Source organism: Cryptomeria japonica, chromosome 10 (assembly GCF_030272615.1).
Source record: "Cryptomeria japonica chromosome 10, Sugi_1.0, whole genome shotgun sequence".
Lineage (NCBI taxonomy): Eukaryota > Viridiplantae > Streptophyta > Pinopsida > Cupressales > Cupressaceae > Cryptomeria > Cryptomeria japonica.
Window position 1 is genome coordinate 399,512 of NC_081414.1, and position 72,089 is coordinate 471,600.

The 72,089-nt window shown below is 36.1% G+C and overlaps 1 protein-coding gene across 3 annotated transcripts; it reads right to left on the minus strand.

Annotated features, from left to right (window-relative positions):
• Positions 1-3,016: 3,016 nt before the first annotated feature.
• LOC131069426 (pentatricopeptide repeat-containing protein At4g01570) lies at positions 3,017-48,051 on the minus strand. Of its 3 annotated transcripts, none has more exons than XM_058004848.2 (4): positions 45,409-48,051; positions 45,088-45,233; positions 44,411-44,534; positions 3,017-3,507 (listed from the first exon to the last, which is right to left on the minus strand). In XM_058004848.2, exons 1-2 carry the CDS (start codon positions 47,877-47,879, stop codon positions 45,203-45,205), a joined length of 2,502 nt encoding a protein of 833 aa, XP_057860831.2. In that variant the 5' UTR covers positions 47,880-48,051; the 3' UTR covers positions 3,017-3,507; positions 44,411-44,534; positions 45,088-45,202. The 3 variants fall into 3 exon arrangements, with proteins under 3 accessions (XP_057860831.2, XP_057860830.2, XP_057860829.2); XM_058004847.2 differs by having other exon boundaries at positions 45,088-45,224; positions 45,328-48,051; XM_058004846.2 differs by lacking the exons at positions 3,017-3,507; positions 44,411-44,534 and having other exon boundaries at positions 45,099-45,233; positions 45,328-48,051.
• Positions 48,052-72,089: the final 24,038 nt, after the last annotated feature.

The following is a 72,089-nucleotide window of genomic DNA, read 5'->3' on the forward strand; positions in this document are numbered from 1 at the left end:
AGAGCTTCCTTCAAAGAAAAATGTCTAAATAAAATTCATTCGAGTTTACTTTGCTTCCAATATAGTCAAGATGAACAAGATTGAGAGGAAGAGGTTTGATAGAAACCATGTTGACATTCAACCATGGCTTTGCTTAGAAGACACGACACAATACAAGTTTCAACCTCCAAAGGGACTCTAAAACCTTGCTCATCAAGTCCATAACCCCTAACTCCATAGCTATACTTAGAGAGAAGATCATACCCCGACCCATAACGTGAGTGTAACTCACGGGAAGTCGAAGGATTAGTATAGAAGAGATGATCAAAATGACAAGTGTCACCTGACTTTATAGATGCATAATCATCTTTCTTAGTCGAGGTAAATGAGACCTTACAAATAACTAGGTGGATCGGATCTACTTTGTATTCATTGATGTAGGATCCAATGAAGTCCAAAGTTCCACAATCTTGACCTAAACATGCAAATCCTTGGTATGAAAATAATTATAGATTAAAAAAAAAAGAAATAAAATTGTCACAAGAGATATATATTGAAAAGGTGCTAAATCAATTTAATATGAAGAATGCTAAGATAGTGTGTAGACCCCTAGCTGATCACTTCAAATTATCTTCTGAAATCTGTCTTAAAACACGTGAAGAAAAAGAATCTATGGAAAAAGTGTCTTACTCCTCTACTGTTAGAACCTTTATGGACGTGATGATGTGCACAACACCCAACATTGCTCATGTAATGAGAGTGGTCAGCTAGTATATGAATAATCTAGGAAAAAATCATTCGTAGGTTGTAAAATGGATTCTAAGATACTTGAAGGGTGCTTCTCAATGTGTTTTGAGCTTTAGAGCAGAAGATGCATACCTACAAGGATTTATTGACTCTAACATGGCTAGTGACTTGGGAAAAAGACAACATACCAATGGGCATGTATTTACTTTTGCATAGGCAGTAATTAGTTGGGTTTCTAAGTTGCAAAATGTGGTTGATTTTTCCACCACGGAAGCAAAATGTACCACTCTCTAAAGGAGTTAAGGAGATGTGGTTGAAACAACTATTAGCTGAATTGGAAAGTAAACAAGAAGATTTCACTTTGTATAGTGACGGCAAAAGTGCAATTCATTTGGCAAAAAATATAGTTCATTCACTAACAAAGCACATGGAGCTTGGATATCATTCTATCATTAATCTACTTGAAGAATATAAGCTGAAGTTGAAGAAGATGTATACCAACCTTGATCTTGTAGATGCACTAATGAAGGTTGTTGCAAAAGAGAAGCTAGAATTTTGTAGAGCTTCTCTTGGTTTGGTAAACATGTGACATTAAGCCTAGAAAAGCAAGTGACATCTCCAATCTTAGCTATTTGAAACATGAGTTAGACTCACAAGTGGGAGATTGTTCGGTTATGAACAATGTTCCACATGGTTTTGGGACGGGGAACAAAGGGCCTATGTTTGGGGACGGTGTGGGGTGGCAAGGGGTGGCACAAATGCATATAGTACTTGAAAAATTAGTTATAAAAAGATGTGTAAGGAATAAGTATAATTGTAAATGAAACATGCAAATATTTACAACCAAGGGATATGTATTATGTAGATTTTTATGATCATGATTCATCATTGGCCTATTACTTGATTAGATTTTTAGTTTCATGGGGTTTGGGGGCAATACGAAAATGAGGTTGAGTGTAGCACCCCTTATGCGAGATTGGGGCTAAGAGAGATGTAGAGAGATAGGTCTAGATTTGGGGGAAGAGAGAAGAGAGTGAGATGGAGAGAGGTAGAGAGAGGGGATAGAGGAAGAGTGGTAGGGAAAGAGATAGGTCTAAAGTTCATAGGAGATCAAAGAAGTAAGATAGAGAGCAAGAGAATGCTGATAGGAGCTTGTTGATCACTGAAATTTGACTAAGTCTGAAAAAATTATATATCTTCTAAAACCTAAAATCTACATTATAACTCCTCGAAATCTGAAACCACTCTCAAACATCCTGTCAATATAAACATGAAATATAGCTTAAAGTATAAGAAAATTATACTTAAATGTTATATTTCATGTATATATTCTAATGAAGAGAATGAGAATGACTTGAAGACAAGGATTCCATTTTCACCATTTTTTTTTTAAATTTGTTTTTTCTCACATCTCATGACAGAAGACTTCTAGATGTCCCTAAGACACTCAAGGGACGCATGGGCATCCTCCAGATGTGTGGGCGTCCCCAAGACGCATGGGCATCCCCGACATCTTCAGACATCCTGACAATGGTGAAGGGAAGGCGGGGGACGCCTCGTCCTCATCCTTGCATCCTGAAGACGTCCCTGTCTCGGAAACGCGAAGGTTGGGGCAGGGGGGAACACGTCCCTATTGTTCACTGGTTGTGAAGTTCAATCAGCACAACTCTTCACATTCTCGTGTTCTTTTGACTCTTCATTTCAATGATGAGTTTTATAATAAAACAAATTGAGGAAGAAAACATTTGCTGTTGATGAAAACTTAGGTAATTGCTTCAATTGTTCAAGGTGAATAAAAAAATCCACTTTTCCCGTGGATGTAGCCAAGTTTGGTGAATCACATAATTTATCGTCTTTGTACAATTTGTGTTTACTGCATAGTCAACTGCAGTTTTTATTTCTGCCCTGTTTTCTTAACAGGTTCATGTTATAGAAGAGAATAAATTAGTGAATGCAAAAAAGCCTGAGCAGGTTGTTGAAAACTTAATGGATAGCAACAACCAAATGGAACGGATTTATAAATATGTGGATTGTACATGATGTTAGAGCAAGGGCACTTGGCAAAAGATTCATAAGGGTCAATGAAATGACATTGGGTTACGAATCAGGACAAGATGCAGCATAGAGAATAAAAACCCAAATGATCTAGATCCCAGAAAAAGGATCAGGTAACAGTACACTAACTTGAAGATTCTTATGTGTCAAACTTATAACCAAAAATGAATATACACAGACATTTATAAACAACAATCAGAGTGCAAAAAGAGAATAAAAACATTTAGACACAGAGAAATGGCAGTAGCGTCAATAAGAACTGGATCAAAAAATTAATCATTACACATGTTCCATACGATGCGAGTATCTGACATGGGAGACATAAAACTCTGTAAATCTGTCTTCTCTGAGCTTAAAATAATTTTTTTATACATATGAATATGAATTGAACAGACATCAGGGAAAGATGATTCATCTTCTGGCATTTACCGAAAGGATGGCACCACATTCGAGCCATGGGTGATAAGTTAGCACTATGACATTTTCTGCCACCCTAAATTGGCACTAGCATTGAAATTTAGCAGTACAAACTAAACTGGCTATAAAGTCTTGCAAAAATGTCACCAGAACCACTGAATTCAGAGCATATGTGTCTCTGTTTATTAAACCTTTTTGGGCACCAACCATCAACCCTTCAGGGTGGCAAGAGAAACAATGGATGCTCTGTCAGAGCCATCATTTACTGATTCACTAGAGTACAAAGAGCCTCTTGTGTCAAGCTGTAACCTGGATCACAGAACAACAGAGACAAGGAATTAAATAACAGAATAAAATAGATAACTGCAAACAAGTGGATTAGGTAGTTTACATAAAGCATGAAAAAGAGTTATTTTTGTTTGAAGCTTTTTTGGTCCAATTTTTGGTTATGTGGCGAGTTGGCAACTGAAGGCTTTAGGATAAGCACACCATAATATCAATTGTAAGTTAACCAGATTATTAGAACTAAACAATCTAATCCTAAGTCACATTGGTTAATTGAGTAGTTGGTTCATTTCTCCCAGACTGTTTTAGGAGTCAATTTGTGCTTTATATGTGTCTTGTGCATTGATTGTATGAATTAATGGAAAATAAATGCCATTGTTTTTAATGTCTATTGTTCATGGCTTCTTCATTATCCTGGTTTGATGTTTAATACCTGGGTAATGGCTCAAACAAGTGCTATCAGAACCATTACATTGCTTTCTCTAAGTTCTCCTAGCTGTAGAAGTTTGACAATTGACACATTTCTGTCAGCAGCTATTGCCACTGTAGTAGTATTTTTGTTAGCAAATTCGATTGAAGTGTTGATGTTTCACTGGAAGTCATGGATTGACTCATTGCAGGTGGTTTCCTGTGTAAAGGGCCTTTCTTTCCAGCCTAGGGCTATTGATGAATAAGCACAGAAGCATTGTTCCCTTCTTACCTAGTTCTATGAAACAGGAAGAGACTACATTATAAAAGGAAACCAGAGCAGGTTTGAATGTGAAGTGGTCATCCAGCAAGTGAATTGCCTTAGCAAAAGCTGTTGCTTCAAATTTATGAAGTGCACCTATTGAAGAAAGAAATTTCTTTCATCACATACTCTTTAACGGTTTTGGATTTGCACCAGTTCATCTAACATTTTCAGAATAATTAATATCCTGGTCTGCATAGTTATCTACTCCCATGCACAGACAACGCCTCTACCTGCAAAATTCTGTTTTTTCAAGCCTTCTGATTACATCCTATGTCTCTCTCATAATTCATATAGATGAAAGTAAAGCATAATTTGATATCCATTTTTTCAACTCTTCTAAACCTGCCAAATAAATGTGCATTATTTGAAAAGTGAGTGCCATAATCTAGGTTTCCACAATGTAAAGGAATCTTCTCTAACAGAAGTTTGGAAAGGAAAATATATCTTATGGATGTTGCTTGTGATGTACTGATCCATCAGCACAGCTAAAATATAGATCTTAGTGAAGAAGATTAGTGAAAGCAAATATGATTGAACTCCTGTGCAGGGTGATCTGCAGGCCACAGGATTCACCCATAATAGATCTAGTCTTCAAAGAAAAGGAACAAAATGGGAGCTTCAAATTCAAAAATAAACAAGTTGATTGGGCATTTTATTTAATGTATAGATTCAGTGTTCAAAGGTCTTATGTCCAATTCTACTTTTCTGCCAGAACCAGAAAAACTATCACCCATGTCTGCATTTGTTAATGTAATTTCATCATTCAGTGATTATTGACTGTGAATTTCACATTTCTGGAAGTAGGACTTTGTTGGCTTTTCAACAAGTAGAAAAATCAAGGGATAAAAGTTGTAAGGATTGTGTATTTTAATCCCCAAAAATAAGGATAAAGTATTTTTTAATATTATTTTATTTTATTTTTGAGCACAAGTGCAAAGTGTACATTTTGTAACTTTGTTTTCTGTGTTTGAGGTACAAGAGCAAAGTGTTGAGTCACGGACCAGCTAGGACTCGAACCTAGGACCTTCCATACGCTGTTGGAGTGCTCTACCACTGAGCTAGCATCATTTGTAACTTCATTCTTACACCAAGAAGTTCGAAATTCTTTAGCTAAGGAGAGCATAAAGAAGTGTTTGCAGATTGGAGTTCATTTGGAGAAAATTTCGATATTGCTTGCAACTGGATGAGCTTCTTGTCAAAGAATCCGCAGATTTTGGAGTATAACCAGCTAATAGGAGGCAGATCATTCGGATTTTCTGAGTTTTTTCTAAAGATCTTTCTGTCTTCTTATCTTTTTCTTCTCTCCCCATCGAAGGTGAAGTTGGTCAAGTACAGATTTATTACATTCTCCGAGTTTTCAAAATCCGTTGGAGATGATTTTTGTGGACTTGTTCAAGTTTTTAGTGAGAATAATCATTTTGTTGACTAAATGGAATGAAAGTTTTGAAGTTATAAAAGGTTGGAGAATTTGCATGTGAAAATCCCATTCTCATGGCTAAGTATGAAATTGAAATAAAATCTCCAAACACTTAGCCGTTCGCAGCCTCAATTTTCTTTAATCCAAGATAGATTTCTAACTTATTTTCCTTTGGTTTTCCATGTCGCAGGAGGAAATGGAAGCAGGATCATCATAGAGATTGCAGCTGGAGTTTCAAGCCAAACGGAAGATTGAGGACAAGTTCACAAGCAAAGTTCATCCGAGTGTGGAGATAGCCAAAATTTGGCTAAGTATGAGAAATGTTTCTTCCAATTTCCTCAATTATGATGAAGGCATGGAGAAATTCTTCTCCAAATGTCAGGGTATCAAGAAGGAAGGCATGATCAAAACGAATGTCTGAACAACTTGATCTTATCATTTCATATTTGCGAGAAATTTCCCACAGCTTTTTAACCCTCCTCTTGCGCAACATAAATTGGAGCCACAAAGAAGCAAGCATAGAGTCGTCAACAAGAAATTCAACAATTTTCTTCATGGGCCTGCCAATCATTCCTCCTGAACCAGGCAAAGAACCTCATCCAGTACTTCAGCCAGACTTGGATTTCAGCAACGAACAAGAACACGTTATCACAGGATTGTACAGCTTGGCGTGGGAAGTGAAAAGAAACACTCTTGATTGGTATCGCATGTGTTTTGTCCTTGACGAAGAACTAGAAATTGTAGCACGTATTGACGCTGGGATAAGAAGAGAGCAAGAGCCAACTCCCGTACCTGCTCCTGCACCGCCTCAGCAAGATTAGGAGTGACTCACGCTGTGGTGGCACCTCATCATCTTTCGACCAATCAGATTGCTCCAAGTTAGCATGTCTAGGTTCAATGAACCTGACTTATCCAGAAGCTTCTAGAAGAGCACACTTCACAATGCAACAACCTTCTATTTTCATTGATGGTTCATATTTAGCAAGAAGGACAAGTGTCCCAAATGTAATTTTCTCATTGGTCAAGGGTAGTTAGTTTTGGGAAACCCTAATTAGGGTTTATAGCTTTCAATCTTGGCCCTTGATCACTGTTTGATCTCGATCGTTCATTTATTTTTGAGAAACTATATAAGGCTACCTCCTCTCATTTGGAGAGTGTGAGGTTTTTGATGTATTGTTGCGTAAGATCATTTCCAGATAATATATTGCATGTGCGCTTTCTCTTAAGGCTTTGTAATCCCTTCTGTTTGAATGATTTGCATGGTTTCAATTTCCTCAACACTTAGTTAAAGTTAATTTAGATTTGCTTTCATTGTTGTTAATTTGAATGAAGGATTTGATAAGTGTCAATCGATGGTGTATCTCCACTCATTTGGAGAGTGTGAGGTTTTTGATGTATTGTTGCGTAAGATCATTTCTAGATAATATATTGCATGTGCGCTTTCTCTTAAGGCTTTGTAATCCCTATTGTTTGAATGATTTGCATGGTTTCAATTTCCTCAACACTTAGTTAAAGTTAATTTAGATTTGCTTTCATTGTTGTTAATTTGAATGAAGGATTTGATAAGTGTCAATCGATGGTGTATCTCCACTCATACTTTTGGTGAATGGAAGATTTCCATTTTACCGTGTAAAGTTAGTCTGAACCCATCCTCTGTGCATCCCAACATCTTAATCATAAGCACAATCCATTGAAGATTGCACCGGCTTTGTGTAGTTGTCCCTAGTGTGGCGAAGCAAAGTTTGGTTTCCCAAGAGCACCCAATTGATACCGTCTCCAGAGTTTGTAGGATTAGATTAGCTTTCTCAAACCCTATCTCTTTTCTCCTTTTTGAAAGCCTAAATCTCGAAAATCCCCCCCTCCAAAAAAAAAGAGAGGCTAAAATTGCTAAATCCATCTGTTGGCATTTTGATGATGTTGTGATTGTCATTGATGGACACACACTTGTTTTATGATCACTTCCCTATGTATGAATTATGCTCAACCGGTAATTGTTCCAACCGGTATTATGAATTATAGTCTTTAGACTATTGGTGTTTTGCAGAAGGTGTTTACTGGTCACAAAGCGGTATGAAGACCCAAAGCGGTATGAAGACCTCAAGCGGTTCGAGGATCCCAAAGCGGTACGAAGGAACAAAGCGGTTGTTAACGTTTTTCCCAGTCTTCATTTTGACAAATCGGTAATTGGTAAAATGTATGAACCAGTAATCGGTAATGAACCAGTATTACTCTGTGATGAGTTACCAACCGGTATTTTTGTGATGAGTTATCATCCACAGACACTTTGGCGGTAATTTTGTGTCGTGTTACCAAATGTGTCTAGATGCATTGAACCTAGGAACTTGCAATGTAATCCTATTGGACCGACATGAAATCAGATTCCTTTATAAGGACATCATGTCTAGGGTTTTAGCGATGAGAAGGTTTCAGCAATGCATGAGGTTTTTGTATGTGCGATCATAGAAGAGAAGATTAGGTCTGTGTAAAGAAACAGAGTGTGGAGATACTGAAGACTGAAGTAATGCTAATGTGCATTAACAATGAGCTATCAAGGATCTAACCAAGCATACTGTGCTAGTATCTAGATCACTCACTTGTTGATTACTTACATCTTCGACAAGTCTGAAACCCTTAACCGGGTAGGCCTGGCAAAGCCTTTGTAAATCCTCTAACAAGGTGGTTCACAACTGTGAATCTGAAATCCTCTCACAAGGTAGTCTTTAACAGGACTTATCTCCTAACAGAGATCTAGATTCCTAACAAGATCTGTTCTGGTGAAGAACATTGTATGACCTTAACCGGTCCGGTTACTATTCTGCAGATAGTTACTTGTGAGTTTCAGCTCACCGTGGTTTTTTTCCCATTTGGGTTTCCACGTCAAAACCTCGTGTTATGGTGATTGTGCTCTTGTGGGTGAATGCTTTATTTGCTGTTTGGTTTGCATTTGTCTTAACCGGTTTGTTAGTAAATCTGTTATACCTGTTAACTGCTAAACTGTTTAAGAGTTTAAGTTCACTAATTCTTGGTATACTAATTCACCCCCCCCCCCCCTCTTAGCATTCATCACCATCTAAGTCTAGCAGTTCAAAAGACACTTGTTAACGTAAGTCCCCCTTCAGATTTTCAGCATATACTACCCAAGAAGCTATTTCACTAAAGTCGCTTGTTCGCACATATAGACCTTGGAATCAGTAGTGATTTTTCAAGAGAGGATAGAATGCCTTCGGGTATCCTATTCTAATGTTTGGTAGACGATAAAACAAACACCAACAGTACGGAGGTTAGAATTCGCTAAGTGTCAAGAGGGGAGAAGGATTCCCACAAGTCACACTCAGAAAACAAGTTAACACAGCATATATGGAGAGAAAAGCCACAAGACATACACCTATAATGAAGGTAAAAAAACATACACAACATACATATAGGTTGAAAGAAGGCAAGAGTGGTGATTTTCAATTAATTATAAGGCCAATGGCCAAACTTACAGTTGCAAAAATGCAAGATAAGTGGGAGAGCATGGAATAGCTCAATCCAGCAGAGAGAGAACCCTTTAGAATGAGGCTTAACAGCCTTTATATAGAAAAATGGTTACAAGAGTGATCATGACCTCTGCATGTGAGTCTGGGAGTGCAGGGAAGTGCATGCACCTGACATTGTGTACATGCAAGCAACCTAGCCATACCCACAAAAGACAACCCTGAGAAGGTGGATTGACTGACCTTCCAAAGTCAGAGTATGCAAACATGACATAACTCACCACAACAAGCATGGCCCCATACCTCCCTTGAAGGAAATCCTGCCAAAAACATTAAATGCACCCCTGTGGCTCCACAAAAGAAAGTGCATAAGTTACAAAAGTTGTCGGAGCATTTAAAGCCTTGAGTGTCGATCACGCCATCCGGAAGTGTTGCAAGCCAGAAGTAGTTTGGAAGACTTCGGAGACTTGGGTCGCCGAAGTTGGGGGAACTTCGGAGACCTGGGTCACCGAAGTTGGGAAGACGTGGGAACCTGGGAACTTCGGGGTTGAGGGGTTGAGGAAAAGAAGACCTAAGATCTTTGGAGACTTAAGTCACCAAAGTTGGGGAAACTTCGAAGACCTGGGTCACCGAAGTTGGGGAAACTTTGAAGACCTAGGTCACCGTAGTTGGGGGAACTTCGGAGACCTAGGTCACCGAAGTTGGGAACACTTAGGAACTTGGGAACCTGGGGGTTCCGGAGTTCTGGGGTTGAAGAACTAAGGAACTTGGGAACCTGGGGGTTCCGGGGTTGAAGAACTAAGAAACTTGGGAACCTGGGGGGTTCCGGGGTAGAAGAACTAAGGAACTTGGGAACCTGGGGGTTCCAGAGTTCCGAGGTTGAAGAACTCAGGAACTTGGGAACCTAGGGGTTCCGGAATTCTGAGGTTGAAGAACTAGGAACTTGGGAACTTCGGCGTTCCGGAGTTCCGAGGTTGAAGAACTTAGGAACCTGGGGGTTCCGGAGTTCCAGGGTTGAAGAACTAAGGAAGTTGGGAACCTGAGGGTTCCGAAGTTCCAGGGTTGAGGAAGAGAAGACCTAGGAACTTCGAAGACCTGCGTCACCGAAGTTGGGGGAATTTCGTAGACCTAGGTCACCGTAGTTGGGGGAACTTCGAAGACCTGGGCCACCGAAGTTAGCAAAACTTAGCAAATTGGGAACTTTGGGGTTCTGGAGTTCTGGGGTAAGAGAACAAGAGACCAAGGAAGGGAACTTCGGAACCTCGGGGTTCCGGAGTTCCAGGAAAGAGAGAGGAAGAGAAGGCTTGGGAATGGAACTTCCGACAAGACAACACTTCATACTTATTGATTCCATCCTCTTCTCTTGGATCAAACTGGGGCAGCACTGGTCCATGGAACATATCTCTGATCGGTTCTCACTAATGGACCAAGGGTGTCATAAAATGACAACAGTTATATCAAGAGAGATGAAGATATTGGAAAGTTAAACGCTAGAAGTGATGAAGGTATCTTTTTGAGATATTCCACAAAGAGCAAAACCTACCGATGCTATAATAAGAGACTGAGAAAGATTGTTGAAAGTGCAAATGTGAAGGTTGATGAGAACCTTGGGAAAGAGATCAGAGCTTATGATGATGGTCAACATGTTGTTTTATCTCCTATTCAACTTGAAGAGCCTAAACAGAATAATCCAGCAGAGACTGTTACTTCGAATGTTACTGTTGGTGATGATGTGCAGGAACCTGAAGATCTGAACAATCAGAAGACTCCAAGGTATGTAAGATTGAATCATTCTGAGAATCAAATTATTGGTGATAAGAATAAAGGTGTGATGACTAGAAGAAGGTTAGCTGCTAGAAGTATGTTTAATTTCTAAAGTTGAACCTAAAGATGTTGTTGAAGCCTGTAAAGATGAAAATTGGATGAGAGCTATGGAAGAAGAGTTAGATCAAATTGAAAAGAACAACACTTGGGAACTTGTGCCTAGACCTAAGGATAAAAATGTTATTGGTACTAAATGGGTATTCAGAAACAAATTGAATGAAGTCGGTGAAGTAGTCTGAAATAAAGCTAGATTGGTCTGCAAAGGATATTCACAACAAGAAGGAATTGATTATGAGGAAACTTTTGCTCCGGTTGCCAGAATTGAAGTTGTTAGACTGTTGCTTGCTTACGCTGCTTATAAAGATTTCAAGGTATATCAGATGGATGTCAAATCTACATTTTTGAATAGTGATCTAGAGGAAGAAGTTTACATTGAACAGCCTGATGGATTTTCATTGTCGGATGATGGAGACATGGTATACTAGATTAGACAAATATTTGTTAAAAATGAGATTTTCTAAAGGTGCTGCTGACAGTAATCTGTACTTTAAAATTAAAGATGATAACATTTTGATTGTTGAAGTCTTTGTTGATAACATTATTTTTGTGGTGATGATGATATGAGTATGAAGTTTGTTGGTGATGCAAAAATAATTTGAGATGTCTATGATTGGTGAGATGAAATTTTTCTTAGGTTTGCAGATTGCACAAATAGAGAAAGGTATATTCATATCTCAAACTAAGTATGTAAAGGAATTGTTAAAGAAGTTTGGATTAGATGATTCCAAACGGGTTGGAACTCCCATGGTAACTGGTTGTAAATTGTCTAAAAATGATGAATCTCCTAAAGCTAATCAGAGTTTGTATAGATCTATGGTTGGTGGACTGCTATATCTTACTCAAACTAGGCCTAACATTATGCATGTTGTATGTATGGCTGCTAGATATCAAGTTGATCCAAAGGAAAGTCATGTTACAACTGTTAAGAGGATATTCAGATAGCTAAAGGGAACTAAGGATTATGGCCTATGGTATCCAAAGAATGATGATTTCATGTTGTGTGCCTACACTGATGCAGATTGGGATGGTGATGTTGATGACTAGAAGAGTACTACCGGTGGAGCATTCTTTTTAGGTAAGAAGTTGGTTTCATGGGCAAGTAAGAAACAAGATTCAATGTCTTTATCTACTGCTGAAGCTAAGTATATTGCTATTGCTAGTAATTGCACTCAGATAGTTTGGATGAAGCAAATGTTAAAAGATATCAGAGTTATTCATGATGAACCTACTGTCATTTATTGTGACAATTCAAATACTATAAACATGTCAAAGAATTCGGTGCAACATTCAAAGACTAAGCATATATCAATCAAATATAATTACCTGAGAGAGCAAGTCAGTGAACAGAAGGTGAAACTGGAATATGTATCTACAAAGAAACAAATTGCTGATATTTTCACTAAGCATTTGCCTGCAGATACATTTGTCTATTTGAGAGACAAGTTAGGGGTACCCACCCATCCTACTGAAAACTAGATGCAATGAGTTGCATCGATCCGATGGACTTATCAGCCTTATTCTTTTATCCGGATTGATGAGTTGGCACTGCTCCTCTGTTGGAGTAGTCTGTTGATTTGGTTGTGTATTGTAATGTCCCTACTAGTTGGAGATTACTGTCTTGCAAAACAAACTGTTAGAATGCAACAAATATATATATATATATATATATATATATATATATATATATAACTATCCTAATTTGCAATTAAACTTCAATTACTTAATTAAAATTAATCTCAATTCTTATTTAATAAAAAGGATATGAGTGCAGTACTGGGACATGTCCTTAGGCGGTTGTAATTCTCGCCTTCTTGGAACCCATCTTGGTTCCAAGCCTACCAAGGATGACCATCATATAGGATCAATTCCTTGCCTTGGGTGATACATCTTATCATCCAAGTCTACCAGAGAGGACCGGCCAGATCCGTCTCTTCTTGGATGAGTTTTTGACACCCAAGACTTGACATATATGCATATGAATACTCAATATATACTGCCTACCAGGGATTATCATAATCCCTGTATTAGGCTGAGGGACTTTTCTCCCAATAGCCTCCATCACATAGCCAAATCATTGTTATTCATAGAACATTTTATATTTCATTATCATCTATATTTAATGTCTGCATCTACATATTCCTTAATTACTATTATTGTTCCTAACTATTTACAAATATGTTGCATACATACATATATTTATTTGTTACATACCCATGAGACAATATTATTATACTACTATAAATCTGCCCCAAAGATTGGCATACTATCTCACATACGACAGAATTCTCATTAACGTATATGTGTGTGTGTGGCACACACGTCCACACACATATACATCCTTGTGGCATGTAAGTTAATCGCTTACCTGTTTGCAGTCCGCAGTCTTCCCGTGCTCTTCCTTCCGTGTCACTCCCTTGTTGCGGTTGCCTCCCCTATACCCCGTGGAGGGGAAGGGTTGCGTCCCTCCACGGGAAGGCGTGTGACGGTGGTCGCAACCCAGGCTGCGACTACCGTCCCACAACTTCCCGCGGAAGGGACCCGTGGTGTATTCGCAGCCTACTGGACCCATAATATATGCTATTTATTATTATTGGTGTGTTTAATAAAATGTACATCAGGTGATACAGTAGGGGTTATCACATGTATCCCAAGGGGAGAGAGATTCATGTTTTTGGAGAGAGTATGATTTTCTGTTTTAGAGATCTTTGGCATTGTTGTCAAAGGGGGAGAGAGATCATGTGAAAAACTGCTTTATCTATCTCGATCTTAGGGGGAGTTTGTTGAGGATATCTTCTTTCTTGGCATTGACTGTTTTTCACATTCATATGTTGCCATCAATGCCAAAGGGGGAGATTGTTGGATTTGGTTGTTCATTGTTGCTGCTAGGATATGTTGTTGTCATTGATGTCAACATATTCCTGTGATCTATTCCAGTGAGTTTGGGAAGCTTTTTTGATCCGGTTTGCAGTTCTTTGTTTTACTGGACTCCATCGGTATTTCCTCCGATATATTTCAGTGTGATCAGATCTTGTGCTGAGACTTTAAGATATTGTCTTGGATAGTCTTGTGTATCTTCATTTCAGATAGTTCGTGATTTGGTGCTCGCAAGTTATCCTTCTTCGTGACAGTTGCTGATTGGTTGTGTTCTTGAGCTTCTAGACGTTGACTGATGAAGATTTGAAAAGTGGTGTTGGCGCAACTGTTCCGGATGTTTCTAACGTGCTTGTTGGTGTTTCCTAGTCGTGTCTTATTTGTTTTGGCGATCCGCATTAATCGATGTGCGAGTTTTGGCGATTTCTATGAACCGGTGATGATTTTCATGTTATGCAATAATTTTGGTGTAGCGTGTTGCGATTGGTCTTGGCGTGATTTCCGGTGGATGTGATCGTTTGAAAATTTGAATTAGGTCCATGCTATGTAATGTAAATCATTATATTGGTCCGGTGGTCGATCTTTGTATCGTGTGATGTAATTTTTTGTAATTGTAAGTTGAGGGTTGAGGGTTTGGCTGACCTTGTTATCAAGGTTGATGATTTGTATGTATATATAGGTGAGATACTTATGTAATTTAGGTGTCGATATTGTGTTTGCATTATCAGAGAGAGGTAAATGTGCAAACAAGGATATATCATTTAGTGAAGTATTGAGGTGAGATTCGTGTTGCAGAGCAGACAACTGTGCTTAACCGGAACTGTCATCAAGCATTTAAAGATGCTATCTTTGCAGTTCATTTCTTCTAGATTGTAGTCCAAATCATATTGTAAGTCAGTGAGACTTCCTTGAGGGTTGTAGCTTTTCGGGCAAACATATTTTGAGCAATGAGCTCTAGGCAGTGTGCCTAAATGCATGTGCATTCCCCATTGTAATATTTTCACATACTACTGCAGAGTATCATCTTACTGTGGGTAGGTTCCCACCGTGGTTTTTCCTTTAACCAGGTTTTCCACGTCAAAAATCTTGGTGTTGTGTGTTGCGTGTTGTGCTGTTAATTTGGTTATCTGTGTATTGCTGCAGTTTATCAGTTCTTGTTTTAAAGATTGATTTTTTGTATTCGGTGAAGACTAATTCACTCCCCCCCCCCCCGCCCCCCTCTCAGTCTTCCTTCTTGATTACTACTAACAACCCAAGGGTTAATGAAGGCTTGAGAGAAGTCAACATCATGTTGAATATTGAAGATTTTTGTATAGGAAAATTACTTGTGTTTTTATTCATCCATACCAATCAGATTAAAGCTGCAGATCAACAGTAAGAGTCACACATGGTTTAGAGGGAGTTATATGAAGATTATGGCATGGTGTATAAGGGAAACACTTCAAGTACATGCATTAATTTAAGAAGAGAGAGAAAAATATATAGAAAGGATAAGCAAGGGAAATAGGAGAAAAAGTCTACAGCATAAAAGCACATATCTCAAGTATATAAACTAAAGAAAGCCATCAAGATAAGTTCCATCTTTCAAAATTATTCTTAGCATTATGATTTAAATATTATATTATAGAAAAAATGTCTTTGGAATCAATGAAATTATATTTATAAATGTATTACAATTCTCACTTTAAGTTAGAATTGTTGTTTCGGGACAAGATCAAGGTTAATCCCGGATGGGGAAATTACATAATAGTTTCAAGAAGAAATAGCAACTTTCTGCATACTGCTGATATACCAAAGCAAATTAACTCTATCGGTATTTTTCTTCAAGTTAATAATCCTTGAAATGGTTGATTGTGGAATGTCAAACAAAAGTAAATTCCTATCCATCGGCAATTGCACACAAGTTAGCAAATGCTTATCGGTCATTTCGCTAAGTTAGGCAAATGGGTAAAGAGGCTGACACTCTTATGGCTATCATCAAGCATGCCGATAACAAAAGGGAATTAAGCATTAATCGGCTCTTTCAACCAAATTCTTAACTTCACCAGTTGTCGATAATCAACAAAATATCGATAAAGATGACTTTCCAAAAGAAAAGATGCATAGCCGAGTTAGTTATGATAACTACCCACAATTCTATTAAGTCTAAAAGGCATGTTTATCCAGGTTAACGACCTCTATCAAAGCACCAACTAGGGTTGTGAATTACTTCTAAAAGTAATTATAAATTTATAACTAATTGCAATAACATGATCTCCAGATATACAAATTATATTTTATTGCAAAGGAGATAAGAGCTTTCAAGAAAATGTATTTGGCAATGTGGAAGTGTAAACAAAGCACATAAACAACTTGACAAAATGAGGTGGAATGCCATGATTGCAGGTTATGCGCCAACAAAATTGTTAAAAGGCCTTAGAAACTTTAAAGCAAATACAAGTGGCAAATGCGAGGTTGAGTTTCATGTTTTTTGCCAGTATTTTACATGTCTACACACTAAATTGAGAGTTTGCAAAAGAGTATGAACATCTATTCAAAATTAGAGAAATAAGCTTCGCAGTCGAAAGCAGCAAGATTGCTAGCAATTCTAAATGAAGCAATCTGAAAAATAGACTTGCACTATCATAATGTGCACTATATCAAGATCTCAGAATCAATCAAAGCACGACAAAGGGAGATTTTTGTCAAATATTATAATTGGAAATACTCTAGTAGAATGAGAGCGTGACAAAATGTGTGAAACAATTGACATTAAGTCTCAATGAAATACGACCTCATGAAATGCAGATCCAACAGCATGCACGTAATAGATTTATTGAAAAGAATGCATATTAAAGGATACATTCAAAATAAATTTGTTAGAAAGTCTTCAGAAACTTTTGAGCAAAGAAATTTACTAGGCATGTGAAATGTTTGATAGAATGTGTCAAAGTCTGCTAGATTGAACACATAGTGATAAGGAGATTCGCTTTAATTTATACTGCTCTAGTAGACATGAATGCAAAATGTGGAACCAAGAACGACATGTGAACCATCTGACAAAATGCCTCCAGTAAACTTGATCTCACACAATGCCAAGACTGCAGATCTACACAAGACACATGAACTAATATAGTCTTATAGATGCCACAATTGCAGCATATACACAAAGTGATTGTTGAAAAGGCTTTAGAAACTTTCACGCCTCCACCAAAATGGGTAGCATTGGAACACGCTGTAGATGTTTGCACTTGGCCAATAAGATATATTTTATGGCATCTTTCATCCGAAATTTTGTTTCTTATCAACTAAAGAAAACAAGTTTGAAGTGGCGACAATAGGAAGATTACTTTTAGGCTGTGATACCGGTTCTCCCCTTTTTTGGCTGGGTCCTGGTCCTGGTCCGTGCCCGGTCCTGGTCCTGGTCCGGTTCGCTCTGGGTCCCACCCGGGTCCTGCCCAGCCGCCTGGGCAGGACCCGGGTGGGACCCAGGGCGAACCCAGGAGGACCCGGGTGAACCCAAGCCCGTGGGTTCCCAAAAACGGGGCCCATGGGTTAGCAAGCATTTAAAAACAATAAAAAAACAATATTTTTAATCTTCTAAATACATCTAAACCCTAATCCGCCCCTCTATGATGCATTTCATGCATCAAAACATGCATTCAACCTATTCTACTTGCATTTTTGAAGATTTTTTCTCTACAATCAGGGTTCTTAGTTTTTGTATTTTTCTTCGAATGTGACGACTACGAAGGTGTGAGACACGCATCAAAGGCATAGGAATCACTGGAGAAGAAGGATTTAGCCTTTAAAGGTAAGTGAATCTGAATTTTTTTCAAGTTTTCAAGAATTTTTCCAAGTTTTTTTCAAATTTTTAAATTTTTTTTTAAAGTTTTTTAAAGTTTTTTTAATTTTTTTTAAAGAAGTCTTGTATATTTTTTTACACTTTGTATGCATAGTATGGGGTTATAATACCAAAATTTTAATAATTTTTTTCAATAATGTTGTGCATTCTCTTTTCATTTTAGGTGCACTATTCATATAATCATACATAATGGCTGGAATTGGAAGTGCAAGTGCAAGCTCTAGTTCAGTTGCAAATGTCCGAAATGAAAATACCCCCTTTAAAATTGATCAAGATTCACCACTTTGGCATTATACAACAATGATCAAGCCAGTGTCTGGTGGTGGGGGTTTTGTTTGGCAATGCAACCATTGTGGCACTGAGTATACCAGCTCATACTATCGAGTGAAAGGCCACCTTTGTTTCATCCCTGGGCGTGGAATAAAATTTTGTAAGGGATCAGATGGCAAGGGGCTGCCAAAAGCTCTAGTTTTGGGATATATTAGAGAACAAGAGGAAGCTGATAGGAGAAGTAGCAAAGCAAAGACTAATCATCCTCTTGTCCATCAAAGCTCAATGTCTAAGAGGCCTTCTAGTAGCATTGGCTCCACAAGACCAGCTGGTTCACATCCTTTCATGCAAAACCCACCAGTTGATGTAGTAGAGAATCAGAATGTTGTGGCTTCACGGAAAAGAGGCCCATTGGATTTTGCCTTCAAAAATGAACTGAGAGAGATTGCAGATTCCAAAATTGCACGTTGCCTTTATGGCAATGGGCTTCCTTTCAACCTTGTTAGATCACCTTACTTTCGGGACATGGTGCATACTCTTTGCAATACACCTTCTGATTATGTTTGTCCAGGGTATGAAAAGGTGAGAACCACCTTATTGGCAAAGGAGAAAGCATCCATAGAGTTACAGTTGAAGGTCATCAAAGATACATGGCAGGAAACAGGTGTGACCATTGTTTCTGATGGATGGAAAGATTGTAAAAATAGGCCATTGATCAATGTTATAGCAGTGTGTCCTAAAGGGGCAATGTTTTTGAAAGCAGTGGATTGTGAGGGGCAAGTGAAAGATGCAAGTTTCATTGCCAATATCTTGATAGAATGCATTGACATGGTGGGGCCTCAAAATGTTGTCCAAGTTGTAACTGACAATGCTAAAAATTGTAGGGCAGCAGGGACTATAGTGGAGGCTACATATGGTCACATCTTTTGGACACCATGCGCAGTACACTCACTCAATTTAATCATGCAAAAGCTTGGCACACAAATTGATTGGGTGAAAAAACTATATGCGGAGGGCGAGGAGATTCAAATGTTTGTGACTAATCATCATGTCACAAGCCATTTTCAGGACCTTCTCCAAGTTGGAGTTGTTGAAGGTAATTTATAATTACTAATTTTAAATTTTATTTTTTAATTTTTTAGTTTTAAATTTGTATTTTTTATAGACTTGCATTTGATATATGTTGTGTATTTTGTTATGTCATGTTAGGTTGCTGAAACACGATTTGCATCTCACACGCTTGTCTTAAGACGACTTCTGAAGGTGCGAGACGCCTTGAGTCGGTCATCAACAGCTTGTGGAGTGTACGGAAGCAGTCCCACACAAAAAGAGCTCTAAAAGTAAGAGCATTGATCCTTAGTGAGAAATGGTGGGATGATGTGGAATATGTTTTGAATTTCACTGAGCCCATCATGAGCATGATCAGGTATGCTGATACTGATCGCCCATGTTTGGGCGAGATTTATGATGGCATGGATTGCATGGTGGAAAAAATAAAAGAAGTAATAAATAGAAAAGAAAATGACCCAACGGAAACATTTTTCAAAGTTGTGCAGAAAATTGTTGTTGACCGTTGGAACAAGATGACCACCCCCTTACATCTCTTAGCATTTGCTTTGACGCCAAAATTTTATAGTGCAGAGATGCTTGCAACACCAAGGAGGGTGCCACCATATAGAGATGCAGAGGTTGCTTCTGGCTATAGGGCTGCCTTTAAAAAGATATATCAAGATGAGGAGACAAGAAATATTGTCATGAGGGAGTTTGGCCAATTTGTATCTGCAAAAAATCATGATGTTGTAGCTCTTAATGCTAGATATGGGATGGATGCTGATGAGTGGTGGTATGTACATGGTCAAGGCTCCATTTACTTGCAGCCTCTTGCAATTAAACTTAACTCCCAAGTATGTATCTTTTTATTTTTTATTTTTATAGTTTTCCAGTTCCATTTGATGCTATCATTTTTTTATTTTATAATTTTAATTTGTAAATTTCTAATTATGTTTTAACTTTTAACAGGTTGCAAGTTCTTCTTCAACTGAGCGGAATTGGAGTACATACTCCTTCATCCACTCAGTCAAACGTAATCGTTTGGGTGCAAAGAAAGCTGAGGATTTGGTCTACGTACACTCCAACCTTCGTTTGTTGTCACATAAGGACCCTGAATATAGTGAGGGTGTAACAAGGAATTGGGATCTAGCCCCTGAGTGTGCTGATTTAGATGCTACAGTTGCACAACTTTGCCAAGTCTCTATAGACGAGGCGGTTATGGAATTTGAGAGAAACATAGCTAGTGGGAGTGGCATTCCATTTGATATTGGTTCAATTGATGCTGAATTTGAACCACTTGATGACCGTGGGCTTGGGTTGGATGCTTCAGATGAAGATGAATATGGAATTTAAATCCCATAGATGGCTTGTAATTTGAATGTTTAACTTTATACTTTATTGTGTCATGACATTTTCACATTTTGAAACTTGAAACTTGAATATTATCTTTTTTGCAAATTATGAATATGATATTACATTTATGATTTATGATATATCAATATCAAAATATTTATTGGCATTGGCAATTATGGATTTATGATTTATTGATTTATGATTTATCTGTTATCATCTATGTATCATTGTATGGGAAAGTTACATTGTATGTTTGATGTTTCATATTTGTATGTTTGAATTGTGAACATATATAATTTTGATGTTTGAAGTTTGAACATATATATATATATATATATATTAAAAAAAATTAAAATATATATATATATGTACGGACGAACCCGTACCCGTACCCAAAAAAAAAAATTTTTTGCCGAATCCGCAAACCCGTACCCGAATCCGAACCCGAATCCGAACCGGAACCGGTAACTTAGCTTTTAGGTCATGCCATTTGTGTTCGTATACACGAGGAACATGGAACCATGGACAAAAACAATGGAATTCGTGTGACAAAGTGCCTTGCAGAGATAACAACTCAAAGAAATACCTTAGTTGACATGCATGCAAAATGTGGAAGCATACAAAAGGCATGCAAATAGCTTGACATACTGCCCCAAAGAAATGTGGTTCCTTAGAATGCATGATTGTGGGATATACATAAAATAAACTGTTAAAAAGGGTTTACAAACTTTCAAGCAAATGCGAGTGGCAAGTGTGAAGCCGATTCAACAACCTTTTCCCAACATCCTCCCTACCTGCACACCAAAGTGGGAGGTTTGAGATAGAATTTGGACGTCTATCAAGGTAGATTTTATCTGATGTTTTACTTGAATGCAAAATGTGGGAGCACAGACATGCTACGTGCACCATTGAACAGAATACCATGAGGAAGTGTAGTTTTGCGATCGCTATGGCTACAGAATATGCACATAATGGAATCACAAGACAAAACTCCAAAGAGTTTTCCAAAATTTGCAGAATCGAAAAAGATGATATACAAATTTTGGGTTGCCACACACTGTATGATTTCATTTATAGTAAGAGAGTATCATGTCCCCACCTTAATAGCATCATCCAAGGAGGAATTCAGAAAAATCATCTTACTAAGACTTCACAACTTTTCTGAAGGTTGGAGATCCACCAGTAAGGACTTTGACATTCAACAAGAGAATAAAATATTTCCTAAAACTTCGCAAGGATTTGTGTATCGAAATCAACCCTCGAAATCAACCCCCGTATTCAAGCAAATTTGTAAACTTAACAAACCCCTAAATAAGCGATTGTCAAGGCCCACGTAAAAAGAAGAGAGACACGAGATCAATATGAAGAAAATTGTCATGCCCTCACCTTGCTAACAGTCAATAATCAAAGGAAATTGTCTTTCAAAGACTTTACAATTTCCTAATCGAACTTAGGTAACAAGGAAATTAGTCATTGTCTAAGGAAGAATAAACATAGGCATCGCTTTAACCCTTAAGTGATTCATTACACTATGAAAGGGCACGTATGAGATAAAAGGCCACAGTCACAAAATAAAGAGGCGCCACTTTTCAGGAGGACATGGCTATGAAAAGAGGCAACCCTCCTAGACTGATTGGGGGGTATATATTGCCAACAGAATCAAAGGAGAGGGGCATGGATGGGCAAGCGATAGAAGCAATTCTACAATCGGTGGAGAAAGATAGCAATCAGATCAGAAGCAAATACAGTAATAAAACAATAAGATAAATCCAGATCGAGCATAAGGAAGCAGCAGACTCCTGGTTATTTCAGAACTATTATTAGAAGCATTTAATAATCTAACAATTGCTCTTGGGGTATAACTATAGCATTTAAACCCTTTGTTAATCATGATCAAATCATTCAAACAGAGCAGGTATTGAACATCATCATCAATCATCCAAAACAAATTTTCAGAAACATCAGTGTCAGCGAATCATTAAATTATATCAAAACAGTCCAGCAGATCGAACCATCCTAAGCAGGTCAGATACATTAATCAAATCACACAGCAAAAGTATTTCCCATAAGATAGGGAGTACCAATCAAAAGAGAAACCAGTCCAATTCATCACAACAATTTCTAATTGTATATGGTGAAAATGGATAACAATAATAACGATATTGAAAGGCTAAATGAATTCAACCACAAAACCCTAGCCTAACAATCAACAAAGATCCACCATAACATATGAAGATTACCTAAGACAATGCTAATCAGATGAAATCACAAAGATTATACCATCACATGTCCAATAGGGTTTTGATCTTCATTCTTCCTATCTCCATTGATCTTGCTTGATATAAATGCTCTCAGATTTTATGTGCACAAGAGCTCAACAAAGAACGGAATGTGGTTGCTAGTAGGATCGTAGTGTAGTCAATTGCATAAGTTGATTAGAATGCATAGAACAATTAGGGTAGATAATGAAGGAAGCATCTCCTTATATAGAAGACACTATATGAAATGGAGGGATAAGATTGAGAGGTGTAAAAGGAGGTCGGCTATGATTAGAGGGTAGGTAAAAGAAATAATAAAATAATGAAAGGGGTAGGTAGTGTATGAATTAAGAGATGAATGACATGTGTCATGGGTAGAAAAGGTTAATGAATTAATTAAATAAATAAAGATTTATTTAACTAATAGAAGAAGTGGGATCAATTAAATAAATAAAATATTTATTTAATTTAGGAAAAGGATAATTTAAATAAATAAATGTATTTATTTAAATGAGAAATAAGGCTAGAAGAGGATAAATGAATTAATTAAATAAATAAAGATTTATTTAATTAATAGAAGAATTAGGCTAAAGTAATTAAATAAATAAAATATTTATTTAATTAGACATGACAATTTTGGGTGTCTACACTAATCATTACAGATTAATATTATCAAGCATATATTCAGTGGTATACTTGATATTTCTGCCAATCTTTGTCTTATATATGTATACATGTTGTTTATGCATAATAAAAGTTTAAATATATGTTCTTATGATGGAATATAAAATGTGTCTGATTGACTGAAACCCACCTTGTGGGAAAGGCCTAGGGTGTAAGCAAAAGCGGTATACAAGGCTCCATAAGTAGGCCGTTCTAGAGTTGACTGTAATGGCTCCTAGGACCAGAGGGCACTTACGAAGAGAACCAAGTAACCCACTTACAACCCTCTCCCAACTCCACAAGATGGCAAGTGTCTTTAGGGGGATGAGACATTGATAGAGAAAGCAAGTACAAGCTGCCAAGCAAGAGGGCTGTGGCAGACATCCACTCTTGGGCTTGGTGCAGAAATGACTTCGGGTGGACCCATCATGTCTCTCCTCCAAACCCTAATGAGCTTGCGTAGTATTATTGATAATCTATGAATATGATGTGGTATGCCTAACCCCAATGGTTGAAAAGATATATATATATATGCTGTCTATGTCATGATGCAGGATTTAAATCTAGGATCGCGTTATTAAAGATAATATTTACTTGGTAAGATGAAACCCTAACTCTAATTTGTTGTAATTGTAATTTTAGGGAAAATTAGGTACGGGACATTTCAATTGGTATCGAGCCCTAATCCTGCCAGCCTATGAGATAAACCTACTTAATCACCATACAATTAGGGTTATCTATTCAACCCTTTCTTAAGTGAATCAAAATCAAATAGGCCATCATTGCACTTTTATATGCATGTATCTTTCAAATGTATGCTTTATGCCTGACTTGTATTTATATGGCTTCATGCCCTAGGTGTACTCATACTTCATGCCTTACATATACACTTCATGTCTTATGTGTATTTACGTGTATTACTTCAAGCCTTATGTGGATGCTTCATGCTTTACGCATATACTTCATGCCTTACATGTATGCTTCATTCATGTGTATACTTTATGCTTTATACGATACATGTATTCACATATATGCTTCATGCCTTCAGTGTATTCACATGTATGCTCCATGCCTTAAGTGTGTTCATGTGTATACTTTATGTTGTATGCATTGCATGTATTCACGTATATGCTTCATGCCTTAGTGTATCCATGTGTATGCTTCACACCTTAAGTGTATTCACATCTATACTTCATGCCTTAAGTGTATTCATATGTATAATTTATGCTTTATGCACTACGTGTATTCACATATATGCTCCATGCCTTGGGTGTATTCACGTATATGCTTCATGCCTTAAATGTATTCACGTGTATACTTCATGCCTTAAATGTATACACATTATGTGCTACGTGTATTTACTTATATGTGTCATGCATTAAGTGTATGCTTCATACCCTAAGTGCATTCATACTTCATGCTTTATGTGCTACAAGTATTCATGTATATGCTTTGTGAATTAAATGTATACTTCATTACGTGCATTAATATGTATGATTTGTGCCTTATGTATATTCATGCATACTCTTCATGCTTTAGACCTTACATGTATTCATGAGAATGATTTATGCCTTACATAAATTTGTGCGTAAACTTCATGCTTTCTGCCTCACCTACATTCATGCATATGATTCATGTGTATACTTCGTATTTTACACCTTATGATTCAGACACTATGTGTATGCACTTCATGCTTTATGTATTTGCTTCATACCCAATGTGTTTCAGCATGTTTACACCATGATTACTTTATGCTCAATGCCATTCAGACATATGTCATTGAATGATTGAACTCAATATGATAAAATTGACATACAACTAAACATGTTAACTCTCTTTTGAGGAACTGATGAAGAATCATACCATAGATCTGTCATATGTTTTGACTGCTAAGTCATACGCAGTCTGCGTATATTATGAACAACAGTAGGTGATGAACTTTGGGATTTTCAACCCAGTAAAAGCAGTGTACAAGCAAACAAATGACAACTCAACATAATCCCTACCACAAGTAAGGCAAGATTGTGAAAAAAAAGAAGACAGTACCAAAAACCAACTCTAAACCTTTCTAGGCAAGAACATCTAAGACCACAGATGTGTGCTGTGTTTCAAATCCTCATCTTACTATTTGACAATTTCCTCTTCTTACCTTGCCTCAAGGAAATAAATCAAAGCAGAATCCTGGTAAATGCAGAAATTGAATTTTTGATTGATCATCCCTCAATTAATTTCAAACTATGCTATTACAAGACAAGGAAAAAAACTTATCTCGAGTCATGGGGCTTGCAATTTCTCAACTATTGTTCATATTGTTGAGAATTATTGAGGCACCCCACCTTGAAGTAAAGACAGAAACATATCTTGGTTTAAATCTGCAAGTTGAGTTAATATCAGAGTTGTGCAGCAGAAGCTAAGTACATTCCATGGAGGATCAAATCTCCAGAAGTTAGGGACCCTCAAACTGAAAAGATTTGAATAAAATTGGCATTGCTCGAGGACAAGTAACTTTGGGAAGGACCAACTGTCATGCCCGCACCTTAATAGCATCGTCCAAGGAGGAATTCAGAAAAATTATCTTATTAAGACTTCACAACTTTTCCTAAGGCTGGAGATTGGCCAGAAAGGACTTCAACGTTCACCAAGAGAATAAATTATTTCCTAAAACTTCACAAGAATTTGTGTCTAAATCAACCCCCACATTCAAGCAAATTTGTAAACTTAACAAAACCCTAAACATGCGATTCTCAAGGCCCGCATAAGAAGAAGAGACGTGTGTTCAAGCTGAAGAAAATTGTCATGCCCTCACCTTACTAACAGTCAATAATCAAAGGGAATCGTCTTTCAAAGACTTTACAATTTCCTAATCTAACTCGGGTAACAAGGAAATAAGTCATTGTCTAAGGAAGAATAAACGTAGGCATCGCTTTAACCCTTCAGTGATTCATTACACTATGAAAGGGCATGTGTAACGGTGATAAGGCAACAACAAATGAGATAAAAGGGGTCCAAAAATAAAGAGGCACCACTTTTCAGAAGAAGGACATGGCTATGAAAAGGGGCGACCCTCCAAGACCGATTGGGGGTATATATAGCCAACCAGGACTCAAAGGCGAGGAGAATGGATGGGCAAGCAAATAGAAGCAATTCTCACAATTGGTGGAGAAAAATAGCAATCAGATCAGAAGCAAATACAATAATAAAACAATAAGATAATATCCAGATCGAGCATAAGGAAGCAGCAGACTCCTGGTTATTTCAGAACTATTATTAGAAGCATTAAATAATTTAACAATTGTTCTTGAGGTATAACTATTGCATTTATACCCTTTGTTAATCATGATCGAACATCATCATCAATCATCCAAAACACATCTTCAGAAACCTCAGTGTCAGCAAATCACTAAATATATCAAAACAGTCCAGCAGATCAAACCATTCAAAGCGGGTCAAATACATTAAGTAAATCACAAAGCAAAAGCACTTCCCATAAGATAGAAGCAGCAATCACAAGGGAAACCAGTCCAATTCATCACAGCAGATTTCTAATCATTTCAGTTTATTATTTTCAAACGTATATTCAGTGGCATACTTGATATTTCTGCCAATCTTTGTCTTATATATGTATACATGTTGTTTATGCATAATAAATGTTTAAGTATATGTTCTTATGATGGAATATAAAATGTGCTTGATTGACTGAAACCCGCCTTCTGGGAAGGGCCTGGGGTGTAAGCAAAAGGGGTATACAAGGCTAAGTAAGTAAGTCATTCTAGAGTTGACCGTAATGACTCCTAGGACCAGAGGGCACTTACGTAGAGAACCAAGTAACCCACTTACGACCCCCACCCAACTCCACAAGATGGCAAGTGTTTTTAGGGTGATAAGACATTGATGGGGAAAGCAGGTACAAGCCGCCAAGCAAGAGGGTTGTGGTAGACATCCACTCTTGGGCTTGGTGTAGAAATGGCTTCGGGCAAACCCATCATGTCTCTTGTAATGTCCCCACTTTGAAATAGAATTTAATAATAAATAATAACAATAAAACTTAAATATTAAAAATTAAATTAAAATATTGAAAAATATAATTAAAGATAATTAATTAAAATTTAATTAAGTCAATGAATGGTCAAAAGACATGGAAGGAAAAGTTGTGACTCCCTCAACAATGAGATATAAAAGGGAGAAGAGAACCTCATTGAGAGGGGGATAATTTGGGAATCAAAAGTGAAGATTTGATTTAAATAAGAAATGCAGATCTTATTGTGAAAGGTTGTGTCCCTTTCAAAGGGCAGAAATAATGAAGAGTTCCACTCTTTCAAAAGGTGCTAATGGTGAATGGGTGTGTCTCTTGCCAAAGGGCGTGCATGATAAAGAGGTGTGACCTCTCCCTCACATTGAGAGATATAAAGGAAAGGAATAAAAGCATCCAGTAACAGAACCATGGATTGGATCAGATCATACCTGTTATGAAGTTACAGGCAGTAGCATCTTTGTTCTTGGCGGTATGCATGGGGATGTGCTGAATATGTATGCTTAATTTATGAAGCCTATTAATGTTGTTATGCAGAATTTAGTAGTAATATTAAAATAGACTGCAATATGTATGACAGTAATACTTAATTTCATATATATTCATAACACATGAGAAGTTAGTATACTTATAGTCTGAATCATGTTATTATTGTGACTATTTAAGAAGATGGGGATGAGATGTTCCAAGGAGGGGCAGTCTAAATCCAAGCAATAGGTTAAGTCCCAAGATAGGGTGGGGATCAGCAACCCATAAGCCTTGAGGGTATAAACCCAAGATAGGTAAGGGCTTGTATTTGGTCTCTAAGCGCTTTGGTAACATACATAGACCCTCCTCCCTTAAAACTGAAGTAGTAGCAGGGTCTGATATCTATATTAAGAACTATGAATAATGAAATTAATCATCTAATGAGGAAAATAAATAAGCACTTGTTAATAACTAATAAGTTGAAGAATATCAATGACTGACTTCATGATTTGTCTCATAATCAATTTTAATATATTGAAATAGATTAATTATGTTAATCAAGTAGGGGACATTACATCTCTCCTCCAAACCCTAATGTGCTTGTGTAGTATTATTGATAATCTATCAATATGATGTGGTATGCCTAACCTCAATGGTTGATTCTAGGGACAATTAGGTAGGGGACATTATAGAGATATGGGGAAGACATGCGTAACTTGAAGGTGTTTATTTATAAGTTATATAGGCTCACTCATGAGAATTATGAATATAGAAGATGTCAACATCTAAGAAATATTGGTCTAAACCTCTTTTTATAATGTTCTTGTTGATTGGGAAGTTCTTGGTTCATTGCACTCAAAGGTGCAGTTGGAATCCATATCCTCAAAGACCAACTTGCTAGTGAACAGGTGATTGATAGATTGGAAGAAGGCAAAAGTGGCATACATATCAAAAAAGGACTCATCATGGAAGATGAATGAAATAGAATGAGAACTTTGCTAGAACACTTCTTAGCAAAGCAGAATGCATGGATATTGTTGTGACGTTTTCACACATCGCCCCATTGCAAATGGGGACCCCCTCTTTTTGTCGAATAAACCAAGTCTTTTGTAGTCAATGTTATCTCTCGACCCTAAGGATTGAGTCGTCAATCTAGATTTTGATCTTTGGAGGTGATCAAATGCCTATGTATGGAATGGATTTTAAAGAGTATAGAGCCTTGACAGTTGTCGTCGAGTCAATAATTAGGGTTTTGATGTATTGAGAAATGCAATCTGCTTATTGCTTTATCCTTCGAACTTTGAATTTTGCTAACTATGAACTTGATTGATACTTGCACTTCACAAAGTTTCCTTTTTTTAAGGTACATTGCGAGAAGCAAGAGTTTGGATGCTGAGAAGAGGACATTGTTCAGTGGATGATATCATCGTCCAAGGAAGAGATTGCAATAATAGAAAAAAGAATACACGGGCAGAGGAATGGAATGATGGATATTTGGCTAAGTGTCAAGATAACCCTGAGAACTGATATGAAGAAATGAAAGAGAAACAACCAAAATTTTGCTGTCTAGAAAAATTCCTCCTCGGAGGTGAAAATGTGCTCCAAATCAAGAAATTTAGTGTTTGATGATATAATGACAGGGAATGATGAAAAATTGATAAAAGAAGAGATTGGACAAAGTCTATCCAAAGGGAGTCGGTATGGAAGAATTCAATGTTGCAACGAAAAATATTTCCAAGTTCGAAATTGCTGGTAGCAAAGGATAAATCAAAATGAAAAGGCAAATTTTGGCTAAGGCAAGGAAAATTCCTCCTTACCCATGAATTTGTGCCCAAGAGTAGGAATCCCTCGCCATGAAGGATTTGCGCCATCACCATAAATTCCTCCTCTACCCCTATATTGCGCCCAAGGAAGCAGTTCAGTATATCAATAGTATTTTGTCCCCAAGGACAAAATCCTCCTCAAGGTCTTATTTGCACTCAAGGAGGCAGTTTGTGGTAGTGCTAGGATTCTCTCCCAATGACAACATTCTTCCTTAGCCTCTAATTTGCGCTCTAAAAGTCAGTACAAGGCAGGAAGCAGGAATTTCTTCCTAGGCGAGGAAAAATCTTTCAAGGGCCCTAGCAGTGATGATTTTTGAGTATATTGCACTTTTTAGGGGACAGCTTTGTGGTTGATAGTTATTAGTTAGTTGGCAGTTGGTAAGGATGTAAGTTCCCTATTTACTAGGTATGGGTAGCCATGCCTTTTAGGATAAATTTGGGCCACTTGTATGATTAAATCTAGGCCATTCATCCAATTTCAGAAACCTATTTAAAGGGACCAGATTTCCCTTATTTTTGTAAGTTCTTGAATTGTTGTAGAAACTCTGTCGAAATACATACAGAATTAATGGAGTTTAAAGTTGTTATTTCATGTGAGTGCATGGTCTCCTTCACCATTTAAATTTATGTCATGTATTTTGTTTTCATGTAATATATTCAAGTTTATATTTCATAGGAATCTTTAGTTCATACCATTAAAGACTGGTTGATTGCCATTCCCCCTGCATGGTTAGTCTGAACTTGTTTATAAACTTAGTTCGGTTGTTAAATACTAGATGGGTGAATTTAAGGATTCAGCATTTGTGTTTAATAATTTGAAAATCTAGTTTCCTTTGAAGATTGCATCAGATTTTATGTAGTTGTGTAAAAATTACTGGCGAAGTTAAATCTGGTTATCATAAAATTTCAGTCTATTTACCTAAATGTGTTATTTTAGATAGAATAGTTAGTTTCTCTCTTGCCCTATCTCCCTTTTTTCCTTTTTTTTTTTAATCTGGAAGTTGAAATTGTAAAAATAGCATTGTGCCCAAGAATTATCTGATGAAGTTAAGACCAATAGAGTCTTAGGGACCTTGTGCAAGCCAAAAGCTTATTCTATCCAAAACGTAAGTCCCCTTGTGTCTATCAGCAAGACACATCAATCGTCGAGCTATCCCGTAGTCAAGACCTGACAAAGTGAACCTTGAGGTTGTCTCATAGTGATCATTTAAAACAGCACTGGAACTTCCTTATGCAAGAGAGAATGGGATTGCTCACGAATTCTATTATGTGTTGACCGGAAGGAATTTGTGAAACAACTTTAGCCACGTCAATAGGGTCTAACAAGGCTAAAGAAAACAACAAGGGGAAAGGAAAGGGCAACACCCTTTTAGCATTCGCTCCACCACCATCCACTTGGGTTCTTGATTCGGGTGCCTCACACCACATGACTTCATCAAAGGATGAGCTCGCATCTTTAGAGCCATGTTCTATGCCTTCTATTTTGATGCGTGATAACACACCTATTGAGATGTGTGGAAGAGGGTATGTTGATGTGGGGGATGGCACATTCCACGATGTTCTTTGTGTGCCCTCACTATCAACTAATCTCCTATCAGTATATCAAAACACTCACACAAGATCAAGCAAGTGGGTTGAGTTCTCTCCTGATTCAGTGGTAATTTGTTAGTTTCACAATGATTCTACAGTTGCAATTGGGAAAGCAGATCATCAGTCTCGACTTTATTTGTTTTCTCATTTTGTTCTTGATCCTCAATCTATTTTGCTCACTCATTCTAATGAAGTGAGTAACTTGTGGCATCAACAGTTTGGCCACTTAAACAATCACTACTTGCAATAGCTCAGTTAGCATGACATGGTTACAGGATTGCTTCTAGTTCACTTTTCTGATGGTGTCTATCAAGGATGCATTCTTGGCAAGCATCCGGAGGAGAAATTTGACAAAGGCAAAGCTCGGAGAGCTTCACAGCTTTTGGAGTTGGTACATAGTGATTTGGTTCGACCATTTCCACATCCATTCTTCAATAGAGCCTAACATGTTTTGACATTTATTGATGATTTTTCTAGATGCACTTTTGTATATTTACTAAAACAAAAGTCTGAAGTCTTTGATTCATTCTGAAAGATCCCTGATGGATCCCCTTGCTGATCTGCTGTAGTTTTTAAATTAATAAACTATATCTTCTTGTGATGCCTTTGATTTGTTTTAGAGAATAGACAGAAGTTGCAGAAGGTTTGTTCTTTTTTGTGTATTTTGATAGTTTTCAAACAAGTAATGAATAATGAACAGTAAACATGAAAGGAGACTGAAAATAAATAAGAACATACAGCCAAATTCAGAATTGCTACAAGCTGTACCAGACAGATTTCTGATTTGTAAAACCAATTAATAATTCTAATGCAGATCCAAGGAACTTACATCCAACAAAGATGCCAAACTGAAAGGTGAATAGTGGTCATAAATCAAGAATACCTCTAAGGCTGAATACATGCATTCCTTACATTCCACGTGGGATGTACCTGCTGCAAATGGCGGCCCTAAGGCTGCAAGGATCACACCCAAGCTGAAGAATCAATCTGCCATGCTGAAACCCTTTCTCTGCAACCTGAATCCACAATGAAGAATGGCGTACTCAATCTTTGTCAACAATGCACTTTGCCTGAAGAATCCAATGCCAATAACTGCTGAGGGCTACGTCCCAGCCAGTCCAGATCTTGGGGTTTGCGTCCCAGATGAAGAATTGCCCACTCAGAGCTAATTCGCAAAAATAAGTTTGATTGTGTAAAAAGATAATGAACAATTTGGTCTTCATCTCCTTATATCTCCTTTCCTTTCCAAGCCAAACCCTAAAAGGGAGTAAAGTTGGCGCATTATGAAAAGAGTGTTATTTTCTAATTATGGCGTCAACTATAGGAAAATAACACTAAATTGCAAATAAATAGCTTCAGGCATCCAAAAAGACTCCGGAAGGTAAGAATCATGTAGCAAAGTTCAAGACCTTTCCAACGAGCTATAACACGTAGGCATATCAACCCAGATGAAGCCAGAAACCTCTTATTACTCCGAAATGACTAAATGCATAGCCTTATTTTAATTTATTTAACGCTAACTTAGGAAATATTTAAATATATTAAAATATCTCCAGATATCCAAAAATAGCCCAAAATGACCAAACAATCATGAATATAACTTTGTCACCTATCTGTGACCGATGCCGGAAAAGCTAAGCTAACTGGCAGTCCCATCCCTAAAATCTAGGGATGCTCCTAGAAACTAGGAAACACACCCAAACTCCCTGAAACTGAAACCATGGTATGGTCCCGTGGAACCTCAAATATGGAAACTGCCACAACCTCCTAAAAAGTAGGGAATCTCCCTAAAGTCAAGGAATTGCTCCCAACGGCCCACAAACTGCCTGAAACACCAACTCCGGATATTGAATACCCTGTGTGAGTCTCTATCCACCACTACCAGCCTACGAGATCCAAATAATAGACCATCCCACTACTCTTCTCCTGTCACCTAGAAAGGGGACATTACACATTCTTGGACTTCAAAGCATTTGTAGAGAAACAATCTGGGAAATCTATCAAAGTTCTACGTACAAATAATGGGGGTGACTATGTCAACAAGAAGTTTGAGCAATTTTGTGTCTCTAAGGGCATTGACTTGCAACATATAGTTTCGTATAGTCCTCAACTGAATGGAGTTGTAGAACGAAAAAATTGGTCCTTGAAAGAAATGGCCAACTGTATGATTCACTCCAAATCTTTGGCACCACCATATTGGGCAAAAGCCATTAACTGTGCGTGTTATATTTAGAATCGAATCCCTCACAAAGTTGTAAAGGGGGTAACACCATTTGAAGCTTGGACTAGTCGAAAACCTTCAATTAAGCACTTTTGAGTGTTTGGTTCTCATGCATGGGCCCATTTACCAACAGAGAAACACAAGACTATGGATCCACAGAGCAAGCCTTGCATATTTGTTAGATATAGAGATGATGTCAAAGGCTACAGGCTTCTTGATCCTACCATTCATGAGTTGTTCATTAAGAGGAATGTTCATTTTGAGGAGAGTCCTTCCAACTCTTCGTCTACCACTTCTCCATCCACTATCATATCAGAGCCACTACATCATGATGATAGTTCTTTAGAGCATCTTAATACTCTTGCTTTTGATGAGTAGTCTTCTTTCTCCACTTCAAATGGTGATAGCGATGTTGAGGATTCACATTCCTCCCACAATCATCATGCAGAGGATGTTGATTCTCCTTCAGATTCTCCAGTCTCAAGATCTCTTTGGGCTCATAAGACACTAGAGTCAGTGGGTGATCAGATTGGTGATCCTTCAGATGCTAGAAGAACAAGGTCACAATTTCAACAAGCTCCACATCTCTTCATTGCTTCAACTTCTGATCCACAATCCTTTCGGGAAGCTTCATGTGTCCCTACGTGGGATGCAGATATGTAGGAAGAGTTCAATTCCTTAGAGAGGAACCACACTTGGGATCTTGTCCCTCTTCCTAAGGGAAGAGAACTTGTTCGATGCAAGTGGATCTATTGAACAAAATTTGCTTGAAATGGGTTGTTGATAAACATAAGGCTACCTTGGTTGCTAAAGGATTCTCCCAAGTTCTTGGGATTGACTACTCTAAGACTTTTGCACCAGTTGCCAAAATGAATTCTATCCGACTTGTCCTCACTATTGCTGCAACTCACAGATGGGAAGTTCATCAGATGGATGTGACGAGTGCTTTTCTTCATGGTGACCTTCAGGATGAGATATACATGGAACAGCCACAAGGGTTCATTCAGAATCCTTCACTTGTTTATCATCTTTGAAATTCTCTCTATGGCTTCAAATAGGCCCCTTAGGCTTGGTATGCCAACATGGACTCCTTCCTTTTGACTGTTGCGTTCACTCGTTGCAATTCTAATCCAAATGTCTACATTCTACAGCAAGGTGATACTCTCACTTTTTTGGTTCTCTATGTTGATGACTTATTGATCATAGGGAGCCACTCATCCACCATCCAGGCAATGAAAACTACCCTTCATGATCGTTTCTTGATGACAGACTTAGGTCTTTTGTACTACTTCTTGGGGATGGAGATCAGTCGGTCTTCTTCAGGGATATTCTTTGCACAGCCTAAGTACGCTCTTGATATGCTCTCTAGATTTCGCATGGCTGATTGTAATCCTACACTGACTCCATTTTTGTCTGAGGTCAAACTTAAGGCTAAGTGTTCTTCACATTTGGTAGATGGCACTTTATATTGACAGCTTGTTAGTAGTCTTGTATACTTGACTCACACAAGACCTAACATTCCATATGCTATAGGCATGGTCTCTTCATTCATGTAGGAGCCCCATGAGCTGCACTAGAAAGTAGTTAAGAGGATTCTTCACTACATTTAGGGTACTCATAGTTATGAGATTTACTATGCAACGGGTGTGGATTTTTACTTGGGATACACAGATTCAAATTGTGCAGGAAATTCTCAAGATCGCAAGTCTACTTCAAGATATTGCTTCTCTCTTGGTTCCGATCCAGTTTGTTGGTCGAGCAAGAATCAATCAACGATTGCTCTTTCATCTACAAACTCTGAGTATTGAGGAGCAGTTAATGGTGCTACTGAGGCTATTTGGCCTTAAAATATTCTCATTGAGTTTGACATTTCTTTTCGAAAGCCTACAATCATCCTTTGTGACAACCAAAGTGCCATACAAATCTCTCGCAATCCGGTCCATCATCAGAGGACCAAACATATTGAGATCCACATGCACTACATTTGGGAGCTAATTCATAAGCCGATCATTGATCTCAGGTACTGTCCTAGATCAGATCAGATTGTAAGCATCTTCACCAAACCCTTCACTGAGAGTAAGTTCCTTCATTTGCGAGCTTTGTTGGGGGTGCGACAGGTGTCCACTTCGGGGGGGCTTCTTACTCCTCTCTCTCTCTCTCTCTCTCTCTCTCTCTCGGGGGCCTTTTTCTATATCTTGGGGGGGGGATTCTTTGTACATGGGTACCTAATACAGCCTCACTTGTCAAGACCCATCATCTTTTTACCCACCTAAGCTGCACTTAAGGGGGAGTGTTAATGTAGGTTTTTATTTTCTAGTTGGTTATTTGTTTTCCTATTCCTAGGTTTTTCCTACACTATTAATTAAGCTTGCTTAGGATTAATTGAGTATTAGTGTGAGTGGGTGCAAGGAGTCAACATCTTCCATTTGTGTTACACTTGCCTTTTTTAGGTTATTCTGGTGGTTTCTTCCCATTGGTTGTATTTGCCACCTCTCATTTCCTATATATATAGAACTCCTAGCTAGTCTTTGAATTCCATTGTAATTGCATTTTGCAGCTTTTTTCTCTTGCTTTCTCCTAATGCTATTTCACTTTTGTAGTATTTGCATTTCTCTCTTGGAGACTAACTTTGTGTTGTTATTTTGATCTTGTATCATTTACATTCACAGTTTTATTTCTATTCGTTTGCACTAGTTATTCTGGGTCACTCATCTTTTCAAATTCTAATAGTTTTGAATCATCTTGTCCGTTGGTTTCAAATTAATATTGGCCATTCATTTGTAATCAAACCTCTATATAAGGCTCTACCTTCTCATTTGTAATGGTTAATAGGGACTACTTGATAGTTAGAGAGTAGTAGTAGTAGCAGTAGGAAGAGACAAGAAATTGTTGCCATGACTATGGTGGAATTAATACATAACTTTCATTGAAGATATGGTGGATCTTTATGTGTTATTTCAACATTTTGCATGGTTTCTACTTCTTAAATTTTCGTTGAAGTTAATTGATTTTGATGGAGAAATGTGAAGATGTTTGATGGAATTCCAGGTTCAAACCATTTGTAGTTTGTTGATTGCAAATTGCAGTGCATGGTTAGTCTAAACCTATAGTACTAGTTCGATTATGGACGTTCATTTGGATTGTGCCAGTATTGGGTATTTGATGAATGTTTTACAATATGAAAATCTTTCGTTATCTGTGTAATGTCCCCAAAATTGGTCATCACATCGTCTGTATCCATCAATTTTGTGAAGTCTCTAAAAGAGACAAAATTGCAGAAAGGATAATCAACAGATAGTGACTGATTTCCATATGTTAGCAAGGAAGGATATTATCGTCATAAGCAGCGATATTGATATGAAAGACATTGAGGGTGATCCGAGCATCACTACGGAGTGAAGGATTAGCGTGGAATATCGTCGACTGGTCAAAAGACTATTAAATGATGTTTGCCTATGTAGAATTAGGGGAGTATTAATGGTCACCTCACACTGACAATTTTGATTATCATCAGATGATTACAATGCCACATCCGTTAACTATACCTTCTAATCGGGATTGGAAATACGTAATAATATCAATATCCTGGTTAGTGATCTGTTGATGGAAACCACGATTAGCAAGAAGGATAATCGATAACATGATGAAAAGAGGTGATTAACATTAAGCGTCTAATGCAGTGATTAGTGGTGCGATTAGCATTAAGGAAAGAAGATATTATTGAGACATGTCTTTTGGCTTCCGATCATTCCCATAATATGATATAAGAAGACAGTAACAATCGAGGGAGAAGGTATGCTAGCTCATCAGGTAGAACAAGGAGGAAAGACCGAATACTGTTTTCATATAGAAGCGTAACCACAACATTAAGTTGCAAATCGAAGAAGACCATCCAGAGGTTGCCGGTTCAGTCATAGTCATCAGGCGCCAAATACTTCTCAAAGAAGTATAACACCAAACTCAGAACGGGTGTATAGCAACAGTCAGATTCAGACGTCACAATGGATTTGCCTAAAACGTTATATAAAATCTGTACCGAAACGTTTATGTAATAAATTAACATAAATCTACAGTAGTAGTATTATCTGCTCAAGCAACATTCTGGAAATAACTCTTATTTGATATCTGTCGAACCCAGTCATTAGAAACTTCGGGAATCATTAATACTTTAAAATTATTAGGAAATCAGGGGAGTCATACCAGGGACATTACACTTTGAAGATTGCATCAATTTTGTGTAGTTGTTTCCTCATGGCAAACCAAAGCTTGATTATGGAATCCATCTATGTAAACACTATCTATTATCATCATTGTCCTTACGTTTAGATTAGATTTCTCCAACTTTATCCTTTTGTCTTTTATTTTCCAAGTGAGTTTAGAATCCAAGTTCCAAGTTCCAGCAAAGTGTAAGTCCCTTTGTGTTACCAACAATATCACATCAATTGACTGAGTCTATCCATCATAAAAGTTGATTGTTCACATTTGTAAACCTTGGAGTAGCCTTATTTGATCATGAAGTTTAGCATTTGAGGTTTCCTTGTGCAAGAGAGGATAGAATACTTAGTATTTTATTCTATGTTTGAGATGTCATAAAAAACACATCTAGAGATAGGAGGCACCAACCTCTTTTGCTCGGAAAATTGCTTCTTCAATGGATGGTGGACATTTCTATGTCCTTCATATATCTCTCACAGAAATCTCATATTCATAATCTGCTCATAACTTCTTCATTAACCTCCTCATAAATCCTTCAAAAGTCTACGCACATGAATCCTTCAAATATCTGCCCATAGAGCCTTCACAACTCTGTTCTATTCTCCTTAAATCTGCTCAAATGTTCTCTCCAATATGCTTCATAAGTCTTTTCCAAAGTATGTTCTTCTACATAAATCTGCTTTTGTGAATATATGATATATTCTTTTTACTCTCCACAAAATTCTGATCTAGACTGCACTAGATCTGCTCTACATACTCTAAAATCTCATTGCTTGTTTTACTCCCACTTATCTTTTATTAATACCACTCATATGCCTCTTCACCCAAGAGACATAATCCTTTACAAAAGAGACATCTATTCTGCTCTAAATCTGCTTATTACTCTTATGATTTTTCATTATTAAACTTGCATCTTTTATCTCCAATTCTGCTTGTCTTTATACCCAGCATACTTCTAAATGAATGAAGGTCATTTAAAAAGGGACAACTTCCCAAGGATGGTGACTTCTTTCCCAAGAGAGGTGACTTTGTGAAAGAAGTCTGCCTGTATTTAATTTATCTTTTATTTCCTTAAAGGTCAGCCATACAAATATTAGACATAAATTTTGTCTTAGTGCTGTCTTATGCCTAGTGAGTTGGCCAGCCTTTAAGCTTCAAAACAGATATATTTGTTCTCCAATGTGAGCAACACCATCAGCAGGTTGGTCAGTATTTAAATGATGATGCTTTATAATTATTTCTTCCCCTAGCGTGCAGATATCAAGACATATTATAGCAGCAGTATGATTCCATCTTGATATAACAATTTCCTTCAGTGACAAAAGTCTCTCCACACCTTTGACATCAATGACAATAATTCAAACAGGCATAAAACCAAAACTCAAACCTTCAACACTATCCTCCAACCTACACTAAAATGGGAGCATCGGAACAGGCAATGAACGTCTATCAAAGCTTAACACACGAAGGAATTTTGTCAGATATTACAGTTGGGAATGCTCTGGCCGACATACACACAAATGTAGCAGCATAGACATGGCAACCTAAACTGTTTGACAGAATGCCTCAAAGAGATGTCATCTCATGGAATGCAATAATTGCAAGATATCCACCAAATAGATTGGTTGTGAAGGCTTTATAAACTCAAGCAAATGAATCTACTTGACAGGTGCAAAGCCAAAACCACTACCTATGCCAGCATCACCCATGCCCATGCCAAGATGGGAGCTTTGTGACAAAGTTCAGACAACCGTCAGAGCATAATCAAGTGCAGATTTATTTGTTGAAAATGACATTAGAAACTTTCAAGAAAATTCATCTAGCAACGTGGAAGCACACAAAGGCTGTGACATGTTTAATAGAATGCCTCGAACACTGTCATTTCATAGAATAGAATGATTGCAGAATACGCACAAAACAGGTGTGTTGTAAAGGCTTTAGAAATGTTCAAGCAGATGCAATTAGCAGGTACAGAACTAAACTCCACAACATCATGTCCCTGCCTTGCATGCATGAAGAAGTGGGCAGGTGTGGTGAAGTTTAAATAGTAAGGAGATTGCTGGAAGATAGAGGAACTAAAAAAATATCTGGATGTAGTTGGATCAAAGGCCATAAAATGGCACAACAGATCTATGCAAAGTTGGAGAAATCATCTTGGCAAATGAAGGCAGCAGGGTATTTCCAAATTCAAGTCATCTACTTAATATTGTGGAAGAGAAGGAAAAAGAATTATTTATCTGCTGCCATAGTCAAAAGTTAGCAATTGCATTTGGTTTGTTAAACAGGACCCCTGGAACAACTATTAGAGTTGTTAAGAAAATAGTTTGAGGACTCTGTGACCACTCTCCAGAACTCTCCAAACTCCCAAGTCCTATCTTTGGCCAAGTCCACTCGCCATTGACTACTGCGGTGAGTCCAGATGAGTTCTAGGGAGTACTTGTCCGAGTCTCGCCCCAGAACTCCCCAAGACCCAGACACAGACTCCCGAATTCTAGGCGCAGATTCTCAGGTCTGCTTGGGTGTGCCTAGGGCAGTAAAAAAACATTAAAAAGTGACTTTTTCTTCACTTTTTTTAATCCAATCATGTCCAAAATAGGTCTGAACAGCAAAATAGGAAAGGAAGGAGAGGAAAACTGGAGCATTGAGATCCAAAAAGACATTTTTGAAGAAACAATTCGTCATCATTTTGATACTGTAGCACCTTTTAGTTTGAGGCCTAACAAATTGAGTTACATTAGGAGAGGAAAGAGGAAGATGTAGATTGTATGTGGTTGTTTTTCTCATTTTGACATATCATTATACGCAAACATTTATAAACTTATGTGTTATACATTTGAAAGTTTGAAACTATGAGTATGAATTAAGAAATTTCAATAATGAGTATTTGAAGATCATACGACATGTGTAATTTTTGAATATGACAAATTGATAGTCAAATCAGGTTTTTATGTTCTCTAAATCCATTAATTTGTTTTTGTTTTTTTTTGGTAAAACTACGGTTTTTTTTGCCGAGTCCTATCTGAGTTTTTTGCCAAGTCTGTGCTGAGGCCCGAGTCCAAATCCTATTTTCGGCTGCCAAGTCCATGGCAACGCCAAGTTTTCAAACATTGGTTACAAACCTTCGAGTGTGTTATGACTGCTAAACTGCATCTAAATTCATCTTCAACATGGCAGCAAGAGAGATTATTCCCAGAGATGTGAACCATTTCCATCATTTTAAACACAGACAATGTTCTTGTGGAAATTATTGGTGATGCTAAAGAAACAATCTGATAAATAGATTTGCACTATAATAATGTACACTGTATCAAATATCCAGTACTAATGAAAGGAAATCCATCAAAACATAATAGAAGGGAGCATTTTGTTAGATGTTGTAGTTACAACTTACAAGTGCCCTGCTAGACACACACACAAGATGTAGAATCATAAACAAAGCACCTGAATCATCTGATAGAATGTCATGAAAGTGTATCATAGGCTATGAGTGGCCTCCTCTGGAACAAAATAAGGTTGCAACATGTGGCTTAAATAGGATGTATAGGTATTAGGATGAATAAAATGTGTAAGAAATGCTTCAATCTTGTCATGACCATGTGTTTCCGAAGATGCATTATCAATAAGTAAATGCACTATCTTTCCAACATGATTACTTCTTATCGATGGAACACTGTTACGAATGATAACATGGCAAATGAGCAGTGTGAACATCCTTGACTTGGTGAATCTATCTACGTGGGGAAAATAACCATTGCTTTGTAGAAAATACTAACGAGATATTTTAGGATGACACATATTCTTTCAAACATGATTGATAAATTATACAAGATGGTGATGAAGATCAGTACACAAGAATTGACCATGGCTTGCACAAGCTTCCTTGTTATTCAAGAGAACGTTATATTCATGGAACAAAAGGGGTGTTTAACAAATGCAGTTGGAGTGCATTCCCTTGAAGTCCAAGTTGTTCATGATTGCAAGAAGACACGGTGCTCACCTCAATTAAACTAATGACTTATTCTTTCTTCCAAAGTTATAGATTTCCAGTTTCCTTTTTGCCAAGTCACTTATGTCACTCATTGTAGTCCAAATTAGGAAATGGACTTTGTTTCCAAGGAAATCAAACAAATTCTGACTAGATTGTTTATCCAGTGACCACATATTCTCAAACAAGGGCAAAATGAACTTTTTGTAAACAACCTACTGATGGATTTGGGATCAACACGAAATGTTAGCAAGGTAAATTTGACAACGCGGCAGATACCAAGATCTTGAACAGCCATTGATATTTCAAAGAGATCACTAATGCATTATTATGAGGTTGCAATAAATCATAGTAAGGTTGACCCTAGCAATAAATCAGTGGTGAGACCCTTTGCATAGCTGGTCTAGGAAGCATCCAATTTTAACAATCAATACTGTGCCAGCCTAAATATTCCCAAGATTTAGAAATAAAAATCAAATAAAAAAATTATGTGCCATACAAGTTTTTTTTAATCTATAATTTGTAGCCATGAGGACCACTCCCTTTTCTATATATATCAAAAAAACCAATATAATAGTTTCAAGATATAATAGCTTTCAGGAGGAGAAATGAAAACTCTATTGTACTGTCTTTCTATCTTTCTGCCTAACTTCTAACTCTTTATTTTTCTTTTCTAACAGAAAGATCATCTTAAGACAATAGTACAGAAAATTATTAATAGCTATTGAAAGTACCATATACCTAAGTTGTTTGGCTAGAAGGAACCATAAAAGGCCTTATTTATCCCAGCTGATATCCTTGGCCTACCTCATTTGGTAGCAAACCTATAATTTGTTTCAGGAAAACAACCCCGCCCTACGTCTATCTTCTTTCCATGGTATTGTAGTTGTAATAAATGGCCTCCATAGAGCCCAAACAGGTCCATAGTCCAAATATAGGATACCATTGGTCGGTGGTAGCCCTACACTGATGACTGCTTCATTTATTATAACATCCAAACTCCCCAGAAATTTCTCCTTAATCAACATCTCTGCTACCCTTTTAAGCAAGCCCTTATCTTTGCTGAGGTCCATAATTATAGGAATAAAAATAGTTCGCACATCTGTATTCATCCAATATCTATGATCTGCACTCATAAATTCGTCCCCGAGAACCCATTCCAATGCATTCAGAATAAATCCATTATTAGTATAAACAAAATCATCCTTTGTTCACTGATACCACCCAGGAAAGCCAATTGCCTCTGTTTGCAGATTAAACGACACAAGAGTATCCATGTAAGCAGGGGATAAAAACCAAATGCAGATAGAATAAAGGAGGATCCATATATAGGCCTTCCATTATTAGTTAATACTCGTTCATAACAAAATCCTTGAAGGCTCCTCCTTGCTTGGCACAAGCCAAACTGACTCGACCAATCAAATGAATGGCATTGGCTTTGGATGATTAAACTTTAAATGATTTGTTACCATTTCCTTGGATTGGCCTAAAATTCACTAGCCATTGTTACTCATTATTTCTTGCAACTTTAGCCAAGGGCTTAAGCTTGAATTGATAATGCTTTCTTTATTCATGATGATGACATTATTTGCAAGAAAATATATTTCAACATTTATCTCTCTTAAAATATGATTTATGTTAAAATTCTCAAAACTGTCCAATAGAGGCCAAACATGTTTTAATAAATTGTTGATCTTCCAATTAGGGGATTTTCTCTTTTTGACTGCATTTGTAATTTCAAAGAGTCCCCTTCAATTTTGACATTTTTGGAACTATAAGTTTTCCAAATATGATGGAGACCAAGTATGAGGGCTTGAATTTCAGCTTCATAGTTTGTGCCTCTGAGTTTTTTGATGCTGCACCGATGACCTTTCCATTTTCATTCCTAATGATGCATCCAACTACCAAAATGCCAAGATTCCCTTTTGAAGCCCCACCAAATTTCAATTCAACCCAATTAGGTTTAGGGGGGATCCACTCTAAGATTAGGCAACTTAACTTTGCCATCCCTAATAATGAGGGTATGTGCCATACAAGTTGATAAGTTGGTAGTGTTCAACTTCAAATATAATACTAAAATTAGATTACCGTTTTAAATTACGATACACTTAATTACAAGAAGAGGATTTGTACTGAAAAAATCACAAATTAATCCTACAGTAATAATATTGAGTGGAATGGATGCAAGATTTTCTGCAAATGTTATTAATTCACAAACAATTTGACGTGACTTGTTTATTTCTACTGAGGGCAATTTTGTTCTTATCAGCATTAACTACTATTAGGTACCTTAAGCGGTGAAAATAGTAAAGATTCTGCACAACATATTCAGGGTAGTATATGCTCTCATATACAAGTTCCAAAGGATGATGCAAATCAGTCATGGTAATGGTCCAAACACATTACCCACCTTATTTTTGCAATAATTACTTGTGTGATAGGTATTCAATTTTTCTCTACCGGTGCACCAAGGACTTGGGAAATTCTCCAAACCATAAAGAATCAATTGATTCTATTTGATAGAATTTAGTTTCTGAATACCCTTCATGTTTCAGATGGAAGGCTAACCCTGCATTTTTGGTATTCACTCGTTCTTTAAATTGTTTCTAATACATTTAAATTTATGGCTCTATATATGTGCAAAACATAATCATTCAAAGTAAATGTAACATTACAAAGGCTCATAAATCAAAAAAAAATGTCAATAAACTACAGCCTGTAACATGTGCAGTGCACATTTTAAAAAATTGTTGAAAACTTAAAAAGAGATTTAAACCTGGAAGCTGAATTTAATCTGGTCTCAGGAAGCCATTGTCCAGAGAGTAAAAAGACCTCTTCCCTTTGCAAGTAAGGTAAATATAATAATCTTTCTGCTCCATGTGTCAGACGACGTGACTAAACTGCATGTGCACACAAACAGTAGACAACTGAGACAAGAAAAGAAAAAAAACCCTTCAAGAGCTTGTGAAATGCCAATGAAACTGGAACAAATTGAAGTTAAAAAGGTAAAATCAACCAAAAAAACAATGGTAAAGTACATAAAAAGCTTTATGTTTCTATGATTCCCAACACAAGCAAAATTCAAAACTGAATGAAAAAAAACAAGATTAAAATTTCCATAATAATAGAAATAATATACAATGCTTTTTAATAATGTCTGGAAATAACAGTGTTCTACCCTCTTTTCCCCTGCTAGCCAGCTGCCAAATTGTTGTATCATGCAAAGAAAAAGTTTGCCAAGGAATCAGATCAAATATAAAGTGCCTAGAACAACAAAAATCTATCGAGCAAAACTCTAAAGAGAGCCAAAAGACAGTCCCTCTTTATATCAGCCCTGGTTAAATGATTCTAAAATGACATATTTTCAAGAACAACGTATTGTACATAGTTCTCTTTCACGAGTCAGTAGAAAATATGTAAGACACAAACAATACTAATAAAGGTAGTAATTACAATGATATGCAGAACAAAGCAGCTGCAGAGAGAGCTGCAATCTTGCTCAGACTCACTCCTGGTCAGACGCCAATGCACCCAGTAAGATATGCATTTTAGGTTTTTGATAATGCATTCAAGTACCCCAGTTGCTTGATCTGCTAACCCTACATTCAAGAACATATCTGTCAACTGTTTTTGAAAGCAACCAGCATCTAGCAGTATTCTCAGGAAATTTTCAGCTTGTTTTGCTCTACTTGCCTTGTTGCAGATTTTCACAATGGTATCCAAGAAATATTAACTTAAGAAATCTGATCAGTTCTGATCGATGCCTTTTGGTACCTTAATTTCTCAATCTGCTGTTCTAGAAAATCAAGTATTGTATCTGTGACGTGATTTGGAGAACAGCCTGCATCTATCATCATTCTCAAAATTTTGTAAGCTTTCTTTACCTTACCTGCTTTGCTGTAAACTTCTATTAGAGTGTTATAAGTGACAACATCTGGAGTGAGCCCATTAGCAGTCATTCCTCTAAAAAGTTTTTCTACCTCGTCTAATTCACCTGCTTTTCCGGCTGTATTTATTAAGGTATTGTACATAACAATGTCCAAGTATCCTCCCTTCCTTAACATTGCCTGAAGAACTGCATGCGACATATCTTTTTCACCGTTCTTTCCAAGGCTATCAATGATTATGTTGTATGTAGCTACATCAGCAAAACTTGATTTCCTACCCATTTCCAGGAAAAGTCCCCAGGCCTCCCCGAAATAGCCTTTCTTAACAAACACTGTTAGCAATGTATTATAAGTATAGGTTTCAGGCTCACTTCCGTTTTCAATCATATTTCTAAATAACCTAAAAGCTGTCTTTACCTTCCCTTGTTCTGAAAAAACAGACATGTAAGTGTTGAACATATCAATATTAAAAGAATCCATCCCTCTACCTTGTATTCTTCTTCCCTTTAATGCCAAAAATCCTGGGTAAGCTTCAAAATCAAAATCCCTGTCTGCAGTATCCTGTTCACCAGCACCATTTGTATGATCCACTGAGACTTTGGAAGTATCAGCACATCCATTCCTCTTCTGTGGATCTTCTTCTGTGCTTGTATCATTGGCAAACATGTCTGAAGAAGATAGACTTACAGTAAAGTTATTTACATCTTCTATCCCTTGAGAGACCTTGCCTATATCTGTTGGAGCACGTACGAGCTTCAAGGCATGGTTCTCAACAATACTATCTCCCATGCTTGTTTTCATATGTGATACATGACCAACGGGAGGCCAAATGTTACTCTGTTCCTTCTTCTTTTCTGGGTCACCACTAAAAGCATTGTTATTCTTTACAAACATAAATCTTTGGTCTAGACCTTCCTCTTGCCTGTCTTTAGTTACCGCCTCCATATCAGCACTCCATCTTATGATATTAGGGACAACACTGCTATCTCCAATCCGCTTCATAAGCTGACGTGCCCAGTCCTGTCTACCAGAGCGATGAAGCGCAATCAACAGCGATGTTATTGTTACCATGTCAGATGCCAGCCCTCTGGATTCCATTTCTTCCAACAATCTAAGGGAATCCTCAATTCTCCCCATCTTGCACAAATACGAAATAACTATGCTATATGTGATTCCATCTACACACTGTCTTTTCTTCTTCAAATCATCAAAGAGCATATAGGCAGCTTCTGCCCTACCTTTCTTGAATAAGCCATCAATCAAGATATTGTAAGAGAAGCAATTTGGCACCATGCCTTGCTGTACCATCGTCTCAAAGAGTTTGCATGCATCGTCTAACTTTCCAACCTTGAACAGGCCATCAAGAAGAGCATTATACACAATGAGATCAGGATTGCAACTTTCATGAACCATTTCACTGAAAAGTTTAAGTGCATCACTGATCTTATTCACTTTACACAATCCACGGATCAGCGTTCCATAACTAATGGCATCGGGGTCATGCCCTTGGCCCTTCATCTCTTCAATTATGTCCATCGCTTCGTTCAATTTTCCTGCCTTACATCGAACAGCAATCAAGCAATTGTATATACATACATCCGGAGGACATCCTCGATCTTTCATTTCTTCAAACATTTCTTCAGCTAGACCCAATTTGCCAACTACCCCAAAAGCATGAATGCAGATACTATAAGTCCATTTATCAAAAATGCAACCCATGTTTCTAGCATCCCAAAACACTTTCTCGAACTCCGTCATCATATACACCTTTCTCAAACCTAACAAGAGCTGATTGAGTGCAGTGGTATATGGATTTATATTGGCTTTCAACATGGTGTTAAATATAACAAAGGCTTTATTAACTTGGGATTTCTTAAGAAGGGCTACAATTATATAATTATACAACTGAGGATTAATTTGGCTAAACCCACCATGTTGTTCCATTCTATCCAGAATCTCTAAGGCCTCGTCAAACATACCTGATTTGATAAAACTGCGAAATAGAAGCTTGGAAGTCTCAGTGTCTACAGAGCATCCATCCTTCTTGAGGTCATTCAGGAGAGAGGGCACCATTTCTAGCTTGTCTTCCCTGCACAGTCTCCAAATCATGGGGGTGTATGTTTTGGCGTGATGTTTGAAGCCCTTCTGTAGGCCTGCCCACTTGAAGAAATTCAGTGTTTTTTCCACGTCTAAACCCCTGGCTTTTATGACTCCTAAAACTATGCGGTGGTCAAGTTGTTTAATGGAAAGAGCAGAGAGGGACTTGTTGATGTCTGTGCCTCCTTTTCGGAGCGCCTGGCATATGGATGCCACCTCCAATATTCTCAATGTATTGCCAACTCCGCCCCCATTCGGCATTGCAAATGGGAAGATACTAGTTTTACTTCCATTCTAACATGCTCTCACCGTCTCCTCATTTGCAGAGTGTTTTCTTTACACTAGTTAAAGCATCGATCAAATAACAAAAACCGATTGGAGAGAAATAGGAAAAAGTTTATCTTCTCCAGGGCTTATGAAGATTGTTGCGATTGTTATCATAGTTTTGAATTAAATTATGTTATTTCTTTGAACTTCTAGGTTATACACCTATGGCTATAAAAGACAAATGAGGAAAAAATTTAAAACTCTCGGGGGACTTTTTAGTCAAGAAGATTTAAACTCAAGCATTGTGAGTGAGTTCGTATATTATACCAATGTTTGTATACAACTATTTTGGATTGATGTGTCAATGAGCAATCATAATTTTAAAATATTGCCACAATATTATAGTCTAAAAAATATTTTTGTTTTTTAATGATTTTTTAATTATGATTTTTCTTTTCTATAGTTAATTTTGTAAATTGTTATTGTAGAATTTTATCATTGTCATATAACCCATCAACATGATGAGTAAAATTTAATTTCTCAATTTTCAACTCTTATATAAACTTGTGTGTCATTTATTCATGGTCACCAAAGAAGTGAAAGCCATGCCACTACCACAACATTCATGCGCAAGAAACTCCATAGTGGAGAGCCAACCCACTTGGCCCTAAACCTCTATGTAGTGTCTACAATGTGTGATTCAAATCCAAAAGTCTACTTTCAAAGTATACATTGGTCATAAGTCTCACTTTTCTTGGTGATGTGCATTCCAATAGCCTACTAAAATAGCTACTATTAATGAGGTGGAGGACATCTACACTTTGAGAGTAGAGAGACTTGCAGGCCTTCAATAACACCAAGGCCTACGCAACTCCACATTGTCCAACTCTTTGCCATCCTTATATTGAATCAATACTTCACTCACTAACACCCTCTCCTATTCTTCCTTCAAATGTTGACATGCAACAATGTGTACTTTTTGTTTGGCTTCACTTTTGTTCTTCTCCTTTTAATTAATAACACTTTCTTTACTTGAAGTCTCAATAAAAACACCTTCTTTGCTTGAGTCTCCTTAACACCTTCTTTGCTTCAATCTCCTTAACACCTTATTTGCTTCTAGTCTTCGAATCTGCAAAGGTCTTTTTATTTTCACAATGGCAAGTGGAAATGCTTGTACAGCAAAGTAGAGGCATGTACACTAGTGGAGGTACATCCCTTCTCTTGCTTTCATCGACAACAAACACTATCAAACCCATGATCAAATGTCTTATTTTTTCCAAGTTAGAAATTGGGATCTATTGTAATTGTAGCCCCAATGAGATTGCCTCTTATTTCAACAATATATTTATTATTATTATGATCATATTATATATCTTTTTCTATTCACTGAATCTAAATTTTTTGCATATCCATTTGAAACAAGAGTGATGCTATTGAGGGGCCCATTAATTTTTGTAAGAATTTGTCAAAATAGCCAAGATCAAGAGCTTAATGAATAGCACAACAACAGAGATAAAATATTGATAAGAACAAATTGTATTCTCATCAAGATGCAAAATACCATTAACTGGATTAACCAATACAATGAAGATGAGCCTACTTATAAAGGCAAGGCAATATGGATATGTGAGAAAACAATCATGAAATGTGGCTCAATGAGAAGCAAGTGTAGGTGAGAGTAGATAGGAGAAATAATAAAGTATTCCATAAGAGGTGGATCACCCACCGAAGGTGGAAAGTAACAACAAGATAAGAACACAAAAGGTGGAGTTTCTCTTACAAGCAACTTCCCTAAGTGTCTCATATCCAAACTACTATGAAATGCATTACCCTAAGTCAACTTAAGTAAAGTGTAATTATGAGACATAATTTACACCAACAATTTTGTTATTATTATTGGCATATAGAGCTTCCAAATGGCTGAAGTATCTATAGCTTTTCATCTTCTCTTCTAGTCCTTCCCTCTTGTTGGTTGTTTCAAATGATTGTCTAGGTTTCTCTAGAGATTAGTCATCTTATTATCAAGAACTCTAGATCAATGGCCAACGACTAGGAGACTCGTTTTACACTTTTATCCCTTGCACTTTAGGCTTTGCAAAACCTAGGGTGGCTATCCCTTAATGACACTAAAAATGAATATAACTCAGGGTTACAACACAATGCCTAGCAAATGGTAATCATCATAAAAAATAAATAAGGATTTATATTTTATTGGAATGAGTAACAAATCCTTACATGTCTTTGAAACCGTAGTATGGAGAGTGAGAATAATTAAAACTAAACTACATAAGATAAAGGGTTTTTTGGATTTGGCTTTGAATTTTGAAGGTTGTTAATGAAATTGAAAAAGAAGCAAAGAAGAATACCAATGCATTTCGTGGGCTATAAAGTCATATGTAAAGCATTGTACATCACAACATTCAAACATATTTTGATGATCATTTCAGTCATTGTCAACTTATGACTTGTAGACTCCTACAATACAACCATTTTTTAATAATCTATTTTAAACTATAATGCTCACATCATTCTCAAACAAGTGTTTAGACCATCTCTTGTACAAATAGAATGCTATAAGAATAGTTCAAATTAATGTGCTTGAAAAATCTCCATAATCCTAAATTATTTTATTCAAATAGTACTAAATTCTAAAATTGGAGACAATTACAAAGCAGTATATTTTTTATATAATCACATAACAGAAATCACTTGCATGCTAAAATTGGAGACAATTACAAAGCAGTATATTTTTTATATAATCACATAACAGAAATCACTTGCATAAATGGACCTTCACTTGTGATAGACTACACCTTACCCCTATACAGACATTTTTTTGTTTTTAAAATTAGAACTATTTACAATGAGGCCCAAAAGCCTTTTAAACCAACTATAGAGTGCAAAAGAAGGTTAAGGCATGTATGGACTTCTAAACTCTAGCTTCGTGCACCTTATGGAATGTCTAACAAGAATAAACATCAAATCCAATCTTGGGTGACTAGAGAGGCCAAAAAGGACATGCCTACCACTCAATCATGCCTTGGCATTGAATATTTATAAGAAAAGAGAAGATAGCCCACAAACGTTATGATTTGGGGTGGGCTTAAAACAAAAGAGACACTTTAAAGTATTAAATGAGCATGAACACATCTTATTTATCTATATGCAAGAGAATATGTAATTCAAGAGTTTATTGTATCTTTGTGGATCAAAATTTATTGATTAAAAGAGTTGTTGGGCATTAATGGCAATTCTACACTTTGAAAACACACAATTGGGTTTGTCAATAAGGTTTCGATACTAGACTACCAAAAAGAACAACATGAGAAACCTCGCAACCCTGATGAGGAAGCACTAGTTGGGCATTCAGGAGATTATAATCAATTCCACCATTATTTCTCATTCAAATAAACTAAGTGTTTATATCTAATCATTCATGTTTTTAATATTGATTGTTAGTTCCTACCAAGGGCAAGAATACTAATGCATTCACCCAAATTTATTAAATGTCAAAGCATCAACCAATCAAAATCAATAATTAAAATAGCTTGACCAAATTTTCTAATGTTTATATTTTTGTCTCCATTTTCATCAGTAATATTCTACAATCATTTCACTATTATATAATAGTAACTACTTTTGTCCTATTTCTTTTGATAATGAAATGGGTGATAAAGTCACTTGATTTTTTATAATAATAATTTAAAAATACCTAGAATTATAAATATCAAACATACAAAAAGATCAAATGTATAGCTCTAATTGACTCATTTATATAATGATAATATAATAAATTCTTATATAATATATATAATTATTAGATAATAATATAATAACTAATAAATAATAATGTAATATAATTTATATATGTGTGCACGAAAAGTGGTGCAAAGAAACGGAAATTTCGGTTTCAAAAAGGGCCCACACACCAATGGGACTCTTGGTGCAAGTTATGGAGCTATATTTGAATAGCTCAACTCCCCAAGGGATGCTCCATTGTTCTCTATCTCACAAGATCCCTCAAGTCAATGCCTTTGCTCTCAGATCACTGAGAAAAGTGACTTCAGGAATGACAACTCCGAGAATGAGGGATGCTTGATCAACTTAATATGGATGCATTCCTAGTTATGTGTGATATTAAATCTAATATGATTTAAACTAGCATGGATATGATGATAAGATAAAAGATTAGTAAACCTATCCTAACATGATATACTAGTCTAATATGAGAGTGCTATGATAATAGAAATGCTTCTTAAAATGCTTATTAAGATGATTTCTATTCAAAAAGAGCCTAAATGTTTGATTTAAAAATGATTATGGGTGTATGAAATTTAGATGCGTAGTAAAATGGCTATAAGTTTGATACTGAAGACTTGGATTTGAAAATGAGAGAATGAGAGCTCTATTTATAGAAAAAATAGGGCAATGGATGGTCAAGATTGGATAATCTTAACAAGGGCCAGGATTCAAAGCTATCAATCCATGTTTATAATTCTCACCAATGAAATGGTGACAGTTGTTAACAAAAGACTTCTTCAGATGAGATGTAAGAAGCATTAAATGCTTGAGAAGACATGATGGTTACCTTGGGAGGTAAGGGTTAAGGTTAGGCTAAGGTTATCCATTAGATAAAGCTTTTACCCAAAGGATAAACTCTTGTGCAAGGGTTAAAGGGATAACCATGGTCAAAGCAATGAATGCTTGATGAGACCCTTGGGTTAGATGAAGGCTGAGTTAGAGAGAAAGTCTCTAATCATGCAAGAAGGTTGAGTTAACCATTAATGGTTAGGAAGACTTCAAAGGTTAACTTGTTGAAGACATAAAGCCTTGAATCATTTTCAATGAGGGTTTGAGAAGTGACTTCCCTTTGCTTAGGGATGTGACAATATTTAGGAGATGGATTAGGCTAATTTAGAAGTGATTAGAAGAATCTAGAAGGGGGTTTAGGGAGGCAAGTGGGAGATGTAGGAGAGTGCAAGTGGATGGAGGGGAACTTTAATTAAAATAATTTACTTTATTTCAACTAAAATAGATGCAACTTGCATAAATACAAGTGGGGGATTAAAATAAATAAATTAGATTTATTTACTTGCAATGAACAATTTAATTAAATGTAAATTTAATTAAAAGGGGAAAAGGGGGAATTAATTAAATAAAGTGATTTATTTAATTAAAGGATATGAAAGACTTAGGTGAACTTAATTAAATAAATTGAGTAATTCATTTAATTAAATAGATGAATGTGAATAATTTAATTAAACGGAATTTTTATTTTTTTTAATAAGTAAATAGTTGCAGAGGGGCAGCACCCTTGTATTAATCAAATTAAGAGAATACAAGGCCTGATTCACTGAGAGCAGTAGGGGGAAAGAACCAGGAAGAAAACCCCCTACCCTATCTTTATTCCTTATACAAAAATACCAACAATGGAGGCTAGATAAGTACAAAACATCAAATGCCAACCTCTAGAAGTATAATTAAACATAATTTAATTAAATAGAGGAATGAGGTTAAAATGAATATTAAATATTCACTTAGGAAAGTGGTCATTTTTATACGTCTACAATATATATTAATGAAATAATTGTAATATATTTATATATATAAACTAAATATAATCGAAGAATTAAAACATTACATGGTCATCAATAATAAAAATAGAATAATTACTATGAATAATAATAGATGTTATTAATAATTTTTATTATAATATAGATTAATTATTGCATGTATAATTATACATGATACTAGTTATCATAATTATTTTATTTTTGTGTTAGTAAAGTTAACGTAATTTTATTAATATTATCAAAAAATACAATAAGATTTGTCACAATTTTAGCTCCTCCTACTTCGAATCCATACAAATTCACAATCTACATTTATCCTATCCAGAATAGTTTCTACATATAAAACTTGTCATAGTTTCTGCTACTCCTTTGAATCCATACAAATTTCTAGTCTGCATCTATCCTATTCACCATAGTTTCTACATACGTTTCTACAAAAAATTATGTTTCCAATCCTACTTCTTACATAAATATTTCTAAACTTTAACAAAAAAACAAAAAGAAAACTGAAAACCCTAACAATCCTTCCTTCTTCACATTCTACAACATAGGCATTATGGTAACAAACTTCTATGTCACTATTCCACCTCGCCTTGCGTGGTAGTCTTAGAGCTCACTGAGACGACTTCGCTCATTCTTTTTGTCTTTGATCCCATGAGCCTTCCCCTCTTTCTCTTTGTCTCATTCTTCTTTTGACTTCTCTGCTCTGAGAGTGTTATCATAATTATTATTATATTTCATTAATTAACAATAATATTTGCATAACTATTATGAAAATACATGGAGCTTTAATTCTAATTTGACACTCTATTTATTGCAAAACCTTTAGTATACATATCTAATTTGTGTTACATGTAGAAATCATTATTGTTACGATGTTGCCTAACTAAGTGATATGTTATAGATTGAACTAGATGCAACACATCTATTGTTTACATACTAAGGAAAAGCATTTTATGTTTTAATATTTAAATATAGATGCTTCAAGGTTAAACTTTCTTTAATACTATTTGTCAAAAGATTTACTATATTATTACTAAAAAATTTATTCTAAGAATTCCAATTTATTATTTAATGATGTCAATATTTTAATATTATTACTACAATTCAGAAATACCAACTTTAAAACAAAAGCATTATGATAGGAACCCGATGCATATGTGTATCTTGTTGATTTGATTGGCATGAGCTAGATCAATGATGATCACATGATTTGATTATCTTTGGCTTCGAGGATGTGATGCATTAAGAGTCATTGACCTCTTTTGAAATATGGACAGATATATATGTCCTTGTGGAACTAATGCAAACACGTGTTAGTCCATTGCGCTATCGTAGTCCAAGTCAGGCCTACCTTTTGATATCTTGTGATATGCCTAGAATGAGCAATATCTTCCCACGTGATTTTATCTTTACTAGCAATCGCAGCTTGGTGTGTGATGTGTACGACAAACAAGTGTGGAAGGTCAATTAAAAAAAAAATTGATTTTTTTGTATACATTTATGCAATGCATGACGTCAATTGATAGGTCATTTACGAAATGATGTTTTTGCAAAAAAGGTATCAATGGAGAAGTGATAGTTTAAAATCGACCATGTATCCTCTTACAAGGATTGAAATACAAATAAGTTATTAAAAAATGGGAATGTAAATGAAAAACATTGTGAAGCAAGGTATGATGTGCATTGAATGGCATGGGATTTATGTAAGGACTGTGGAAAGGGGCTCCTTGGCTTCCTATAAATGCTTTGGTTCCTTCTGGTCCAAGCGTCCACTTGACTAAAATATTTCCAGCTAGAGCCAAACTGTAAAGGGCTCTGAATATATTGAACGGGAACACTGGCTACAATTTGTTAGAGTTTTGGTTATGACCCAAGCTCCAAATACATTTAATGAGAATTGCAGCTTCAATTTTTTTTAGATTTTTTGTTATAATTTATGTTTTAATGGTAAATGTGTGAAATCTCTATTAACGAAGTAATACATTTTTGTCTTCATAATATATGTGATTGATTTTATTAACATTTAAGTTGTATTTGAAATCTCCATTGAATATAAAATTCATTTGTATTATCTTTTAATGTGTTTTCATTAAAATAAAATGTTCTCACATTCTATACTGGCACTCAATCTGATATCATATCAATAAGTACATCAAAGCGACATCAATCAAGCAATCAAGCAATCACACAATCAACAATCAATCACACAAGGGGCATCTAGCAACAAAAATCCTCCTATCAACATCCAGTCTCAACATCACGTCTTGCATAAGATCAAACATCATATTGAAGCAAGTGAACCATATCAACATCAAATCAGTCCCATATCAAAATCAACAAATTGAATAAGTCCCATATCAAAATCAACAATCAGCACCATATCGAATCAAGACTCAATCTTTTCTCCATATCAAATTTGGTCCATATCAAACCAGATCCATATCGAATTTGACCCATATCGAATCAAGCCCCAATCTTTGATCCATATCGAATTAGACCCATATCGACCAAGGACCCATCTATCCCAAGCCGACATAGGCAATTATGTTACCTCGATGGACGAGTGAGGCATATACGTGCTATCCTCACGTAATCTCACCTCCATTTTTCAAACTTATTAAATCTATCGAGTAATCAATTCTCAAAAATTCACAAATCGTCACAAAATTGCAAAAAAATGTAAAGATAAAAAATCGGTGAACAATTGCACCTCCCCCCTCAATGAATACAATTTTTTTCAATTTATCGCCCGAGGGGGCATATCATCATCATCATATCGAATCAAGTATCACATCGGTTTTGCATCGATCAATCAGTTTCACATCAATGGCGATTTCTCATATCCAGGGACTTACATCAATGATTTTGACAAGAAACATCATATCAAAATTTTGACGACAAATTGAGCATTTTTCTTTGAATCAACATGTGGTCACACATTGACTCAAAGAGGGGCAAAATGTAGACACCTAAAAGTTGCACAATCAATTAAGTAAATTTTATTCATTTCTAATTCCTCCAATTAATTAAATTAAGGTTTAATTAATATCCCTATTCCTCTAATTATCCCATTAAACAAATTAAACATTTGATTCAACCCTATTCTTCTAGCCTAGCCTATTAATTGAACTAAGTACCCTTAGCCATTTAATTGAATAAATTCTATTTAATTAAAATCCCTTTTCCCCTTTTGATTAAATTCGCATTTAATTAAAAATCCCCTTTACAAATAAATAAATCCATATTTACTTATAAATAGTAACCCCACTTGCAAAATCCTACAAATGCAAGTTGCCACCCTTTTGGTTAAAATAAATCATTTTATTTACCAAAAAATTCCTATTTTCCCTCACCCACTTGCAAAATCCTACATTTTTCATTATTCTTCTAAATCCCCTTCTAGAAGTCTTCTAATCCCTTCCTAATCATGTTTTATCCCTTAATCTTGTCACATCCATAAATTTAGGGAAATCATTTCCCTAAAAATGGGGAAAGTCTTCCAAATGTGTGGAAGACTCTACCTTTTTCAACAAGTTAACTTGTTGAGTATTCCAAGTTTGTAAGGCTATGACAAAACCACTAGATGTTTCCCTCTTTGGTCAAGTAAACTTACAAAAGTCTTCCCAAGGCATTTAATGCCTCTTGCAAGCCCACACCCCTTAGCCATCATGGTTGTCCCTTTGACCATTTTTCATGTTGCACAAGAGTTTACCTCTTGGGTAATATCATGCCTCCTTGGTTAATGGCATTATCCAATGATGTCACTCCTTGAGTTTACCCCTAAATGTTTAATTATCATCCCCTCAAGCCATCTCAAGGTGACATTTATCAACTTGGGATTGAATTGAATTCCTCCCATGGATTGATAACTTTCAATCCTATCCCTTGTTGAGATTATTCAATCTCAACCATCCATTTCTCTCATTTTCCTATAAAGAGAGCTCATTTCTCTCCCAATTGATCAAGTCTTTTGTGCATCAAAATTATAGTCACGTTGCAGGTTAAGGAGCTCTCTTTGTCATCACCAAGCATCAAATTCATCAACATCAAGCATCCAAGTCATTTAGCATTAGCATTAGCATTTTAGCTTCATTTTCTAGTCTAGCATCTTGCATCCTATCTTCATCCATCATCTCATTTTAGCTAGGATCTTAGTTGCATCCATTTTGATCTTAGCACATCACCATAACTCATTCTCTAGGTTGTCATCTTGAGGATCAAGCTACTCTCCCAAGTGAGGGCCAACTTGAATCTTAGAGATCTTTAGAGATAGAGGAGCATGGAACGATTTTGGGAGTTTTTGGTTCACTAACTTGTTTTTGTGATTTCTAACTCGAATGCAATGTTTCATGTGTGTGTTTGAAGTGTTTTCCTTCTTGCAGGTGGAAGACCACATTTTCAACTACACAGCTTGCATTTAACATTTTGCATGTATTTTATTAAATATAGCGCTTAGGCTTGGTCGATATTTTCCACATTGTATATTTCATGTTGTATTGTTTGCAGACTTTTGTAGCAATGCCTTCAAGCACCCATTTCTAGCTCATTGCAATCCAAAAATAAAGAAAATTGGAAGTTGGGAGGCATAGGCGATGAAGATGTTGGTAATGGTTGTGAAACTGGGATTTGTATCTGTCAAATTTGTATTTGCTTGTAAGTTTCTAAAGGTTTTCAATGAATCCTTCGTGTGCGTTTTCTTACAACCATTGCTAGCTATTATATCCACAATTCCTTGATGATTTTCGCCAAATAGATCTGATGCCTTGTCTATGTGTTAACATTTTACTTACATTTCTCACATAGTAGTTACAAATGTAGCATCTAATGAATATTTTATGCACTTAGTTAACTCAAAATATATATAAATGGTTTCACACATAAATACATAGTTTTTCCTTTATTATATGCATGCAAATATGATTTTGGTAGCTATATTATGATTTGGGTCTATTGGCAATGAATTCAACTCTAATAATATGGATGCTCAACAAAGATTTTGCCTCTTGTGAGCATGTGGTTTGTATAATGTGGTTGACTCTTCAAAAATCCGAGCCCTATAAAATATTTTTAGAGGATGCCAAACGAAATCACTTGTTTATAGGGCTGATTTTGTTAAATGCATTGCGAATTGTTTAGTGAGATGAAGGTTGTTTTGTAGTTTTTATCAATGTGTAGTGTTTTAGTCTTAGGAGCAAAGGTTTTTAATTAAAAAAACTTCTTATAATAGTTTGATCTTAGTTTTTGTTGGGGATGAAGGATTTTGTTTTTGGGGGTTAATTTTATATACAATTTTTTTCAGAAGACATGCACAAAATCTCTTGATCTTTGTGGGTGGAAGTTTAAAAAATAACAAAGAGAAAATTGAAAAGCCAAAGCCTAAAAGAAGTCTTTGAAGCCCTCAATTGTTAAAGTGAAGTTTAATCTTGTTAATGTGAATTATGATCTCTTTTAGTTAATTGTACATGGAAAATAAATTTATAGAGAAATACCAGTTCAAAATATCTTGTGATGTTTCTTTGTTTCAGAACAAACTTACTTTAAGGCTTCCCTGAATCTATTAACACAATCCCACAGAAGGGCACATAAGTGTCGAATTATCAAAAAAAATTGGAAGGATGTAGCCAAACCTTCTCGAGAGAATCGGGTTAAAATATTGTAGATTTTTTTGCATTTAGATCTATGAATCAAATATTTATGATTTGAGTGTTCGGAGACAATATAAAAAAAATATGTCATGGAAATTATGAATGTAATCCAAAACATTGGTAAAGAAAATAAATTTAATTAATTAAAAAAATTAAACTATAAACCTATAATCATAAGTTTGAATGAAGAACCAGATGTGCAATCCAATCTTCTCCAAGCCCTACCATCCAAAGGCTCATATTACTTTTGTTATATGACTTTGGGTGTAAAATGCATATTATCCATCAGATTGCTTTCAAAGGGGAGATGAACACCAGACATTAGCCTTTATGTCAATTAGAATTTGGTTGTTTTGGCCTTCGTTTCATCCGATTAGTTTTCTCATCAATTAATCCACTATGCTTGTGAATTAGTCAACTATGTATGTAGAAAATATTTGTGGACTGTGAGACTGGTATTCAAACCCTTAATTATCTACGCATTCATGCGACTTTGCTTCAATTTTTGTGATAAAAGGAACGAATGACAGTGATCACTCCTTGTTTAATCTATACGCACATGCCTCACACTTCCCACTAGAGAGCCCTAGTAACAATTTTTTAATAATCGACAAAACATTACAAAATCATAAAAAATATATTTCATTGTTTAGTTTTGATTGGCCACTGAACTTTTTTCTTCAAATTTTAAAATAAAAAAAAATAAAAAACACCAAGAAAAATATTATCCACCAATCAGAAAAAACTTAAAATTTTTAAAAAATTACCTTTGAAAAATACAACGGTACAAACCATAGCAAACCATAGTGATTGAATTTAATTTTTGTGCTGGCATAGTTCCCAAGAATAAACTAATTATGGTTGTTGTGAGATTTACATATCAATGCTATTTAAATAGTTTATTTAAAAGAAAGAAAATGGAATATTAATAGTTCAAAATAACTCAAAATGTTTTTTGTTCAATATGGTTGTCATGTCAAACCCTGCCAGTTGCCATAGAAATAGGTAAGAAAAGCACTAACGGTTGGACATTGTGCCAGTTGTTCATTTATTATATTTTAGATTAAAAATTGTCAATCCCGATGGTAAAGCTTCATCACAAATATATGTGCATGCATTGGGACAAGTTAATATTATCATGCAAAGTGTAGGTAAAACATCACGCTTTGCAAAGAAAAAATCAAAATCAATCAACGGTTGCAAATCGTTCAATCGTCTTGCACACCTCTAGGTCAATGTGAACCGTTGGTTTTATATTTCAAGTCATCCATTTCATATAATGAGATGCCTTCGACGTAACAAGTTAGCACATGAGAGAAGAAAATATAATAGGGTGTTTTAGGGGATGCGTCTTCACTTTGTAGCATAATGGATTCTTCCATGTACATTCTTCACAAGTATGTGATCATACGATACCAATCAGGAACAACCACATTGAACAACTTGGCATACAGTTGGAGTCTACTAATAAGAAAGAGGCAATTAAGAGAAAAGACCCACTCTGACACCAACCCACACATCAATGATTACACCATCGTGAGTCTATGCCTCATCAACAAGATAAGTTGGCAATGCATATTGCAATCATAAAGCGACAATCGGATGCCAAGTAAAACAAAGGCAAGGACCACCATCAAGGCACTTAATGGTATGACTTTAAGATATTTTTTTAACCACATGGACAAATACTATCAAGCAATCATTAGAGACAAGGGCCAGTTACTTGTTGACATTAAAAGGCTTAAGTAATGACTTAATTAACTAGTAATGGCGATAGCAAGTCAACAACGAATTAGAACAAAAAGAAGTTAAGCCATAAAATAATTAGGGTTTTAACTAGGGAGAGGAATTTAAACCCTCCAAATTAGTAATAAAAACCCTAATTTTGTAGAAGCAACACCAACTCATTGGTTCTTTTGTAGTACTTATGAAGGTCTTTAATTTATTCTTAATATTTTGGGGATCCTTATAGTATTCTAGCATCTTTAGCCATCTGATCATCAAAAGAGCATAATCTAATGTATTTCAACAATATACAAACCTTTTTATATCAAACCCAGATTGAAAAGAAGGCTCGTTTAAATTTTAAATGCCCAAATTTGATTTTGTGATTCTAAAATACAATTTTGACAACCACTAGGCAAAGGCATCATCTCCACTAAGACCACTTTTTTGTGATGGAATAAAGAGTACAACATTTATAAAAGTATGAGTGCTCTTGTTTTTTCATGGGAGGGATACCAATCATGTGATTCTTCGAGATAGGACCTCTTTTTAAGACATAAGACTTGTCATATTTTTTGCTTTGTAGAATGAATTCCCAATAGTTTAATTCAAACACAAATAAGAATAACAATAATTTATGTATACATAAATTCATGTATTGAACTCTCATAATATGTATGAAAAGATTAAATAGTTGAAAGCATAGGATGCATATAGGGGTAAGTGCACCAAGATGGTGAACAAAAAAGGGGGTATAAGTGTCCACTTTTTTTTTCTTCTGAAAATAGGTAAACCTGAACTTCAAAGAGATATTTGAAGGTCACGTACTCAAAACTAGGAGTTGAGAAAATAACAAGAATTGTAGTACTTTGAATCTAGTTTCTAAACTACTAAAGTTTTTTAAAATTAGCTAAGATTAAGAGGGTCAAACCTCTCTCACACAAAAAATTGTTCCTGATTTTTTCAGAAAAAACATAACAAAGTCATTTTCATGCGTTGCACAAAATATATAGTTCGATTTATTATTTTGCAAAACCCTTTGGTAAGATGATAGGTATGATTGAGATCTAGAAGTTGTGTATTTTTTTGTAATTTTTCATTAAGTATTTTTTTTTTATGATTTTTTGAAGTGACTGCATCCTAAAAAATTTCGGTACCTGTTCGTGCGCTGGGCATAACTTGCATCAAAATAATTGAAAATGAAAACTTGTTTTTTTTAAAATTGTATAGAACCTAGTGTAGAACAATAATATGTAATTTGTAGTCACATAAATCTGTCCACTTAATTAAATGAATATTTAGTATTTATTTGATTATTTAACCATCAATCAATAATTAATTAAATTAATATTTAATTAATTCATCTTAACCCTCTTCTCCTATTAATTAAATAAATTATTCAATTTATTTGATTTAATTCACTGAACCAAATTCAAACCATTAATTAAATAAATAAATCATATTTGTTTAATTAAATCTTCTCTCACGTTTAAATAAATTAATATTTATTTAAATCCCCCAAAATCCCCTCTCACATTTAAATAAATTAACATTTATTTAAATCACCTTTATCCTCCAGCCACTTGCATTTTCCTATAAATGCAAGTTGCACAACTATTTTAAATAAATAAATTATTTATTTAAAATCCTATTTATCCTCACCCACTTGAAACCTTTAATGGTTTCCCTTAAAGTCTTCAAACTTAATGGCTTCCTTCTAGAGTCTTCTCAAGCCTTTAATGGTTTCCCTTAAAGTCTTCAAACTTAATGGCTTCCTTCTAGAGTCTTCTCAAGCCTTTAATGGTTTCCCTCAAAGTCTTCAAGCATTTAATGCTTTATCTTCATTTTTCTCATGTAAATAAATTAAGATTTATTTAAATAAAATCCAAAATTCACATTCACATTTAAATAAATTAATATTTATTTAAATATCTATCCAAATGCAAATTACACCATTTAATTGAAATAAATGATTTTATTTCAATTGAAAATCCCAAAATTCCTCCCACTTGCATTCTCCTACAAAATTCACTTGCATGCCTAAATCTCTTCTAGATTCTTCTAACTCCTTCTAATTAGCCTAATCCTATCTTAATCATTGTCACATTCCTAAATAAAAGGAAGTCACTTCTCAAAAACCTCTAAAGTCTTCAATAACCATTAAAGGCTTTATGTCTTCAAATGGTTAACCTCTAAAGTCTTCCAAACCATTAAAGGCTCTTACATAACCATTTATGGTTAACTCGCCTTTTACCTTTGGTTAGAGACTTTCCTCTAACTTAACCATCCTTTTGACTCATGGGTCTCTTCAAAGCATTTATTTCTTTGACTAAGGTAACCATTTAACCCTTGCACATTCATTTATCCCTTGGATAAAAGGAATATCCATTAACCTAACCCTAACCCAACCCCCCTTGGTGACCATCATGTCCCCTCAAGCATTTAATGGTCCTTATCTCTCCTTTCAAGCCTCCTCATGGTGACACTTGTCAACATGGGATTGGGTTAAAAGTCTCACATGGATTGAATATCTTTCAATCCTAACCCTTGTTAAGATTGCTCAATCTTAACCCTTCATTTCCCCATTTCTTTTATAAATAGAACCATTCTCCTCAAGCAAAGAAGAAAGCATTAGAGTATTGTTGCTATACTAGTATTAGCATGGAGGTTTTTCATAGAATCACTACCTACACTTGCATAGCATTTGTTTGTCACATCCAACCATCTTGAATCTCCATACGACATCCATGGCTAGTGTTAAAAGCTGAGAGCTACACTCATTTGGGACTTGGAGAGGGGAGAAACAAGGGAGAAGCATCAAAAGGCATCATGGAAGCATCTTAGGGAGGCTCTTCTCCTTTCTTTTGTTTTGTTAAACTTCTTTCATACTTTTTTGAAATCCCTTTTGATATGTTTGGAATGGTTTTTAGTTCTTTGTTTTGGTTTTATGGTTGAAACTAACTTATTAACATTGAACTTTGTTGTTGCCTTGTCTCCATTTCCATGACATCATTTGGCAAACCCGACGTGAAAGAATAGAATTTTGCTTTTAAATTAGTTTTTTTTTTTTTTTTGAATAAGTCTTTTTAGTTGGTTGTTTAGAATGTTTTTTTTTATTAAATGGTTTCTTTTTTCAGAATAGACTTTTAAATTAGTTGTTTAAATTTTATTTTTTTAATTAATCTTTTACAATAGATTTTTTTTTAAGTTTCTTAAAATAGTTTTTATTTAAAATTAGATTTTTATTATTATTATTTTTTTAAGTAGTCTTTAAATTAAGATTTTTCTAAATTAGTCTTTCATTTAGTTCTAATTTAGATTTTAAATTAGTTTTTAATTTAGTTTTCGATTACATTTAAATTAGTTTTATTAATTTAGATCTAATTTGTTTGTTAGTGTGATTTGTGTTAATATGATTAATTTAATTTTGGATTTACATTTTGTGTAGGACATAAGGAGCGTCTTTCTAACATATTGTTGCAGGTGTTGAAAGTGTCAAATTTGCAAAAAAAAAATTCCTTAACATGTTCTAATTGGAAAAATTGATCAATCATAGGATAGTCATTCACATTGTCTTCATTTTTCTATCTTGGTCTCACATTGCTATCTTGGATTAAAATGAACTATATTTTTGCAATCTTGGCTAAAATGAACAGTCACATCTTGCAATATGGGCTAAAAAGAACAATCAACTTGTTATTTTTTTGAGTTTAAAAAGAACAATCACATTGCTATCTTGGATTAAAACGAACTATCATTTTTGCAATCTTGGCTAAAACGAACATTCACATCTTGCAATATGGGCTAAAAAGAATGATCAACTTGTTATTTTTCGAGTTTAAAAAGAACAATCACATTGCTATCTTGGATTAAAACGAACTATCATTTTTGCAATCTTGGCTAAAACGAACATTCACATCTTGCAATATGGGCTAAAAAGAAACAATCATCTTGTTATTTTTTTGAGTTTAAAAAGAACAATCACATTGCTATCTTGGATTAAAACAAACTATCATTTTTGCAATCTTGGCTAAAACGAACATTCACATCTTGCAATATGGGCTAAAAAGAATGATCAACTTGTTATTTTTTGAGTTTAAAAGAGAACAATCATTTTGCAATCTTAGATAAAATGAACACTTCATTTTGCTATCTTGGCTAAAAAGAACACCATGGTTGTTGGAGCAACATCTCCAAGTAGCAAATAGATCACATTGCGATGATGGGTTAAAAAGAACAAGTGTCTTTTGTGTTTCGCACACTTGTGCAAAATCTGTAGAGTGGTCCTACTTCTAACACAAACTATCCTCTCACTTGGCTTTCGTGGTCCTAGGTGCAAGAGAAAAGTGTTAGTTACACTCAAAAGTTTATCTTTTAAAGAGAGGCCTGCCAAGAGACACATCACTCTTGGGAATGACCTCGCGCGGTAAATCCTTCGAGCTGCTATAGAAATCAGGTGTGAGCGAAAGATGCAGCCTTGGGTATAGCTGTTCCTATAGTGTAACTTGTTGAAAGGACAAATGGGCCCCACCACAAGTTACAAGGCTCTTAAGTGAGTCACTACAGAATGAACTTATGTCTAAAGACATCAAAAAATACTAAACACCTTTATGTAGTAGCCCACTCGTTCTATTGATTGAGGATATTTGTGATAAATTCAGTGCAAGAGCATAAAAGGTTTTGCTCCCAATATACTCACCATACATATTTCCTTGAGTAGAAACATAGTTTTTTGAAAGGTTACTTGTAGCCCGATAAAAGTGGTGAGTCCCCCATCATAGGGATCATCTATTTGTTATGCTCGCGCAAGACTTAGTATATCACATCCTTACCTACCACGACAGGATTCATAAGGTATGTATTACCAAAGTCAAAGAAATATCAAGATGTGGGTTGAAATTATCGCAATTGGCCATTTGACCTTAGGGATAAAGAGTGTTTGAAGTGTTTTCATTTTTGAGTCAAGACCAGTGCAAATTGAGCTGACTTCAGGCTTTGAAAAAACACCTAAAATACATTTGAAGGAAAGGGTCATAAAAAGTTCAAAAGATTGGGTTGATCTAGACCATACTTACTTGTGCCTTTTGAGGCAACATTCTTGTGTTTGTGTGCTTGCTTTGTTTTCTTGTCAAAGAAACATCATAAACCCAAATCAAAACAAGTATTCATCCAACACAAACATTTTTCAAAAACACAAAAGATCGAAAAACCAAGAGCAACAACAAAAGTGTCGAATTATATGACCATTCTTCACATCTTGAGAAAGCAGAATCTTCATCAACACATCGACTTAAAAAAAAGACCATTGAGCTCAAAGGATTTTATCAAAAGGAGGAAATTCTTCTATCTTAATAGACAAATCTTTGTCTCTCATAGAACCCTTCTCCTCAAGCAAAGAAGGAAGCATTAGAGTATTGTTGTTATACTGGTATTAGCATAGAGTTTTTTCATAGCATCACTATCTACACTTGCATAGCATTTGTTTATCACATCCAACCATCTTGAATCTTCATATGGCATCCATGGCTAGTGCTAAAAGCTGAGAGCTACACTCATTTGGGACTTGGAGAGGGGAGAAACAAGGGATGAGAATCAAAAGGCATCATGGAAGCATCTTATGGAGGCTCTTCCCCTTTCTTTTGTTTTGTTAAACTTCTTTCATGCTTTTTTTGAAATCTCTTTTGATATGTTTGGAATGGTTTTTAGTTCTTTGTTTTGGTTTTATGGTTGAGACTAACTTATTAACATAGTTTTTTGAAAGGTTACTTGTAGCCCGATAAAAGTGGTGATTCCCCCATCATAGGGATCATCTATTTGTTATGCTCGCGCAAGACTTAGTATATCACATCCTTACCTGCCACAACGAGATTCATAAGGTATGTAGTACCAAAGTCGAAGAAATATCAAGACGTGGGCTGAAATTATTGCAACTGGCCATTTGACCTTAGGGATAAAGAGTGTTTGAAGCGTTTTCATTTTTGAGTCAAGACCAGTGCAAATTGAGCCGCTTCAGGCTTTGGGAACACCTAAAAAAAACATTTGAAGGAAAGGGTCATAAAAAGTTCAAAAGATTGGGTTGATCTAGACCCATACTTACTTGTGCCTTTTGAGGCAACATTCTTGTGTTTGTGTGCTTGCTTTTTTTTCTTGTAAAAGAAACATCATAAAACCAAAATCCAAAACAAGTATCCATCCAACACAAACATTTTCAAAAACAAAAGATCAAAATACCAAGAGCAACAACAATAGTGTCGAATTAAATGACCATTCTTCACATCTTGAGAAAGCAAAATCTTCACCAACACATCAACTTGAAAAAAAAGACCATTGAGCTCAAAGGCTCTTATCAAAAGGAGGAAATTCTTCTATCTTAATAGACAAATCTTTGTCTCTCATAGAACCTTCCTACATCACATGCGTCTATATCTTCAAGGGAAATCAAACAAATTTGATCAAGAGTCATTAAACCGCAGAGCTTTTATGCAATATCGAGCTTTGAGTTATCACAAGAACAAAGGAGGCAAAATCAATCCTAACTTCTTTCCTGACATTTGCATCACATATAACGTAGCTCGGGAAGAACCACCAACTCCCAAAAGAGAAGAGGAAGAATTTGTCCCATATGTGACACAAAGATTTTATTGAAGTTCACATTTCATCCATTATCATATTCATATCTCATCAAATCCACTTCCAACTCTCAAAACATCAAGAGGTTTTTGTCTTAAGTTATATTTTGATATTGCTTGAATCAAACACAATACATCACTTTTTAGAGTGTCTCTACATCTAGGATAAACTCATCCTAAGAGACATTTCTACGCAGGTTAAAACTAGTCTATGAGTGCAATCCTCTCATTACTAGGTAGTTGAGTCTGTAACACATCTCATAAATCTCTAAACCTTGTCACATCAAACTTTGTCAATCAAACACAATAAGCAATTCAAGAAAGAACTTTGGTACCATCTACCTTTAGTGCTAGAGATTCATATGCGAAACACTTCACCAAACATCAATCTTTCATTTCATCACTAACTCATCATCATTTTCATCAAACTTCAACAAAAACTTATAAACAAAATGGCTCATTCCAAATCAAGATCTAGACAACAAGAAATTGAAGAGGAAGAGGAAGAAAATATCAATGAGTTCCAAGAAGCCCTAGGAGGAAATATAAATGATGAAAAACCAGGCACTCCTACTCCGGTGGCAATAGAAAGGGCACAACACAACCCTCTTTAATAGACTTTTTGATGAAATACTCAGGAGCAACGCCGATGCTCACTTTTTAAGACTTGCTCAAGAGGGGGTTAAACTACCCTCTGACTTTGATGTTGCACAACTAAGACAAGCATCAAAATTCCAAAGTCGTAATGAGGATGAAAGAGGTCGAGAACATATCAGATACAAGCTTCATCAAGGTAATCCCCCACCTCCTCCTCCAAATGAAATAGAAATGTTGCGGCAACAAGTTGAGAATCTCACCCAACAACTTCATAGTGGTGTAAAAACCAATCAATTTTCACTCAATGACATTTGTCCCTATCCCTTTGATAGGAATCTTCATATGCCACCTTTTCCACAAGGGTTTGAAACACCCAAGTTTGAAAAGTATAGAGAAAAAGGAGACCCTCGTGATCATGTTAGAGAATTCCATTCAGCTTGCCTCAAAGTGGTATACGAGGATACATACCTAATGCGAATTTTTTCTCAAAGCTTGGGAGGAACAACCATATCATGGTTTTCCCGATTACCAGGTGGCATTAGGACATTTGAAGAACTCATCCAGAAATTCCTGGCACATTACTCACACAACATTGAACGTGATATCACAATGGCTGATCTATGTAACACTAAACAAAAACCAGGTGAGCTATTTTCAGTCTTTCTGCAACGAAGGCGTCAAATGTCTAGCAGACGTTCTCTTCAGTTACCTGAACAAGAACTAGTGGAAATATTTATTTCCAACTTAAATGACGAAATGGAATTTCACCTAGACATAAAAGACATAGACTCTTTCAATGACATGATCACCAAAGGCTTAAAATGTGAGCGGGCTCTCATCAAAAAAGGGCTTATCAAGATATATAATGAGCCAAAGGATGGCCCTCACCCGCGCTTCAATAGTGACAAGCCTAACTTCTGGAACAAAAACAAAAACGTCATCAATGACGAGGTTGTGGATGCAAGAACTATCAAAAGTGCACAACCTGTGGTTTGATTTGCAGGAAAGAACCCCCCACTCAAGAATAACACAGTTGCTCTTCCAAATCAAGGATGCAACGCATCTCAAAAGGAACCCAGACAACGTCAACAAAATTTTAAACCAAAACGAACATACACTCCCTTAGGGGAACCCATCAAAATAGTGTTATGTCAATTGGTTTCTCAAAATCTAGCGACCTTGCCCAAAACATCAAATTATGAACCTCAAGTCAAACCTTCATGGTGGAGGGATACTGAACATTGAGATTTCCATCAAGGGAAAGGGCATAAGACAAGCAATTGTCACAGATTGAAAGATCTTATTCAGGATCTTATTGACCAAGGTGAAATCAAAATCGAAGGACATGACCCCAAAACAACAAACAATGATCATCTTATGTTCAAAAATCCACTTCCATCCCAAGATCAAAGGGGTCCTTCCACTTCAGGGCGAAACACATATACCACTGATTATATGCAAGCCGCATATAATTACACTGTGAATCACCTATATGACGCCAGTGAACAAATTACAACTATTACCATAAAAAATCTCAGCTCCACTTGCAATGTTGTTACACGTCACGACAAGATTACCATAAAAGCAACTCCACAAGGCACCCCATCTATCCCAAAGCACTATAACCTTGTGGAACAATTAGATAAAATGTCGGCACTGATATCTATCTTAGAGGTATTGCGCCTATCCCCATCTCATAAAACTATCTTGGATCAAGCTTTCTAAGAGGTGTCAGTCCCTGCAAACCTAAATACAGATTCGTTCCAAGCCATGGTTGGAAATCTAAGGTCATCACCTTGTCTCACTTTCTCTGAAAGTGACAATACATCCCTCCAGCAACCTCATAATGCCTCACTCCATATTGAAGGATTTATCAACCAACATAGGATCAAGCAAGTCTTGATTTACAATGGAGCAGGCCTAAATATCTGTACACTACAATTGGTCACAACATTGGGATATGCAATTGAATCAATGGATCCCCGTAAGAAGATAACAATCAAAGCCTATGATGATGCAAAGCGTTCATCCAAAGGAGCAGTTGTGCTACCAATCCGAGTAGGCCCAGTGGTGAAGCACATCATATGTCAAGTTCTGGACCTTCCTCTTTCATATAATTTGTTGTTAGGAAGATCTTGGATACACACCATGCAAGTCGTTCCATCCACCTACCATCGGTGTATCAAGTTCCCTCATAATGGTGTAGAAATTACAATCTTGGGCGATGCAAACCCCTTTGCATATTGTCATAATATAAGTCATCAACCAGAGATTACCATTCCCAACAATAGAGAAGCCATCTCATCCACATCATACATAAGTCCAGCCTCTCTTTCCAGTTCAAACACCACTATACCCAAGCAAGAGAAGCTCAAAATGAAAATAGCAGAGGAAGGTCACGGGGAGTACAATTTGAGCCAACTCTTTTGTGTTGGACAAATGCCTACTTCACCTAGAACTCATGGTAAACCTCAACGGTTACTTCAAACACCACTAGTCAAGCCAACATGCACTTTGACGCCTTTCATCCTTGGAAAGAGTCAAGAAGAAGAAACCAGAGATGAAGACTTAGCAGAATGGATCTATAAAGACCCAATCACTGTGGACATCCCACAAGCTAAGCTTCCCACAGATCAATATGGCAAAGGCCTTCTAATTATGCAAATAATGGGTTATGATGGTCAGAGTGCTTTGGGACCTTGCAAGCAAGGAAGACATGAACCGCTGCAGCCGAAATTAAAGCCCAAAGATAACACAGGCTTAGGCTTTCAAAAGGATATTCTTCCTAAACTCGTTTTCAAAGGAAAACCCAACAAACCTATATATCAACCTAAAACTCTAAAGAGGTCACCTTTGATTATATCAGCAACACCGCACACCATAGCAACTACCCCATTGAGGTTAAAATTCCCAGCAAAACCATCCACAACACCAGTCATCCCACCAATCAAACCAACAACCCCATCAACAACAACAATAACATCAATAGCACCATTAGCAGCAACAACTGAATCAAAATACCCAGCAGTATCAACAACACTAGCAATTTTAGCAAAAGCAACAAAATCAACACTACCAATACTCCCTGTATCGGATTCATTGATCCCCATAATCCTTCCTACAACACCAATCATTTCATCTACAAAGGTACATCAATCGATCATACCTGCAGTGTTTAACTCAAAGGATATCCCAGTATGGTATAGTAATTGGATACTGGAAAGTGACTCAGAGACTGACTCACATGAGTGGGAATTTGATTTCGTCCAGCTTAATACTTCAGATGAGGAAGACACATCACTACCTCCACCCCGCAAAGACATCCAAGTTTACGGAGAAGCACAAATAAAGACCTCTTGGGTTCTTGAGCTGGAAACTTCTTCCACAGACCCTGCGTCACATCCTACGCTTGATTCTGACGGGGAGAGTACAATCAACGACCTTCACCACAACGTCTTAACCCTCACTAACACATCTAACAAACTTAACCTAATCAATGAGGTAATGCCCATTATCCATCCTGAACTCATCGAATGGAACCAACCTAATCCCCCATGTCTTGACCATTTCTAAAATGATGAGGCGATCATTGACTTTTTGGAACTATGAGATAACATACCAAGCGGGGATCACAAAGATGGATTCGCTATTGAACTTAATAGCACAACATACTTTGGGGCGGATGCCAAACCTTTCAGCTGCAAAAATATAACAATAAAACATGGATCTTCCAATGAAAACCACACTGTTGCACTGTTTGATCCCACAAAAGTAAAAAGAAAGAGCATATCCAATGGTGAAAACCTCTTTGAGGCGTCGGAGGATGAAAGGTTTGACATTCTCCCTTCTAGTACACAACAGGAATGATCAACAATTCTCATCGAGGAAACCAAAGACTACAACGTGGGGACTCCTGAAACCCCTCACCACATACATCTAGCATCTCTTTTCACTCCAGAGGAACAACCTAAGTTTGTAGAATCCTTCCAGAAGCACTAGATTAACTTTGCATGGTCATATGCAGACATGCCT

Excerpts from the sequence above, each read along its gene's own strand:
- LOC131069426 (XM_058004847.2), bottom strand. The coding sequence starts at position 47,879 with ATGCCGAATGGGGGCGGAGTTGGCAATACATTGAGAATATTGGAGGTG.